General features: G+C 36.5%; 1 protein-coding gene across 1 annotated transcript; it reads left to right on the forward strand.

The window, feature by feature from the left end:
* Positions 1-31,742: 31,742 nt before the first annotated feature.
* PI15 (peptidase inhibitor 15) lies at positions 31,743-55,261 on the forward strand. Its single transcript, XM_008577966.1, has 6 exons — positions 31,743-31,782; positions 32,335-32,643; positions 50,759-50,877; positions 51,885-52,017; positions 52,139-52,254; positions 54,895-55,261. Exons 2-6 carry the CDS (start codon positions 32,371-32,373, stop codon positions 55,028-55,030), a joined length of 777 nt encoding a protein of 258 aa, XP_008576188.1. The 5' UTR covers positions 31,743-31,782; positions 32,335-32,370; the 3' UTR covers positions 55,031-55,261.
* The last annotated feature ends 16,828 nt before the right edge of the window (positions 55,262-72,089 follow it).

The raw sequence follows: 72,089 nt of genomic DNA on the forward strand, positions 1-72,089 counted from the left end.
ATAATATTTGCCAAGATATGTCAATTACATGGGAAAATGAAAATGATGTGATGTAGCATGGAAAAAGTAAGACTAAAACTATAGTATCATCTCAGAGAGAGAGAGAGAGAGAGGAGGTGAAGGAAGTAGACCAAAAATATAATTATACTTTTTTTTTTTTTTTTTGTCTTTTTTCCATGTCCGGCAACGGATCGCAACCCTCAGTGTTGCCCCCGTACTGGACCGGGGACTGGCAATGGGATTGCAACCCTCGGTGTTGCTCCCGCGCCTCGCTCAGCCAGTGAGCGGGAACCGGTCTGTATGTGGGATCCAAACCCTCGGGCGGGAGCGCCGCCGCGCTTCCCAAGCGGCGCACTATCCAGTGCGCCACCGGGCCGGCCCATAATTATACTTTTGATTATTGTGATAATAATTGCTTTTAGTTTATTTTTTGTAATTATCTACATTTTATTAATTCTGTTCAATATGTCTGTATTTAAAAATAAGAAAAAAATGACATTATTTTTAAAAAACCTACATATTTACTTGAAAATTGAGTGTTTGTTATAATGTTTTGCCACCATTGCTACCCACGTCATCTTTAAATGCTTTGTATTTAACTCAATTTCCCTGTAAAGTGAACAGAAAAATCACATTCCCTTGGTAGTCTTAGAGCTTTTACCCATGTGGTAGCACAACACCAGAGCAGGCATGTTGGTGGAGTGATAATTACCAAGAGATCCCCCATGGTAAAGATAAATTTGGAGAGAGGGACTGTGACCATGGTGTAGAGTGATATTTCCCTGCAGGTGTATTCTTGAAATGCAGATCAATCAAATCATGCCCAATGAGTCTAAAACTCGTCTATAGACTCCTTATTGCTCTTAGACTAGAAACAAAATTCCCTTACTTACAAGTTGATCATACATCCCAATTAGTCCTATGTATTGTCATTTTGTAGCATTTTCCTATTGATAGTGTTCCTTTTTACTCTCAAATAAGCCCTGTTTGGGAGACAAATCACATCACTCTTTCTCTATCCTCTATAAGACTTAGGTTGTTTGGCCTCAACAATGCCTCCCTAAACTCAGATCTAACTCTACTCCTCTCTCTGCCATAGTCACTCTGGTTTTCTTTATGAGACTCTTTTCACAGAGGCTGTGACTTTGCAGGGCGGGTGGTGATGCTGTGTGTTGCTGTGATGGGTGATAGAGAAGCTGAGCACAGAGAAATGAGCAGGAAGGAATTATTTTGCATTTCTATTGATTGGCTTTGGAGACAAGGTATATGTTTGAGTTTGAGGCAGGAGGGGCAGGGCTGTCAGAAAGCAGAGGGTTACACAAGTCCCCCGAATACAGGTATGAAAAGTAGTACAGTGTCACCAGGGGACTAGGCATGTGGATGTGTTCATGGGAACACACAGGGACAAGCTGTGCTGAGGCCTCAGCACATGAGTTAGAAGGAAGGAGTGGGAAGGAAGGAGAGAAGAAGCCGGAACTGTGGGAGGCAAGAAAACTGACCTGTAAGAGGCTGGCCCTAATGAGAGCAGCAGGCTGATCAACTGCACAGAGCACATTGCGTATAGGATTTCAGACCTAGTTCAAGCTCCCACGAATATGGGAAATGATCAGAGGTGGCGGGACAGCATGCACTTTACACGGCAGACTTGTAGAGGCATCAGGCTCCTCTCCAAGCAATATTCATGATGATGATGGAACTCTATCTGTGCACAGGAAGAGACACAGGACACAGAATCCAGCCCATTGGGGAAGGAGGCCAACAGAACTAGAAATGAGCTGGGCTCAAGGCAAGTCTTCATCCCTTAAAAGAAATAAGCTTGTAAGGCAGGAGCACAAGGCAGGAGCTCTGCTCTAGGTCACAAGTGGAGTGGAGAGAAATCATCCAGAATCCTGAGACCCAAGGATAGAGCTGATAACTAGAACGCACCCTCACAGGCAACAAGATCTAATTTCCAGATCCATTCAATACGGAATGTGAAGCTTCTGATGCACTTAATGCCCTAGTCTGGAATGCATCTGGGCCTGCTGTAGACAGAACTGAAAGATAGTTCCCACTAGAGGACATGGCTGGGCAAAATAAAGGGAACAGGTAGGGGCTGGCAATGAAGAGAAGGAAGGGAAGAGGGGACAAAGTCCCAGGCAGCTCTAAGCTAAGGGAAAGTGTATAACAGAGACTTCCCCTCACCTAAAAACAAAGTTCACAACTTGTAGAAACTAAGCAATTGAAGAGGTGTTCTTGATCCTATATCCCTTTACTTTATTATTTAAATAAAAAAAATTCCTCCCTATGAACGCAAAACAGAAAATCCTGTTTTTTTTTTCCCAGTACTGTCATAATCGTTTTTGAGCACAATATTAGGAGATAGGATAAAATAAACTGTTTTTTGAACAGATGTTTTTTGCTACTCTGCCTGGGAACAGCTGATATATATGAAGGTCAGTCTAAGACCCAGTTCAAAAATAATATTTTAGTTGGACAAAATATTCTTGTGATTTACACCTAACATTGCCCTTAACTCTGTCTAAAAGCCAAATTTTAGTAACAAAAAGAAACCTAGTGTAATTTCCTGGTTTTGAGCAGCATTGCAAAGCTCACAAGGAGACTGATCCAAGATCCAAGAAAGCTTTCCCATCTTGTCATCAGATGTCTGTGGGTTGATAAACTGTGGTTCTGACTTTTAAAATCTGCAAAGTTTCCCATGTATATTGCTAATCCATTTATGAGTAACTGAATTAAAGGAATGAATCATGTGTTCTTTGTGCTCTTTCAGTAATGCTCAGAAGTTGAGCAAGTTAGATTTTGAAAATACTAAACAATTCATAGTTTTTTCGTGGGTTCCCTAATTTTTCTTATATTTTGAAGTTTTATGTAGTCTCCTGAAGTTCTGAACTCTGTTATCTACACTTTATATGTTATAGCTTCCCATTGGTTTTCTCTTAGAATGCTTTTTCTTATGTCAGAACTTGCTCTTTGAGAGCTTCTGCAATCACCATTCCATTAAATATTCACATTCAGCTCTAATACATGAAGTTACTTACTGTGTGGATTTTTTAGTGGAGAAATCTGAATTCCGTATTTGGACTGATTCTATTCAGGAAGCAAACATTAATTTTAATTACTTTATAAGCAAATAAGAAAAGAAATCTTTTACATTAAAAAAACAAAAACAAATGCTAAATTCAATGTAAATTATTTTTGTTTTTATTCACTGTTTGGATTAGCAATACCACATCTCACTTCAATTGTACGACTATATCAGAATTAAATATTATTATTATTAATATTATTTATATCTGCTTTACCTTCAAGTTAATGAAATGTAAGATCCTCTATATTAGAAAAAGTGATATCTTTTATTCTTTACTAAGTAACACATATGTGAGGAAAGTATTTCTCGGATGGAGACGAATTAGTAATGTTGCTTAATTGGCTTTGGGATAGGAAGAATTATGTCCTTCTCCCAAGCACTTTCAGGATGCAGCATCAGGAGACAGTGTAAAGAAGAAATTAAGTCAATTGTAGAAACAAACCAAAAAAAAAAAAAAAAAAAAAAAAAAAGAAAGAGAAAGGGAAAAAAATTGGAGAAACAGGTTCAAGAGTCACAGGGCAAATTTTAATGCTCAAAGTGATAGTGATACTATATTTATGGTCCTATATATGATAGACTATCACTTAAAACATCACTTGAAAACATATGTATGTAGTGTCAGTCTTCTGTCTAAATTTCATTATTATTATTTCTCCATCATAGGGTTATCCAGGTGTGAAATTGATTTTGAAAGTATGGAGACATTTGATGGTCAGCCATTTATTTTCCTATAGTCACTTTCCTGTAGTCATGAAATTGCGTTTTTTCAAAAAGTCAAATCAATTTTCTTAACAGAAGCTACTGATAAATAACTAAAGAACTGATTAATTTGACACATCTAAGCAACCATAGTAATCGTGATCATGTTGATCTCTTATTTATAAATATTTTTTTAGGTAAATTTGGCGGCTTGGCTGTCATATTTGCTTTTTGGATACTCATCTTATTACTCTTTTAGCTTCTGTTGAATATAATAATCATCAGTTCTTTAAAAGACCCGAGAAGAAAATTCTTATGCTTTACTAACACTATTTTGTAAAGTTAGCGCATTTCTACCTGCAAATTTTAAATGTTTTCCTTAGTATATTACTTTTTTCATTTTGTTATTAAACAACGTATTTTATTTTTAAACCACAGAAGAATTAATCTTATGCAGGAATTTTAGGTCTAGATTAATTGCAAATGCTCCAGTACTTCATAATTTATTGATACTTTTTGAAAGCTACCAAAAATTTCATATCAAATGAATAATTGTCCTTCGACCAGAAGTTCTTCTGGGATCATCCAATATACTATGGCTCTGCTACTGCCTGTGTCTATGACCACAGGAGAAGACCCTGTTGGAAAATGTGGCTTCCCAATAGCTGAAATTTAGGATTAGCTATGTGCAGAGTTCTGAAGATGATTTCAAATAAATTAAGAGGCAAGCTTCTTATACTTATCTAAAGCATATCAAAACAATCTCTCTTTTTGGCCTCAAAAGAGACTTAGCCATCTAAAAAGTTTTCCAGTTATAACCAATCCAGCAAAGTGTAATCAGGAAAAGAACTGAACTTGAAGTCAAAAGAATGTGGCTGGAGCTTCAGCTTCAAATTTATTAGCTTATTTAATCTTTGACAAGTTAGTTTACCTTTTGAAAGCTTATTATACTGTAGTGTAAATTTAGAATAACAATACTTACCTTAAAGGGTGATTTTCAGGATGGCGCAAGCACGTATTAGATGCTTAGTATGAGTCTAACGCTAAATCGACAAAATGAAGATATCCAATAAGATTGAAAACAGGCAATCTTATTTTTTTGTGTGCTATTATTCTTTAAGTCACCTGGAATGTTAAATTTTATTAATGCAAACATAGACAAATTATTCATATTTGGTTTGAAAAATTAAGAATAGTGGACATTTGTTTTATCTTTAAATCCATGGGTTTTGGATAGATGACTAGTTATAACTATTGTTTTCAATCTTTTTCAGAATTCTAGAAGCTTTGAAGAAATTTTTGTTTCTTGCATCTATGTTGTCAGTAGAAAAGATAGACCAGTCTTATTAACAAAATAATTATGTGAGATCATATAATGAGAATAATGATTTGTCATATTGGTAACACCAAACAGCATTAGAGCAATTTTATTTACTGAGACTGAAAAGAAGGAACATTGATTTTAAAAGAAGACCTTAGATCCAAGCCTACATAAGCAAATTGGAAAATGTTAGTGATTTAATTAATGTCTCTATAAATGTTTGAATTTTCCTCTTTACACATTTCTCCTCATCTTCAATCTTTGTCTCAAAAATTTCAATGTCTCTCTTCTATATTAGAAGAAAGGAATAAGTGTAGGGAATACAACAACCAACCCCAAACATTGCTCAACTTTATTCTTCTCTGCCCTACTCCCTTTTACTAATTTCCTATTTCTTCCGCTTTTTCAGTAAAAAATAACATTGGCCTTTCATACCCATGAGTTCCACACCTGTGGATTCAAGCAATCATGGATAGAAAATATTTGGGAAAAAAATTTGTGTCTGTACAGAAGAGGGGCAGAATTTTTTCCTTGTCATTATTTTCTAAACATTACAGTACAGTAACTATTTACATAGGATTTACATTGTATTAGGTATTACAAGTAATCTAGAGGTGATTTAAAATGTACAGGAGGATGTGCATAGTTTATATGCAAACACTACGAATTGAGCATCTATGAATTTTGGTATCTGAGGGAGGTCCTGAAATGAAAACTCCATGGATATTGAGGGACCACTGTATGCAGAACTTTCTATATTGCATTGACTTTTACAACATCTACTTCTTCTATGTTCTTTATTTCCATTTGTGTCAATTTCTTAGAACTCATTCAATTTTGAGTGTTCATTTGTTGTCTCATTTTCCAAAACTTACTTGACCATTTGCTATTACTACTATACTGGGCAGTGTCAGAGATGACAAGATTAAGAATATATGGTCTCTGATATCAATGTGTTTGCAGTCTGATAGGGGAAATAAGAGACATTACCAAAATAACCATGTTTATAAGTCAGGGTTTTCCAGAGAGACAGAATCATTGGAATGTAGATAGATAGATAGACAGACATAGATAGATTTATTATAAGTAATTGGATCATGCAGTTATTGTGGCTGACATGTCCTAAGATCTGCAGTCAGTAAGCTGGAGACCCAGGAGAGCTAATGGTATAGTTCCAGTCTGAGTCTGAAGGCCTGAAACCCAGGAGACCTGATGGTGTAGTTCCAGTCTGAAAGCTGGCAGGATCGAGACAAAGAAAGAATTGATGTTTCAGTTTGAATCTGAAGGCAGAAAAAAAAGATTAATAACTTAGCTCAAACAATCAAGCAGGAGGAATACCCTCTCGCTCAGTCTTTTTATTCTATTTAAGTCTTCAACTGACTTGACGAGGCCCACCTACATTAGGGAGGACAATTTGCTTTACTCAGTCTACTGATTCAAATTTTTTTTTTTTTTGTCTTTTTATGTGACCGGTAAGGGGATCGCAACCCTTGGTGTGGTGTCACCCACACTGCGCTCAGCCAGGGAGCGCACTGGTCATTCCTATATAGGATCCAAACCCGCGGCGGGAGTGTTGCTGCGCTCCCAGCGCCTCACTCTCCCGAGTGCACCACAGGCTCGGCCCTACTGATTCAAATATTAATCTCATCTAGAAACTCCATCACAGACACTCCCAGCGTAATGTTTGACCAAATGTCTGGGCACCCTGTGGCCCAGTCAAGCTGACACATAAAATGAACTATCACATGATGATAAAGGTAGAATAAGGCATGAGTTACCCATGAGCTAAGGAGTGTAATCCATCTATTAGCTCCTGGTAAATGACACTCAAATCAACACCAGAAGCCCTGACTGCTTGTCTCTATTTCAATATTACATTTCTCACTTACTGTAAAACACCACTATGTGGATATTCTTTGTTCACTGCAAATTCCTTATGTTTAACTCAAAATGAAGATGTTGCAGTTGCTTTCCAATCCTTGTCAATATGTTGATCAGTGGCACAATTAATCTTTTTCTTTTCTTGGCTTTACAAACTTCTCTGACATTTTTTGTATTAATAATTCCATTCTCCCAACTACTACCAAGTTTTGCAAAGTTTTACTTTTAAGTGTGTCTTGGATTTACTTACTTATTCACATTCCCATCATGCCAGGTCACAACTTTATAATTTCATATCTAGATTACTGCAACAACATCTAGGTTCAACCGTGTGTCACTAGTTTCTTTTACTGGAAGTTTACGTGGACATCAGACCAGAATCCCTAAAACACAAATTCTCTCTCATGATCCTTCAGCACCAGGAAATACACATGGCTCACTCTACCCCAACATATCTTGTCTGATCTCTTTGTTAAATTTTTTACTTTCCCCCAAATCAGACCTTAGTTATTGATCCATTCTTCTCTCCATTTTTCTAACTTAAGCCTTTTGATATGGTCTTTACAATTTTTTTCTTAATTCCTCTCTCTATCCCTGCTTGTGACGTTCCTTCCATATTATTGTTCATGCTGCTTCCTGTCTATGAGCTTCCTCTTTAATCTCAGTCCAAATTATATTCACTCTATAAGGTCAAACCTCTAATTAAGAACAACCTCTCTCTGCTGCAATGTGAACTTTCTTTGTTTAGATTCTCAGTCATCTCTGAATTTTCACAGCATTTTAAACCTATTTCACTTAGCACTTGATCATATATTTCCGCTTATTACTACATTATCATTTCATATTTATTAGCTTTGCCCCTCTTGAATTCAATGTCTATGTATTATACTTAATAGAACACATAAATATTTATTAAAAGTGTTGAGTAACTGGTAAATATGCTCACTCTACTTTTCAGCATAAAATATCACAGACTTTTCCAAAGATAATTTCAGACATTTGGACTGCAGTACTTATGTTATTTTAAACCTTTTAGTGTTCTGCTCCCAAAATCTAATACTTGAGCAGGAAATGGCCCACAGTATCTGTGTATATAGCTCATGAGTAAGGGAAGGCGTGAGGTAATTTCCCAGTGGAGGGAGAGCAAGACAAAATACCCACATCCGGGATTTAGTTAGTAAATGAAGGAAGTGGGAAAAACAACTGCACACCTTTATACATTCTGCTTTCTCTCCAGGTTGACTGGATAAAATGGTATATACTACTCATATTCCTAAGTAATGGGATACATCTGAATGTGCTTATTATATGCTTTATATTATAAATTTTTTCTAAGTGAACAGTTTATGAAGTGAATCAAAAAATATAAGCAATATAGAAGAGGATGATCATGAAATTGTGCTACCGATTAGACTTATGGGCCTAGGTAAATAATTTCTCTTTTATTTTATTTTATTTTATTTTTTCCTTTTTGTCTTTTTTCATGACCGGCAACGGATCACAACCCTCAGTGTTGTGCCCGTACTGGACCGGGACCGGCAATGGGATCGCAACCCTCGGTGTTGCGCCCGCACCTCGCTCAGCCAGTGAGCGGCCGGTCTGTATGTGGGATCTGAACCCTTGGCGGGAGTGCAGCCGCGCTCCCAAGTGGCGCACTGTAGCAGTGCGCCACCGGGCCGGCCCAGAATTTCTCTTTTAAATTGAATGAGGTAACTAACAAGTGAGCTATGAGTTGCTCAGGTAACTATTGTATCATGAAAATCACCTTTCCTGATAGGCTTGCTAAAAACCAAGATGAGCCTTTGCACCCTTTCAGTGACATTTCTATTACACCATCTAAATAAAATTCAAGCATAAACTTTTTTTCTTTGTTAAAAGTGTATGTGCTATGGTTTTCTTTCTTTTTCTTTTTAAGGATATTTATGTTTTCATTATAGTTACAGTTTTGATTGCCTCTATTATTATTAACTCTCTAGTTAAATAATTAAGCTAAAAATATGTTTTTATTAGACACCCTATAAAAGGTATCACAAGCTTCTGTGATTCAGGAAATAGACTACTCAGTGAACATATTTTTCTTTTCCCACCCATAATGAAGCACCAATATAGATTAGCTTAATTATATCAGTAGATGGTACATTTCTTCAAATATATATTCTATAATTCATCTTCTTAATTATGTTGTATGTATGTGTGAGTTGGCTAGAATACAATAGCACCTTCTAACAGTCCACAGCAGGTAATGTAGGCCTATGCTTCAGTGGAATTAATGAATCTGCTGGGAATAAGTGAACTAAACTATTCTCAGTATTAAGAACTCTTCACATTGCTTCCTCAAAGGCCACTGTAACATTCCTGCCATCTTTTGTGCTTATTTCAAAGAAGAGATAGTTCCTGTTGTCCCTACAGCAGGCCTGGGCTCTTCCCATAGACTCTTGACAGCCACTCAAGTTAATCTTGTTACTCAAGATCACAAAGGAAAATGTCTTAGGGTCTTTGACCTCTGCATCATGTATGAATTCTTTCCTGAGATTGCCTGAATTCTGGAAGCTTTGAGTATCATATACACTAAAATTGAGAAGGCAATAGTCAAATCCTCTACGATACAGTGTTCTTGGGCTTCAGAATCAATTTGATCAATTTTGTCCCAGTCTGCATGGAAAGAAATGCCCATCTGCTTTTCAACATTTATTTTAAAATTTTGTACTTATTGGATAGAATATCTTCCTATCCAATGTATTACTTAAATATCTATTCATGAAACCTTCCCAACTCCACTAAGGCTAAGGAAAAGTACCTTAAAATGTTATGATTTTTCCACCATTGTTTGTTGCAAGATCTCAGAATCCAGAGCCATTTGACTGCTTTTTATCCCTTCCTGCAGATCTGAGGTTCCATTGGCTATCATATCCCTTTATCTTGACGAACTTTTTAAAGTATTGCTTATAGTGTCAAATTTTTCAAAAGTTTCTTTCTGAAAATGTCTTCATTTTCACTTTATTTTTGAAGGATGATTTTATCAGATACAGAATTCTGAGATGAAAAGGTTTTTTTTTTTTTCCTCCAATCACTTTAAAGATGTCATTCCATTGTCTTTTGGTCTCTATTATTTCTGATCATAAGTCAGCCATTATTATTGTCATTCTCCCTTTTAAATAATACTGTGTCCCCCGCCCCCAGCTGCTTTTAAGATTTTTCTCCTTATCTGTTTTTCATCAGTTTATAACATGACTATGTGTGGTTCTGTTTATATTTACTCTTCTTGGGGTTCTTTGAGGTTGGAACTCTTTGAGTTCACATTCTCACCATTCTAGTTCTCTCCTCTGAATAATCAGTGGCGTGTTGTTAGTAAAAAAGTTTCCTAGAATTAGCCACAAAAATCTAGCTTCATAACTACAGCAATTACAATGGATAATAATAACAGTGGAAATTACAATAGTAATTTTGAGTTATTGAATAGGTGGGACTATAATATTTCTTAGTCTGGACATAATGCTATTCACAGTGCAATTTAAGATTGTGTTAGTTTTATTTTTCCAGTAACACTTCGTTTTATTCATTTTAAGAATTTTGTTTCCTTAACTGTTGTCACAAAGGAATATTGGAGATGAAGATTTCTGACACGCAATAGATACTGTTGATGACAAGACCCAAAATGTGACTCCAAGAATAGAAGTTTGTAGAATTTGGAATGAAAATGAGAGCTGTTAAGGTCAAAGAGTAAAGATCCTAGATAATTATAATGAATTTTCTATAAAGATGACAGACTCTCTTAGGATGGTGCCTGAAATTTGAATAGAAAGAAAGACAATAAATAAATCAAGTACCAATTTCTCCAGGACTGAGGGTGAGTTATTAGAAGGTCATAACATGGCAGTAATAAAGAAGGGAGAAGGCAAATATTCTTTGGTTTTTAAGTCAGATACACTTTATCAATGGTTTTCAATATTTTTTTTATTCAGAGTATTTATTAGGAGTCCTCTAAGAGGTTGTACTTTTCTGATTTTGCCTCCTTCTACAGACCGTTTCCTTTTTACTGCAATCATCTCCCTTGTAGTTTTTTACACTCAGCAGAATTGCCCTTCAACATGACTTTATATTAAATAGCATGGTTCTACTGAAAATTCATGGTAACTTTCATACCCAATTTTAACCCAGTAATCTGCCTAGTAACTTGCTCTGTACTGACACTATATTGCAGTAATTGCTTTTCATCTGACATCTCATTCCACGCTCTAAGCTAGAACAGAGATTAGAAATTTATTGCTCATTGCTTATCATTTGTTTTTCAGGCTTCTGAGTCATAAGCATGCCATCTATATGGAATGTTCCCTTAATCTCTTTCTTGATTCTTTAATCTCAACTGTATGAAAGTTAACACCCTTCCTAAAACATTCCTAGATTAAATTTCATCATCGTGTGACATCAAGCAATTTCTGGTCATCCAAAGTCTCTTAGTACCTTGATTTTCATATGTCACATGTATTCTCTGAAACATTGTTTCTTTGGAGTGCATGGCCTGAGATTGTGTCATAGGTTTTCTTCTATCTTCCTATCATACAGCATGTATCTAATTGCCTTCTTATCATTTATATCCCATTTATGGACAAAAAAGGAACAAATCTTCAGAAGCTTCTGTGTCATTGATTATTTCAATTTATTAACATTTATTGAACATACATTACATGCTTCTCTTTATATTATAAGGAGAAATTTAAATTGAATTGGGTAGAGATGTTTGTTTGCCTTAGTTTTCTCAAGTAAAAGGAGATGGAGTTATTTCTAAGATATTTTGCAGCTCCCACAGGCAATTTTTTAAAAGTGAATGCAGAATTGGTCTTCTTTCTCTTTCTCTGAAAGTACAAGTTTTCCATGCTTAATAGCATGCAAATAAACTCAGTAGTATTAGCTAACCAGCTATTGTTCTACTATCACTGTCTTCCTAAACTTATTATTCTCTAGACTAATTTTGTCTGTTACCTTCTTTTTGTGTAATATCATATCTTTTTCTAGTACCTTTTGGACATAAACATTCCCACTCAAAATAATTCTCTTCAACATAAAAAAAAGATTAAAAAATTCATATTTGACAGGCAGATCCAAAAATGTGTTACCGGCCCAGTTAGTTGCACACTTCTCAAAAGAAGCTGCATCTACTGCCTTCACATTCCTCTCTTCAATCCTTGAAGTCACTGACATCTGTTTTTTGTCCCACTAACTCATTGATACTATTTCCAGAGATTGTAAAAGAAGTTATTTCTAAGTATAGTTGTCCCTTTTCAAACCTCACCCAACACGATCAAAACTACATTTTGATCCCTGTGCCTCAATCAGTTTTTCCTTCTGTATTTTGTCTAAGAACTGTCTTCTCACTTAGCTGTTTCTTGAAATCTTCCTTTGTCTTTTTTTTTTTTTTTAATTCAGGTATCTTTTTGTTAAGTGAACTCTACCTTAAACCATGTGTTTTAGAGTTTTTCCTGCTGAACAGCACACTGTGAGTTTCCTGGTTCAATCATTTGTGATCTGTCATCCGGACTGTCACAATAATCCTTGACAATGATTTCTTGCCTATTTCTCTGTCTCTCAATTCATCATTTATATTGTCACAAGACAATAACACAATTGTCATCATGCCATTTACTTAATCAAAACCTTTGATGGCTCCTTATTCAGAAGAAAGTAAAGCTCAGATTTCAAAGCATAATATTAAAGGCTGTCTGTAATTTGGACCTGATATAACTTTCCAGCCTCAACTCCTCACCCTCTACTCCTCAATAATCCCTAGCTTCTAATCACATCATTCTGCTCTCTGTGCCATGAATGCTGGCTCCTGTAAAGCCTCTTGCCTTTATTTCTGCTATTGATCCACTAAATCTTCCTTAATACTTTAATCCCAATTGCTTTGCCCTAATAAAATGCTTCTCTTTTTTTTAAGAAGCTGTCCCTATTGTACTAGTTAAAAATTATTATTTACATACTCAATAGCGCTATGTTTATACTTCTATTATTGCACTCATTAACCCCTGCTTGAGCTATTACTACTGTGTTTGTGTTATCTTTTGCTTTACTGGAGTATGAGTAGCATGAAAGAATGGACTGGGTCTCCCCATCTGTGTATCTTCAGTAGCCAGCATTTATTTGTAATTCATAGAAGACAATGTTTGATGAAGCTTTCCTATTGTTATTTACATGACACTCTTCAGAGGTATTATATTCTGTCTATATATAGTAAACATGTTGGCTAGCAATATATTAAAGGATAGCTTATCTATTGAAAACCAGCTACCCCAATGACCTTGGCAGACGCATATGTAGTGCTCACTCTACCGTAGATCAGGCAATGGCAGGCTCATGACACGGTTCCGAACTAGTTCTGTGGGTGCATATTTAGTTCTTATATAAATAAATGTTTTCAGCAAAAATGTAGACTACAGAATTGAAACATTTGGCTCCCTGAAAATTGACATTTAACAATTAGGAAAACTTTGAATTAGTGGCATTTAGGAATTGTTGGAAACCACTGTTTCCCATATTAGAAAGAGGGCATGATTATTATACACTATCTGAGTTACCCAGGAAAATGCCACTTCAGCTGTCTTTTTGCTCTCTGCAGTTTTGCTATTTCCTTACCCCAGAAATAGATCCTGGTAATTCCCTCCCCACAGTAGCATCATAGATAGAACAATATACACAACCAAAAAGAAGTCAGTTGTCTTTACAGTTATCATTGCTGACAAATTCCCTCTGGTTGCATTTCCAAATGTGCAAAGCCATTAACAAACTCCATTTGGCTAAACTCTTATTAGAGATCACTTCTGACATGAGGCTCAAGCTCAGCCCAAGAACTGTTTTGGGATTGTCTTGTCATTTGAATATTGAGGAAAGAGAGGGTGGGTGACTCTGGAACTCCTTCCCCTCTTAGAGCTCAGGATCTCAGAGATCTGGGCTCAGAATCTCCGCCAGAGTGAAGTTGTGGTTCTCTGAGAGATGGGGTCATTGTTATTATTCTTCTAGTCTCCAAGGCAAAATACATCATGTGACCAGCCCTGTAGGTAGTGCCAAAAACCACCTGGAAAGGACCCACGGTTGTCACAGGGCCACATTGAAATGTGAATTATTGAAACTGCTGACCACTACAAAACCATGACAATTTTGTTTTTACCCTCAGCCAGATGATGGTTAAATAAAAGGACCAAAGTGAAGGCAAATAGAGGAAGAATTCAACTTGCTAAAAGTGACATTTATTTTCTTCTGACATACTATGGCCCACATGATGTTATTCTAACTGACCTATTTAGAAACATTTAAGAGTAATATAACGAGCAGTTGGTGGAGGATTGGCAATTTTCTTAAGCTGGTTCCTGCGTCACTCTGCTTTTGTTTGTCCAGCTGCCAGGATAAATTATGATCTGTTGAAGTGGATCTTGCTTGGCGCCCTCTGAAGTTGGCCTGAGCATTTGGAGAGTCGCATGTATCTCTTTCTGAACAAGTGCATCATTCGATGGACTAATGTAGATCAGATGATGCACAGATATTCTGTAAGCACAGAGGCAATTGCTAATGGTGGGGAAATGAGGCAATGAGAAAGACCAAAGGACATTTTGGTCTGTCCAGCTCTAAATGTTACTCAGTGTGCTGGGACACTATGACACTGAGACCTCACTGATGTGGCTAGCCATCTGGGATTTCACAGATGTTCTGACTGAATCCCTTTACTGCCTGTCACTGTCTACGTGTACCCTACACACTCCTGCTTACTCTCTCCCTATCGGTTCTCCCCTCCACCTTTCTGAAACTTCTTCAGGGTTTGGCCTACAAATGTTCCTATGGCAGCTAGTCTGACCACCTCATGCTGAGGCTAAGAGTGGTATTTACAAACAGTTGTGGGTAACTGTGTCCATAAGTTATACACAGTTGTTTCCTTTTGACCCTTCTTTCTTCTCTCTTACATTACACTAAATTAACACTTTTCAACAATTTAATTATATTACTCTTTTAATAATTATTTTCCCAAACATGTATCATTCTTTTAAAAATCAGAAAATTATAAGAACATACTTTTTTTTAAAATCAAACATCTGGATGTTCTCCTTTCTTTCTTCCTTTGCTTTCCCACCTTTCCACTTCCACAATTTCCTCCCTTTTCTCGGGGTTCTCGGGCACAAGCAGAAATGCCCTGAATGGGCCGTGGAATGTATATGTGTGTGTATGTGTATCATTGCATTTAAATGCTCTCTGTAAGTTATTTCTTTTAATTCTCACAACCACCCTGTGAGGTAGGTTACTATCCTTACTTTAAAGAGAGGAAAAAAATGAGGCTTGAGAAAGGTGAGGTGATTTGTGGACAGGTGCAGAGCTGGAAGCAGTGAAGCTGGGGGACCTGCTGTCAACAGCCCTGCTGTGCCTTTTCTCACTTTTCTCTCCCAAATCCAGGGAACACTGGTAAATGTGAAACTGGTACTTGAACAAGCTTGAGGTATTTTAGAGCTAGGAGGAAAGAAGGAAGACTTACTGCATGTCTTGTGGCTTCATCGCCACCATCTTCTGGAAAAGAAAAATGTGCTTTACTCTGTTATAGGGTTTTCGGCTTTTGGGTACCACTTATTACTTTTCAGACCGATCCTTTAAAATCCTTGGCTTGAATATGTGGTCCTCAGCCAAGTGTACAAACTCGGAGGAGTTAAGAGATTACACTGCTGACGTTATGCTGTACTGAGAGTATGCACACATTTTTTAAAAAGGCAAACTCTGTTTAATAAACAACTGAAAATTACAAGAAAATGGGTAATATGGGATGACTTTCCCACCACTACGTGGGGAAATTGTTCTCTTTGTTTTAGTCATTGTGGTTTGTGCAGGACAATTTGACTTCAAATCTTAAAGGGGCAGTTACTTTAATTAAAAAAAAGTATCATTCATTTAAGTTTTTAGAGGTTTATGTTAATCACAAGTCAAGCCTTCATACTGTGATTGTTACTTCTCATTAAGTTATTTTCTCTTTAACTTTCTTTAACTAGTTGTCTTAAATAATTCAACGGCCAAAAAGTATTTGAGTTCATATTATGTACAAATTACTTTTGTAGGTACTATAGGATTGTCCACAAGGAGTATATGATCGTGTGTTAGTTAGAAAATGAATCCACATAAAACCAGGAAGCAGAATAAAGTATTTAATCAAATACAGAATGAAGTGGTGTCAGTTATAGGATAATTCAGAAAAGTGAGATAAATGTTGGTTTGTACGTCTTTATCTTGTCCCTAAAAGGGTTTGAAAGAAAGGACTTGAGACAATTTGTGGAAGTAGTTTAGGAAGCCTGTAGAGAAGATTTGCAGAGGTGGGGAAAGAGTGAGCTTGTGCCACTGGGGAGATATCCTGAGCAAGGCCACAGAGACTAGAATGAGCCTGAGACATCATCGCATACTGAGGCAGCTGGCCTAAGTGGCCTAGCATTAACGGGAAATAGGAATGGACAGTATTACACAGAGAGAGGGGTTTATATTCATGGAGAAGGTGTATTCCGAAACTTTAAATAGAAGAAGAATAAGATGTAAGGATGTTTATGAAATTCTGTTGACATGGGTTGTTTATATAGGAAAAACTGGTGTCAAGTAATTAATTAGTTAAGTGTTTATTTGAGCATCCCACATCATCATGATTGTCCAAGATGGGGCAATCAAAGTTCAGAGAGAGAGAGATAAATGGATATGCAGCTATTTCAAGAGAAAATTGGTAGATTTTGGCTACATTAAATACTAGGAATGAATAGACCAATGGTGACACCAGTAGAGACATAGAGGTTGGAAGAAAATATGTTGTAAAGTATATAATAACTAGTTTATTCTGGTATTGTTCAGTTTGGAAGTTATTTATTAGAAGGTAGTATAGAATACTAGGCTGCAATTTGAGTGAGAGGTTCAGTCTGAAGATAAAGACCCTCAGACAGCTTTCTTAGAGAGGTGATATTGAGAGATAAGGGATGCGAGGCCTGAGACTTAGGGCATACCAAAAGTTACAAGATAAAAGGGCAGGACAGACTAAAGTGTTAGGAAATAATATTCAAAAGCTCTTCTGAAATAAGTAGAACATGCACAGATTTTGAGTTAGGGAAAAGTAAAAAAGTAGAGAAAAAAAAATACTGCAAAAGCCTGGAAGGGGAAGGGATACTTGTAGAAGTGATATGCTTCATTGTGGAAGTGAGATTTTTCACTTCTATAATCCTCACTTCCAGAAATGCAGAAAATAAAGGTTGCAAGTTGAAGATTTACTTTTATAGAAAAATTATTTATTTATTTTAGGCCACAAAACTTGTCTTAATACATTTTTTTTTTCCTTTTTGTCTTTTTTTCATGACCGGTAACGGGATCGCAACCCTCGGTGTCGCGCCCGCACCGCGCTCAACCAGTGAGCGGACCGGTCTCTATATGGGATCTGAACCCTCGGCGGGAGTGCCGCCGCGCTCCCAAGCGCCGCACTCTACCGAGTGCGCCACTGGGCCAGCCCGTCTTAATACATTTTAAAAAACTTAGATCATAGATAATATGTTCTCTGACCAAAACAACAGAAAGAAATTTAGAAAATCCACAAATGTGTGGAAAGTAAACAACACTGTCCTAAATAAACAAGGGGTAAAAAGTTAAATCACAGGGAAATTAGATATTACTTTGAGATAAAAATCAAAGTGCAACATATCAAATTCATAGGATGCAGGGCTCATGGGGTGCTTAGAAGAAAATCTATACTTGTAAAGACCTGTATTAAAAACAAGAAAAATCTCAAATCAGTAATGTAAACTTCTACCTTAAGAAAATAGAAAAAGAAGAGCAAACTAAACCAAAAACAAATATAAGCAGGACATAACAAAGATTACAACAGAAATATATGAAATAGGGAATTGAAAAAGCAATAGAGAAAATCCACAAAACCAAAAATTGATAAAGAATCAACAAAGTTTGCAAACCTTTATCTAGACTGACCCAGAAAAAAAAAGAGAAGACAGAAATGCACGGTACAGCATTGCTTCTTCTATTACTCTGGAGTGGGCCTTGAGGAGAGAGATGTCCTCTTCTTTTTTGGGTCTCTGCTGGTGACTCCCCTTGTGTCAGTGCAGTCAAGTGTCTGGTGGGCTGCCTGCATGGCAGCTGTGGCTACTGCTGAGGCATCAAACCACTTTTGTAGCAGCTATGGCTGTGGCGGTGGCTGTGGTGGGCTATCCATTGGAAGTGCTGTTTTCTGTGTTCTCCTTGCCTGCTCTGGGCAGGGGATGCTGCTCTGGGCTCCTGCCTAGGACCCTGGGTGTGCTCTGTTTATGGCCTGAAGATTTACTTTTAATAGAAGAGATAGCTTTTTCCTCGAAGAATAGAGAGAGGGGGATACTAAATTAGATGATAGACACACACACAAAACACAGTATTTTGAGATAGAAATGAGGGTAAATCAATCCGTTCGTTCATTCTTCAGGCCCATATTAATTTTTGTGTTAATGTGTCATCCCAGTTGCGTTCAAAGATAAACAAGACACAGTCTCCTTCTTACCTTATTGCCTAGTGAAGGAGATAAGTATGAAATTAACTAGTAACTATAACTATATAAATAGCTACAATATTTTTCTAAGCCAGTTGCTCTTTAAGTTCTCAGACCAGCAGTTTCACCAATACCTGAGATAAGTTAGAAAAGCAAATTCTTGAGTCCACTCCAGTCCTGCTAAATCTGAAATGCGGGGCCACTAACCTGTGAACGGCCCTCCAGGTGATTCTGATAAATGCTTGTTTGAGGACCTCTGCTCTGAGAGAATTGGGGAGGTAAGGCCTATCACAAGTGGAGGGGGGGAGAGTGAGGGTGGGAAGGTCCTTGGGGGCAGGTCATCTGTGGCTTTCCAGGTGTGTGTAAGCAGAATCAACTTATGCTAGCAGTATGTCGTGGGAAAAAAAGATAAAAGGTTGCCTTTAGGTGTCATAAACGCGTTCTGACTTTGGCCTTTTGTACACATTTGCCTTGCATTTGTGGGCCATTTCATTAGGGACTCTAAGTTTGAGCATTTCCATCAGTGAAGAGGCAGGAGGTTACACCACAGTTGATAGTGAGGAGATCAAGTGGTAAGTAGAGTCTTGAAATTTCTTCAAAACACGTTATAATCAGTCACTCTAAATCCATGGGACACCAGCCTAATACAATGACATCTTCAAAACAGTCAAGGCTTTTATTTTCTAGCATATTATATTACCATTGTTTATCGTGTTATATTTAATGGTTTTTATATAATCTTTAAATGCAGGTAAGGGAGGGAGAAATGTAATGTGTATGACCATAGTCATAAAGATGCCAGCATCGCTCCTTCTCCTACTCTTAGTCATTCCTTCATCTGTGTCCTTTGATTTTATTTGCTAATTGTTTTCATTTTCCAAAGACTTTTCTCTGACCTATTTATTTCTATCTTTACCATCACTTCCTTAAATACCTAGTACACTTTCAAGAAATTTACAGCCTCTCTGTTTTGAAGATTATATCTATGTCTAGAGTTTTAAGAATATTCTTGAATGTCCAGTGTTCTTTGTTGTAATTGCAGCCTACTAAATCTCATGCGATTCAGCCTCTGTTTACTTACAAATGCATACACTTTAACCACTCATCTTGAGCTGGCAACATATAAATAGGGCCTGCAGCTAGAGGTTGTATGTTCTGGTTTTGCTTTTATTCTCCTAGGTTTACTTCCATTGCTGCCTGCCATCCGTATAGACTCCTTCAGTTTCACAGCTGCTTCCTTGCCTAGACCGAGAAGATATAGTAACTCACTGATTCACATCCTCGCTAGTGCTCGGGTGTTGACTGGTTTCTGGAAAGAACCTGAACTGCAGTATATTCTTTGTTCTCCTTTCATCTGTCCATGTAATAAATCCTGACTGTTACCCAATTCCCAGTACAGTGTCTCCAACTCTACAACTCGATATTTCTAATTGGATATATCATTTCAAACTCAACACATGCAAATTAATCTTCTCATTTTACTTCTCAAATGGATTCGCTTTTCAAATTTCACATCAGAAATATTTTTTTCCAATCATACAGGCTTAGAACTTTTGAGACATTTAAATCTAATTATTGACATACTTATTAAATTCTATTCCTTAACTACACCTAGTCATGCAGTCCCACAGAAGTGCTATCTTTTATTTTTGTTTCTGTGCTTATATCTAACTATTTCTTTATGTGAAAGCCTCTGTCTTCACCTTCATCAATTTTATTGTTAGCATCACTTAGATTCAGCTTAATTTTCATTTCCTGAGAAGAAATCCCATATTAACTTATTATTTGCAGATTTCCTTTTATTTTAAAATTTCCAGATGACTTTCTCATGCTATTTAGTACATGACATATGAGTGTACTTCAAAAAGTCTGTGGAAAAATGGAATTGAAAGATAACATGAATCTTTTCATGCACTTTTTGTATTTAGTCATAAATTATCTTCTGTAATTCTTTAAAAGTTTTATTTCATTTTTACTTCACACATAATAATTGTACATATTATGGGGTACAATGTGATGTTTCAATACATGTATGCTTTTGTAATGATCAAAACAGAGTAATTAGCTAATTCTTTACCTCGAATATTTATCCTTTCTTTGTAGTTAGTACATTCAAAATCTGCTCTTCTAGCTATTTTGAAATATACATTATTTTTAACTATAGTCACCCTACTGTGAAATAGAACCACACTTATTGCTCTTTTTTTTTTACTGTAACTTTGTATCCATTGAGCAACCACTTCCCAACCTCTTTCTCCCCCTCCTTATATGAGGGTACTTTAAAAAGTTCGTGCAAAAATAGAATGAAAAGATGATATGAATCCTTCCATGAAGTTTTTGAAGTATCTTCATGTCTTATTTTCACAACTAATATACAAGACTCAAGAGCACAAGCTGACGACGATGATGATGATGATTATTGCTGCTGCTGCTGCTATCTTTAGTCCTCAATAGAGGACTGAAAAATCAAGTAAGCATCTAATAACAATCCAATTGTTTAATAATTGATAATTTAGTCATATAAACCTCAGTTTGCTCCAAATTGATGGTGTAATACAGCAGCTGTGAGATCAGGTTTTGCCCTCAGACAGATATAGGTTTGTGTACCAGCTTGAGTATTTTCTAGCTTTGTGTATTTGAGTAAGTTGCATAATTTCACTAAACCTCTGTTTTCTCAGCAGTAAAACAGGAATGTACAGAAGCTTTCTCATAGGCTATGGGTTGTTGTGAGGGTAAACCTTATCTCAGAAGAATTCCTATCGTAGCAATTCTCAATATGCCATGGCAAATGTTTTTATCATTATTTCCTATCATTAAGGAATATTGTGTTTCATATGAGTCTAAAAATAGATAAGAACAATATTAAAGGAAAAGTAATAATTTAAAATTATGACCATCAAAAACACAAATAGACAGGGAGCATAAAACCAGAAAGATATGTAGATACACAATCCTAGAGTCAGTGGTAGATACTAAAATTGGCTATCAGGGTTCTGTTAACCAATGCAGTAAACACAATCAATTATGAGATTTGCAATGGTCATAAAAGGAAAAATATACAAATTCTGTAGGGAAAATGAAGTTCTTCCTTTTATCTATAGGAAATAACCTTTTCATGCTGAGACTTCTGGTACAAATACTGAATGATGTGGTTGACCACACCCTTGACAATATCCCTGAAATTACTGAGATAGCACATTTACCCTTTCAGTTAGTACTTTTATGCCTTAGGCACAGTAACGATGTGCAAGTCAGCAAAGCAATATTATAATAGACTGAGAAAAATGTGGTTCCAAAGTGGGGCTCTGCGTTGGTTTGACCTAATCTAGAGATAACTCTTAGAAATCTAGGTATGTCCTCCAAACAATCCTACATAATAAACACCTATAGTGTATTGAAAGTTTACATATCACAATTCAAGATTGTTTCAAAATCATCTAGCTCTTTTCTTTTCTCCAATATCCCCCCAAGCCCCCCTCAAAGCACTTACCCTGTAGGCAGTTAGAGAGGATTTGGGGGCAAACATAACTTTAAAGTTGCTGAAAGAGGGATCTCAGATTCTCACAGGTTAACTCAATTTCCTTGGGAAAATACTTAGTCATTCAGGGTTTTAACTTCATCTTCCTACCCAAGGTGACATTAGTGGGTAGAAAAAAATCTGAGATGATTTTATGAGGATGGAGCTTTTGAATTCTGTGTCTATCTTTATGTCCCCTGGATGCTAAGTTCCAAAGCCCCCTGTGCTTCCTGGTATGTGAGCATTATGCTATGATCTGCTCTTGAAACTGGAACAGATGAAACTTGAGTCTATGCACTTAGAACAGCAGAGTCTAGTGGCCCTCTATGCTGATTTTCCTCCATTTCAGCTCTCCCTGGCGCTGCAGGCCTTCAGAATTTAGTCAGGCTTTTCTTCCCCACTCTTGGCTCGGATGCTCCACCTCCACCTGCAGCCTCTTTACGAGGTTACCTCATTCTTTATTGTTGTTCCTCCTCCATCCTCCAACCCTCTCCAGTACTCTAGCATAAAGATTGCTTTTCATGATAACTGTGATTGAAGAGAGCGTTGGCATAACAATGCTTGCTGTCCCCTCTGCTCAAGCAGGGCATCCTACCAATGCCTCCACGTCATCCAGCTGTGGGAATCGCATATTGGTATGGGGCAAGCTGCAATGTGCTCTCCTCCTAAAAGCCCACATTAGAAGTGAGTCAAAGCCCTCGTCCTTTTGGCTTTATACTTTGTACATGTGAATTTTTAATTTTTTCCATTACAGGATGGCAACCTGGAATGGCAAGTTATGGCTGTTTCATCTATCTTCCTGTTTCTCTTCTTACTGTGTTCTGTTTTCTACGTTGAAACAAGGAAGGCTTTATGTTTCTTCGTCTACAGTCCAGAAGGGACTTCTCTTAATGTGATAGCCTCCTTATTCTTGAGGCATCATTAACCAGTTCCCTTCTTTGGGGCTGTAGTGGCAGAAAGGTTTTGTGGGAACATGATTTACAGGAAGAAGAATAATTATTTCAGTTTATTATTTTCAGAATATTAACCCATTATATATAGTCTTACTCAGCAGAAATTTTCATAAATATTGATTACCAGATAGTCTGAGGTACTATCAAATGTCTGGAATGGCACATTTTCAAGAGATTTTAATGGTATTTCCATCCATCTTCACAAAGGCCACTTGATTTCACACTTCTAATCATGGTATTTGTGAAAAACAAATGGTGGATTTCGTGATGTATAATTTTCCTAGTGGTATGAAGTATCCTAATACCACCATTCCACATGTTCATTTCTAAATTTTCACTGGGAAGCTTATGGGACTTTTCCACTAAGTTTAACCAGACTTTCTTCGTAGTGAAGGACCAGAGAGAATTGATGACTCTGGCAAGAGTGCACATGGCTTTTAGACAGCCCGAGTTTATTCTGGCTGCATGCCCAGGTCTTGGATTAGAAAAAGGCCATGCTGATATAGCATTGGTTTATTTATCAAATTTAACAAATGTCTTTTAAATGCCTACTATACGCAAAGTCTGAAATAATGCCATGAATAAATACGTTAAAATCTCTGTCTACTTGACCAGCACATAGACATCTTATGGGGCTTTATTTTGATATGTTCTTGGCACATGGAAAATAAATATTCTATCCTATGTTACCATTACATTGTTCTTATTTTCCATAATTAACTTTATCTTAAACATTAGGGGGAAATATACATATATATATTTTCTTGGCTAGAGTAGAACTTTAGGGCTGATCAACTTCGTTGAGTAACCACACAATTTCTGGATAGTCCTAACATCCAAGTTCTTTTTCTCTCCACCAGATAATCAACAACAATATCCCAACTCCAACCATCTTCCTCCAAAGTGCTTTTGGTTCTTTACATGTTTCACCAGATATAACCAATATTTCATACCAAAAATTTTCACTGTAACTATACCTCTTATCTACCCACTGTGAATATGATTTTGTATACCTTCTGGAGCCAGATGGTTATAAATTCAATTATACAATCTTTCAGACCCATTAAAGCCCAACAGATCTACAAGCCTTTTAGTGGAGAACAGCACAGCTTCCAGCTGAATATGCTGCTGACAGAAACACAAACACACTAGCTGTTGGAAGAGATCCTTCCTGCTTGTTTTCCTTCAGAGCTGGCAAAGTTCATAGAATGATGAAGTCTAATTCAACTGTGGGATTCTGCTTCATTCAACAGACACTTTAGTCTTTTCAGAGCCTTCAGTTTATTACCTAAGATATTTGAAGGGTGTTCAGAAGAGGTAGAGAAATGTATGTGCCCATTGTGAAGGCTGACTAGAAACCAAAGGGGTCTCATGAAAATTAAGGCTACCCCCTCTTTATCCAGGGCCATGAAATATCTGCAGTAGAAAGTGATACATACATGTTCATTCAGGGCCTAATTTTCTCAATTAAATCATAGGAAGATAAAATCATAGCCTCAAACTCAGCAGGACAAGGAAGGTAGACAAAGACCATTTAAAATGGAGAAGGGTTATTCTAAGAATGAAACTATTGGATTGTTAAGACAAAAGGCTCCAGCCAGTTAGAAACTCCTGTAACATAACCAAACCCAACAAAAGAGAAGCTAAGCAAATTCAGATGTGGTTTCAGTTTTACCTACATCTCCAATTCTGTCATCTGTTCATTTGCTCAGTAAACACGCTTTTATCTGGGCTGGCCAGTTAGCTCAGTTAGAGCATAGTGTGTGGTGCCGATAACACCAAGGTCAAGGGTTTGGATCCCCATACTGGCCAGCCTCAAAAAAAAAAAAACTCCAAATAACAAGCAAAACCATACTTTAACCTTCAATATTTACCAAGTTATATTTTATTAATTAGTTAACAACTATTTATTTTAATTAAGTTGTAAATGTATATACTTTAAAAGTCAAATAGTTCTGTAGAGATAAAAAAAATCATTAATTCCACATTTCTCACTCCCACCTACATTTTTCTCCCCAGAAGCAGCCATTTTCACCTCTGTTAATGCCATATTTGTTTCTTTTGGGGAGTTAATGCCATATTTCCAAATAATATGCACATTTCTTAATTTAAAAAGTTTGCAATTAAAAAAAATTCATGCTGTATCTAGCCTTCAAAATGATTCTCAATAATTCTTAATTATTGGTTCATGGCCTTGTGTAGTCCCCTCCCACGCTGAATAGGTCTGAGTGACTTGTGTAACCAGTAGAATATTGTGATAATGCTGGTGTGTGACTTCCACAGCTAGGCCACAGCACACATCGCATCTTCCATCTTGCTCTTCTTAGATCGTTCACTCTGGGGGAAGCCAGCTTCAGTGCTGTGAGGACGAGCAAGCAGCTCCATGGAGAGGTCCATGTGGTACAATTCTTGTGTGGTGGCTTCCTGCCAATAGCACTAACCTGCTTATTTTTGTTTTAACCCTTGTGTTTGGGATAATTCATTGTGCATTAGTCACTAACTTACACAGGTTCTATAATAGAAGGTGAGTATTTAGCTCTCTTTCAAGCCCCACTCCCTTCCCAATGACATACTTCTTTTCTTAATCCCTGTAACAGAGTAATTTCATATCTTTGGGTTATAGCACTATTAGTTGTTTATACTATTATGTATATATAAATATTCAAAGTAGAGCCACATAGTATTCTGTGACTATGCTGGCTTTCTCCAACAATATTTTAGAAATACAATCTGAGTGTGTTAAAAGGTATCATAAAGACTATCAGTTTCACTTTTTTCCCTTGGAAACATTCTATATTGGAGCTCTTTGTGCTTCTGTTCCAGTCCAGACTGGTTGCTCTCTAGGTTACTAGGATGCTTTTGCCCTGAGAATTCCCTTCACCATCATCATGGGAATTCCCTTTGTTTTTATTCTCATGTTGTAGTACCTACCTCTGGGATTCCATATTTATCTCTTTCTTAATTTGCTCCTTTGTTTGTTGTAGCAAAACCTTCAATAGCTTTTCAAAAAAAATGCATAAATGATAAGTTTTTGCCTCGTATAAATGTAAAATAATTTTACTCTACTCTTACATTAAATACACCATTGAACAATCATTCATTATTTGTTTTTTTTTTTTTTTTTTTTTTTTTTTTTTTTTTTTTTTTTTTTTTTTTTTTTTTTTTTTTTTTTTTTTTTTTTTTTTTTTTTTTTTTTTTTTTTTTTATTTGCATGTATGTTCATGAGAGATAACAGTTTGTAGTTTTCTATTCTCATATCTTTGTCGAGTTTTGGTACTGAGGTAATGCTGTCCTCATACAGTGAGCTGGGAAGTACTTCATCTTCTATTCTCTGCAATAGAATGTAGGAAGGTGGTATATTTTCTTTTTTTTTTTATCTTTTGTCTTTTTTCCGTGTCCGGCAACGGATCGCAACCCTCAGTGTTGCCCCCGTACCGGACCGGGGACCGGCAACGGGATCGCAAGCCTCGGTGTTGCTCCCGCGCCTCGCTCAGCCAGTGAGCGGGAGCCGGTCTGTATGTGGGATCCGAACCCTCGGACGGGAGCGCCGCCGCGCTTCCCAAGCGGCGCACTATCCAGTGCGCCACCGGGCCGGCCCGAACAATCATTCATTATTATTTTGTATTATGAATTGTTTATTTTAGAATCAAGCTGTATCAGGAACTTTAAATGCTGCTTTAGAACAAGTCTTTTCAGAACTATTTTCAACAAGAAAGATCAAGATTGGTCACACTTAAAAGTGTTAATTTTTCATGCTTTTTCAGTGCAGAAAACCTACAAGTATTTTTTACCTGAGGAAAAACAACTACATAAAAGTTGAAATAATTACACAAATATTATTATGTGATATTAGCTCCTCATCACCTTTTGTAAAAAAGATTTTTAAAATATAGTTAAATATAGATATGGTTAAATGAGTTAAAATATAGATACTTGAATCTGGTTTCATAATACTAGGTAATATAATGTAATAAAATAAAATATAGGGGCCGACCCTGTGGCTCACTCGGCTGAGTGCTGCGCTGGGAGTGCCAAGGGCACAGGTTCGGATCCTACCTAGGTATGGCCGGTGCGCTCACTGGCTGAGCGTGGTGCAGACCACACCATGCCGAGGGTTACGATCCCCTTAATGGTCACAAAAATAAAAATAAATAAATAAATAAAATAAAATATAATATAATATATGAATAGATGGTACCACATATACATTTTACGGAATTTCTCAAATATTTTGAAAATGCAATATTTTGATATTTATATTATAGCTATATATATTTATTATATAAAGACATAATATATATATATATAATAAGTATTGTATATATAATTTATATTATATATAATATCAGTCTATATTATTATTACATATAATTCTGTCTATATTAATATTATATATAATGTTTGTTATATATTATAATATATATAATATTAGAGGGCTCAAATTCAAAAATTTTTCATGTTTATTCTGTACACTTTCTGAATCTAATAAATTCTACAACATTAAAAATGGAAATATCTGACACATTAGACACAAAATCTCTTTACCATTCTTGCAAAGTCTCCACCTTTCGTTAAATTACCCCCTACATATATTCTTGATCGTTTAGTGATTATTCATGGCTAGACTGATGAAAAAAATGTTTGTAAAGCCCACTTAGACATCTGTAGATGTTGATGACTCTAGAATGATATATGAGACTTGTAATCAAGTAAGAAAGTAGTTTGTTAAAGGGAAGTTAACAACACAACTGATGCAATGTCATGTTACTGTTTACTAAGATCTTTTAATAAATACATACACAATTCTCTGTAATAATTACATTAATGGAAGCAAGAAGGCTGCCACCTACCCAACTAACAACCGCGCATGGCCTTATTAACTTAGTGAAGTTAACAGGGAGAAGAGTGGTTAAGTGTAATTGGGGCATAAGGTGTGATGAGGATAGAGAAATAGAAAGGCATGTTTGCAGCAATCTAGACTTAAAAGGTAAATTTATTTATATTCTCAAGGCCCTTGTAAAACAGGCCAAGGCACTTGAACTTGACCATATGGACAATGGAGAACCAACAGACAGTTACATGTAGATGAGAAAAGTGATTTGGTTTGTTTTCTAGGCAGGTAACCAAAGGCAATGTGGATAATTGATGAGAGGAGAGACACTAGAGTCAGAAATAACAGCTGGAAGGTGAATGTACTAAACCTATAAAAAGATAATAGGATTAACTTTGAGCAGTCATGATAATGATAAAATAAAAAGGAGTACATTGGTAAGACATTTCAGAGATAAAAATCCACGTTTTTCAGGGTTATTGGATGTATGAAACAAGGTGAGAAAGAGCTCTGGGCTTTCATCCTGGAGATGACAGAGTAAAATAATAGTTTCATTTGCAAAGCATGCCACAGTTTACAAGCCATTTCGCATATACTGCATTACATTGTTTCAACAATCTTGTGATAAATTAGTATGTATTAAATAACTAATATGGTTTATACAGTAGCCTTACAAATAATCTTACTAAATTTTTTTGTGAAATGCTATGTATGTACTTTCCTTGGCCATCTATTTTTTTCTTTATAAAATAGAAGTTGACTTGTGTTCTTCTATTCAAAAACACTTGTATATACTTATATTGTCTTTAATCACCCCATATTACTATATAAATAGACTTCCATAATAGCTTTTTCAGTGGGTATGTGTATAGTAGGATGTGTCTCTGGAAATAATGTGATTTATTAATACTTCTCAAACTTTATATAATACTTTACATAAATACTTCTCAAACTTTAATGTGCATATGAATCATCCTTGGATTCTGATAAAATGAAGATTCTGATTCAGTGGGTATTGGATGGGACCTGAAATTCTGCATTTCTAATAATCTTCCAGGTGATCGTAATGCTAGCAGTCCATGGAACATGTTTTGTTTAGAAAGGATTTAGACTAAAGCCACACACACACACACACACACACACACACAACCTAAAGTACCTTTTCTTAAGCAAGTGTGCCATTCTTGGACACTTATATCTGATTTCAATTTAAGAATCATAGCCATTTTCTCACAGGTTTCAAAGTGCTGCCAATTGTATACGTATTTCTTTTCAGTAATATAACTGCATTCCATTTCTGTCTATGTTGGCAAGCAGTCCCTTAAAGGTTTCAAAACATGTCAATGGTCTTTTTCAAAAAGAGATCTCATAAAGAACCACTTCATTGTTAGTTGTTCATTAATAGTCCTCTTACTGACAACTTGGATGTACGCCTCTTAATTTTGCAAGTATTTTAAAATTAAAATTACTTCCAAAGCATTTCAAATACTTCTTCTGGCAATAACGTCCACTTGGAAGCAGGATTCTTAACTCTCCTCCCACAGGTCTTTTCTTTTATGATTCCATAGCCTTGTGGGTTTCCTTAATAGTCTGAAATTCCACAATACAATCCATGTGTGCTGAAAGACATCTGAAATCATTGACATGCCTCAGGGTCTCAGGATTAAGCAACTATCATCTCCGCCCTTATGTAATTGGACTCAAAGAAATGACCCCTTTTTTAGGTCCATCTCAGAAATTCCTTCTTTCTCCTCCTCCTCCTCTATCTCTTGACTCCTTCTTAGAGGAAATCCATTATGGTTTGGACAAGTTTCTCAAGGGTCACATTTTTACCCCTATGGAAGTCAAGTCTTAAGTCAAACCCCAAGAGGTGGAGAGTATCTGTTTGTATACATGACAAATTGGGTCAACATGAGTACACTCATTACGTTCTAAGCAAGAACTCATCCACTCTTGAGAAAGATAATCTATGTCTGTTGTTTAGGTATTAAAAATCATTTAGTTTCCTACATGTTGGACAGCTAAATGAGACATGTATAAAGTACAGGCTAATTTGTGCTAATTTCTCAAAACATCCAGAGATCTTAAAGCTGGACAGCCTGCAGAGAGTATCTCATCTAACCTCCTATTTGATTCAGAAATCCTTAGTATAGCATCCTTGAGATTCAACGAAGGAACCACGAGTACTTTCCAGAGAGATGAGACCTGGTTGGACAGCTCCAGTTAAAAATGTGAGGCCGTGAGCAACCGCGTGCATCCCCTCCAGTTTCTCTGATGTTTCATACTCCTCCCATTCACCTCCTGCACTTATATTACATGTTCCTGCCTTTTCAATGTTACTGTATTAATTAATTTCTTGTTTAAAGTGTTCAATATTGCAGCTTGAGCTCTTCTAAAATGATTTCACTTTAGTTAGGAGATTAATACTCATAAAAACATGGGAAACCTGAACTCTGACACATATTTGTTTTTGCTATCCGAGTCTGTGTCTGATCACTGTATTTTGAACACCAGCGGCACTTCTGTTTTAAACACCTTACTGCCCTCTTAAGGAATTTGATGGAGCCTGTCTTAGCATAGAACATGCACCTTTTCCTCCAGTTTTTAGATGCACAAATGAAGAGTTAAACAGTATGCACTAGGTCACACATAATACAGGAAAGTTGGCCCTCGTCCAGTGTGCTACATGGCTTTCGTTTCTAATGACTGTAAATTCACATAGCACTTCTGCTGAAACATGCAGGAGGCGATCACATTAGCAAACTGGGCAAGTCAACATATGTTAAGTATGTTTGTAAACTGAACAGTGCCTGGTTTCCAGATTTCCTATTGCTACTGACTATAAATGGCTGACATTTAGTTAGTGAGATCATGACACATGACATTTTTGAAAGTCCTTTCGATAGATTGCCCTAAAATTCACATTCTTGGCTCTAGCTTTGCCTGACACGGATTTTGCTCCAATGGCATCCTCCTAACAAGGCACTTCTGACTGTTGGCTTCTGCTACTGCTGTTAAATCTTCATGGCCTCTGTGCTGTGCCCTCCAATACACTTCCTGAGAGGCTGAGCTGTTCTCTGCTTAAAATCTCAACTATATGCTTCTAAACCTGAAACAGATGTTATCTTGGCTGCTGTCATTTACCATGAGCTTCTCTATTCACATTATATACAAGGCAGGTAAATAGCAGGTAATTTGCTGACCTCTGTTGTGAAAGAAAAAAAAGGAGGGAAAGTGAAACAAGAGAGAAAAGGAAAGTAAATATATAAATCAGAGGAATAAAGCCACATGGAAACAGAGAGTACAACCACTTGAGCATCTATTATCCTAATACCATATGCTATAGTTTGGCTACTGCTGATTTGCCTGGCATCTCTCGTGAGTCATATTTGTGGCCACCCAGACTAACTATGTGAGCTGATCTCCTGATTTAATGTCAGCTTGCTCTTTTCAGCTCCCATGTCATTTACCGTCTTTAAAAAAATGTACTGCTTGTTACTCAGCCGTCTGTGTTTTCAAGAACCCACAGTCTTTTATTTTTTTGTATGGAAACCAGGAACTAGAAAGCATTAAATGAGAGAAATTAACCACTCACAGAAAAGGTGGAAGCTCAGAGAAAAAGGGGTTTGGCTTTTATGGCTTGTACTTTGTAAGCTGTGGGTGTGACTCAATTTCCTCACCACCCACATAAAAAGGTTGCCACCCAATCACTGTTTTTTCTATCCCAAACCCCTCCCCTTTGATTTTGGCTAAGAGAGACCCTAAGAAAGACTGCCCTTTCTGGACGTTGCAAACTGTGACATATAAAAGCTGGGAGCTGCTCCTGTAGCCAGCAGCATTCAAACCTTGCAGAGTTTTGCTCTCAGAGTTTGTAATAAGACACACTCTTCTTAAAAGAGTTCATGCTACAACATAGCAAAGAACTTTAAATTTTTGGAAGAGCAATATATTCATTTTGGCATTGTGCAGAGGTAAGCTATTTAGCTCAACAAGTTTGTATTGCATGCATTGATTTTAAAGTAATTCACATGTTTTTTTAAAAATTTTTTTAGAAATGAGATTGAATTACTATAACTTTTTTGTGTGTGCTCTCACTTGCTTTACGTATGTCTGGGAGACATTATCAGCACATTCTCTGTTGTTACCCGTGTTGTACTTTTCCTTTTCACTCTCAAGATGAGTTTCAATTCCTGAAGATTTCCCACTGAAAATCAATATGCAGTAATGCATTTAGTGGTTCAGGCATTTGGGGCAAATGATGCACATTCATTTTAGGGCTAGTGGTCATGCTGCTTATTTTTGTCCAGCTATAGAAAGTTCCTTTTAGGGGTCTGCCTCATACCATTAAACAAAATGAATAGGGACTCTGCTATAAGTTGTCTCCCAGGCTTGAGTTCAACATTTGTTTGGATTTGTGGGGAAAGTCAAATCAAGCCATGCTCTCAGAGGATGACTTTGCAAATTCATCCCCTCTGGCTCTGTTTTCTTTCCATAGACCCTAACTGTACCTTTCTGCTTTAAAGCCAAGTAAACCCGGTGGGCTTTCTCCGTCCCTCAAAATGACAGCAGTCTCCGCCGTCAGCAGTGCGCTCCTGTTCTCCTTTCTCTGTGAAGCAAGTGCCGTCGTCTTACCCAACGCCACTGACTCATCCCCGCCAGCCAATAATTTCACTGATATTGAAGCAGCTGTAAAAGCACAGCTAGATTCTGCGGATACCCCCAAAGCCAGGCGGAAGCGCTACATTTCGCAGAATGACATGATCGCCATTCTTGATTTTCATAATCAAGTTCGGGGCAAAGTGTTCCCACCGGCAGCAAACATGGAATATATGGTAAGAGGAATTCTTTTTCTTGGAGTTCTGAGAGAGAAAGCTTTAAACTGAATGTTAGAAGATCCTAAAGGGACCACGAGTGTTTGTATGTCAATGTCAAGGGATAAGGGCTTCTTACACATTTTAACTTAGGAAAGATTCTTATATGCCTAGTAATGTTAAGTAGTGCTCCATCAGAGAATGAGAGAGAGAGAGAGAGAGAGAGAGAGAGAGAGAGAGAGAGAGAGAGAGAGAAACTACCTAGATTTTTCTTCTGTGAGTTCCCAACCACTGATGAGTCGTATCTTATGGAAGGGAACGTAGGTAAGAGGGGTGATATTGATCTATCACATTTGGAAGGTCCACTTTTTTGTTTTTTTAATTTCAGATGAAACTTTTTCTGTGCTTTCTTAATCTAATAGCCATACCTATCAGCTCAAATATCTCTTGAAAATATTTCTTAAAATTATAGGTTTCTTATGCATGATTTATTCTCTGGGTAGGTGTCTTTTCCCTTTCTTGGGCAAAGCTCTCAATGACGCTAGTCAATTTGTTTTCTAAGAGAACATGCTGACTTTTTCCTCCTTGTGATTTAATGCTTTGTCGTTCAGATAACAGTGAAGCCAGTGCACTTGCACGCTGTTCCAACTTGTTGTGAACACATTCTTTGCTCTCTCTTAAAAATAGACTCTCTATGTTTAAATCATTTTACTTAGAAAGTAGAAAAAAATTAAGTTGGTATTGAAAGGAAAGAGCCTTTTTAAAGTTTATTTTTGGTTTTGAATTTATGCAAGGTTATGACTTAGGTCCAGAACCTTACAAGAGCACAACTCGTAGCCTATTTAAGGCAATGAAGACCACCAGCATGGTACTCCTAAACTGAGGCGGGGGAAGTGGCAAGACTAAACTTTTTATAAATGCTGAACTAAAATTTGGCTTTAACAGAATCTAAATATATCGATTTTATTAAATAAGCTTTTAAGTTTTACTAATTGCAGATGCCAGTGTCATAGGAAAATAGACTTGCCAAACATGAGAGTCATAGTTCATAGAAGCACCATTTTGACTCAATGAAAAGATATTTTCTTAGGATTTATTAAAGAAAGAGAAGATACAGTCAGTCCTGGTGTACCAGGGGTGAAATAGACTCGTGATTAAGAATATGGGCTCTGGAATCTAAGTGCTTGGGTTCAAATCTCAGTCCTGGAATTTAAGCTGTGTGAACTTATTACTTCACTGTGTTTCATTTTTATCATCTCTAATATGAGGATGAAAGTAGTATTGGCCTCATAGGGCTGTTATAAGGAATGCATGAGTTGAGGAGTAGAGTAATTCAGCCAAAGCCTACAGCTAAATAGATATTCAATAAACATTAGTGTTTATGAGCTTCTCGTGGAAGATGCCCAATGAAACCTATTCAGGATCTAAAAACAGAAACAGTTACCTACATAGATGAAGTGTTTCTAAAAGGTGACATATATGTCAAAAGATATTTTTTAACAATTACTATAAATTAATTATTAAAGAAATATGCATAACATTCTATATGGACTCAAAAAGGCATAATATTGACTGAGAGTTTAGGGAGTGCTGCAGATTGAATACCCCCCCTCCGCCCCCTGCAACTCATTGAAGCTTGATCTGCATTGTAACAGTGTTAAGAGGGTGGGAAATACAGCTATGGTATTTGAAAGGTGGGGCTTTTAAGAGGTGATTGGATTGTGAGGACTATGCCTACATGAGTGGATTAATCCATTCTTGCTGTGGCACTTGGGCTAATGTTGGAATCCTGCTCACAAACTATGCCAAATTGTAGAGCTCTTTATCTTGTTTGTGATGCCAATTGTAAAGCTCTGGTTATCCTGCCTACTGGGCCAATTATAGAGCTAGGGCTGGGTCTGGAGCTCACAGAGCCCTCAAGCCCATTGTCCGGACTGGGTCACAAACCCTTCATATGCCAGGCTGGGCCACCAGACCCCACACACACCAGGCTGGGTCCCCAGACCTCTCACACGCAGGTCTATGAGCTAGGTAACTGGCAAACAGATCCCTGGAAGCCGTAAATTGGAAAGCATGGCTGCACACGTGGTGGCCACCTGAGGCAGTCAACCACCAGCCAGCCTGCTTCACTGCTTCACAAACTCTCTCTCTGAAGAACACAAGAATAGCAACAAAACTAAAAAGATACATTGGTGTGCATGTGCACCAACTCCACGCACACACACACACCCACACAATTTGCTTACAAAGGATGTCCCTAACCATGCCCAACCAGACCTGAGGCTAGGGTCCTAACCAAACTATTCTATTTTCTCAACACTTGGATTAATGGGTTAATGGTTTAGTGGATTATCAAGAGAGTGAAACTCATGGCTTTATAAGGACAGCAAGTAAGCATGTTAATGCTCTTTCCTGGCCCTAGATATGTGATACTCTGCATATCCACAGACTCTGCACAGCACCAAGAAGGTCCTCCCTTGATGTGTCTCCTGGATCTTAGACTGCCCAGCCTCTAAAACCATAAGAAATAAATTCCATTTTTTTTTTTATAATTACCCAGTTTCAGGTATTCAGTTATAAGCAACAGAAAACTGACTAATACAGGATATACTTTCTGGTGACAATGCAGACTAAGGTGAGCATGACAACTGAGCCAGCTTTGGAGGCAAGCTCATCTGGGTTCAGATCCCAACTGTGTTGTGTACTTTGTTTGTGTTGGGCCTTGTATAAGTTGCTTAATGTGTCTAAGACCCAGTTTCCTTATTTGTAAAAATGGGAATGATAATACGTATAATAACCAATCAATATATAGTGTAATTCACTATTTTAATGATGTTGAGGGCAGCAGGTCACCATGAGTGAAGGCATAGATCGAGTACAACACAGTAGAAATAGGTTGAAACAAGGCACTTTTTTCTGGTTACGTTTCCCCCCATTTATCAAGGATTAATTCATTCCACATGCATTTATTTAATACTTCTATGTGCCAAAGACTTGACTAATTGTTTCCATAGATGATCTCATTGGATAGCTCACATTCTGCATGTGAGGTTAAGATTGTGATCTTCATTTTACAAATGAAATCACTTAGACCCAGACAGACTTATGACAAGGCCAAGGTGGTAGAAATAATGAATGGCATTGCTGGAATTAGAACTTAGGTCTGTGTTATTCCAAAGCCCATGCTCACGTGGGGGAGCATTTTTTTTTTTTTCATTTGCTGGATCTAGCAAATGCCCCAATTAGGGGAAACCCCTGGAGATGTCAGGGTATCTCCATTTTAATACCAACTGAAATCCTATAGTATTCATGTTATATTTGTCATCCCCACTTATTATTTTCTTCTCAAATATCAACATATATGACTGATTTTGTAAGAACCAGATACAATTCTGATTATATAGCAGATACTTTATAAATCCTCAATTCAATAAAAGAAATGAGAAACAGTAGTCAGGACGGTAAGTTCTATAAAGTAAAATAGGAACTGTTTCAAATATTTATGTAAATAGTATGCATATAGTTTATTCACACATGTATTTATTCATGTAATATTTGTTAAACATTTAGTTAATGTTAGGCACTATTCTAAGTACTGGGGATGCATTCATGAATAAAATAGACAAACACCCTCAGCCCCTGGGTGGGGCATCAAACAATAAACCAGATAAACGAATAAATCACATAGTATGAAAGATGATAAGGTTATGAAGAAAAATAAAGTGGGTTGTGGTGATGTTTTGCTATTTGATTAGGTGTTGGGGCAGAGCTCCTGAGAGTGCCCTGGAGGGAGTAAGCCGCTAACAGATGAGGGAGGACAGGTGGAGGGAAGGGCAAAGGCCTGGAGGCACGAGGGGATTGAATGTCCTCAATTTAGTGAAATCCTGTTAGAGGGATTGTTTGAGTAAATGGAACAATGGAAATAGTTCATCTGGATCCCTCATAAAGACCCACCCAGAGAAACTTGGAGAGAAGTGCAGTATAATAGGTTGGTTGGAGGTGGAGCAGGAACTGTAAGTGACTTTAATTCTCTAGGCTAAATGAAAAATATAGATCTCAGCTTAATACTGTTACCTTTATTTTAACTGTTTAATGTTGATTTTGGTGTTGATTTGGATGGATCATGAGCAACTTGAAAGCTAGCTCAGTTCCTAACATAAAAATGCATGTAAAAAACTTCGGACACCCCTTACTGTAATTACTTCTCAAATATTTGTGCTCTGAGTCACCAGCTGCATTTTCAATTATCCTCATCAGTGGATGATATCACCCAAGGGAGCCACATGGAAGGTCTTTGGCTCAAGGTTTTTTGTAATGGCACCAATCTGATTCGTAATCTCATTCACCCACAGTTCTCTGAGCCGTTTACCATGCCATTTTCTTTCCCTCTAATTTCTCCTCCCTAACTTATTTCTTTATTTATAATCCTATCCTTTAAGTTTTTGATATCAGAATGAAGGATCCTTTATTGATATTTCCTATACCCACAAAATATGTGACTTTTCCCTCTTTTGAACTGTGTAGTCCTTTGTGTAAGTCATATTGCTCTCAGCATAGTTGAATTTGATTTACGGTTATTTACACATTTCTCAAAAGCTTCCTAACTTTAAGCTTTCAGGATGCCGAATGAGACTATGCTTATTCATCACTGTATCTGTATTTTCTTGGACAATTTCTTGTGTATATAGAGTGATCAACCATTATTTGTTGAATTTAGTTGAAATCCCTGTGAATTGTTATATGTTTATAAGTAGCATCAATTTTAATATTATGATAGGTATTTTAATAGTTTTCTCATCATTTGTAATAATCTTGTATCCCACCCACCTGAAATTAAACAAACAGGTTTTTCATAATTTCTAAAAAGTCCCCTACAATTAATTTTGTCTTCCTTAAGTACTTGGTTAATGTTAGATAGCATACACTTAACTAAATACAGCAAAAGCAACTTGTACACCAGAGTGTTGACATTCATATTACTGTTCTATAATATTTTCTTTGGATATATTGCCCATGATTTTAGTAAAAAACACAATATTTGAAATATTTAATTTTCTAAAACAGTCAGTGTCTTTTCACAGAAATAATAATATAGATAGAAATTAAAATACACAAGTGAAACTTCTTTATTCTTGGCTTATGTTCTACAATTAGTTTATTGACTAATTTCCAGAGCTCCTTGGACACCAGCTGTTTTTCATTCTTCCTAAGGGCAGCTTAAACCATGACTCTAAACCACAAACCACACTAGTTTCTTTGAATTACAATTATCCCCCCCAAAATGAAATTGCAAGACTCACACATAGAGTAAAATTTGTAGGATGTTTCCTGAACTCAAGTCAATTGAATAAATTAATTTAAAAAATTTTGAGGTCCCTCAATGAAAAGAGGAGGCCCAACAACTACAGAAATCTTTGTCTTCAATGTGTAAACAATTCAGTAAAAACAAAACAAATGTGGGAAAAAAACCCCGCTAAGCATATAATTCAGTGTAATACACTGCTGCGTAAGATTGACGTAATAAAAGAGGTACAGACAAATCCCATGGAGGAGTCAAAGAAGGAAGTGTTAATCGCTGGTTGGCAAATCATGAAAGGCTCCTTGGAGGAGGAGTATTTGAGACAGATGCTCAGGAAGGGGCAGGCTGGTTTTTGAGCAGGCAAAGCAATGCATGAACAAAATCACCAGGGGAGAAAAACCACAACACTTCAGCCACGTTTTTAAGGAGTTTGAGAAAATCTTGAGGATTATTTAATACAAAAGTAGTCAGGGAGACTGTGAAGGTTTTAGAGCAGAGTCAGAGGTGCATTATAGAAAGACAACCCTGGCAGTTGATGGAGTTGATATTAGCAGTGAATGTGACCAGAGCGGTGATGGCTACTGCGTAAACAATGCCATTTCTTTAGGCAAAGGAAGAAGGAGCCATACAGCTACCTATACATCCTGTGACAGGTAGGAACAGAGAACCAAATTGTGGCACATGGGATAGCAGTCTTCACACATGGTGCAAAATGGCGCAAGGCAGTGAGGGACAGCTTGAAGACAGTGATGAAAATGAACTGAACACCTTGCAACTGAAAAAAAAAAAAGTGTAATTTCAAGAAGCCAAAATAGCTATATTGATAATATAGCCTATGTTATTTGTTTGGTGCCTGCAAATATTATTTGCAGAACTAAAGAAATAAGGCTTCCTACACTCTTTCAGAAAAGAGAAAAATATTGGTCACCAAGTCACAGCAGGTACTAAAGTAACAGAAAGCAAGACTCAGATGAATGAGTGGAGAACAAATGAACCCATCTTCATAAAGAGCCAATAAACTATTTGCCTAGAATGATAATTTATGACTTGGAAATAAAGAAAAATGCTGATTTTGTTTATTTCAGTTTCATGTGGAAGAGAATGTGGACAATGTAAAGTACTTTTTTTTTCTTTATTCAGTAGTTGACTAAACACTTGTGGTGTCTATCCTTACCTTTTTTTAGCAAAGGCTTGTATTGTCCCAGATGGAAAATTTCCTCTCCTTTGGGAAGAATAACTCAATTTTATTGTTATAAACATGAGAAATTTCATGTGTCTAACCTAAATTTCTTCAACAAATGCTCTTATGACCACTAGAAGGCCTCCTGAGAACAGTCGCCAGCAAGCAGGGAGCTGAGAAAGATCGCCAACAGGAAGGCATTTCTCCAGCACGTTCGGAACTCTGCCTTCCTCGTTCTCCTGGATGTAGAACATTTTACATGCCTTGGCTTCAAATGAAGACTGGGCACATTTTGTAGGAATTTTCTTCCAGGTGCACATCGCTTAGTATTACTTGTATATAAATGAGAAAGGTAGTAACCTTGAAGTCTCTTTCCTTTTGTGCAGCTCTCCACTCAGTGAGCCGCAGAAGGTAAGAACATTTTGTTTGTCACCATTTGCAATATTGGCTCTAAGAAGTACAATTGCAAAACCATGCACACAATGTGGTTCAGAACATCCCCATCAGGCGGCAGACAGAAAAGCTGTGAGTTACACATGGGTCACATATATGGTGACTATATTTCCTAGTACTTAGTACTGCTTTTTTGGTGGCAAATGACATTCTACCGTATACAATGCCATAAGAAAAATAATTTTATTGTGTCCCTGCTGCGTATAGAACCTAGCATCACATCTGTCCCACAGGCAATACTCAGTAAATATTTGTGGAACAAGTGAATGAAGTCTTTTCACATTTTTCTGGTTTGAGTGTGTGACTTGGATGCTCTGGTAAACAAGAGTCATCCAATATTCAATCACTCATTCTGCAATATTAATTCATTTGTTTGGTACTGGGCTGAGGGATTCAGTGGACAGCAAAGAGACACTCTGATAGCAAGTACTGTGAACAGACAAGGAAGTGGGCGAGGCAGTGTGTTGAGTGCTAAAGTAGATAAACACAGGGTGCTGTGGGATTGCACGGGGAGACCTAGCCCGACCCCGGACTGGGGGTGGGAGGGCAGAGAAAGTTTCCAGAACTGTTTTAAACATTAAATATAAAAAATAAGCAAAAGTTATACAGGAGGGAGTTAAGGAAAGAGGTGGAAATAGTACAGGAGGGTGTTCTAAGAAGGAACGTGGCACTCTGAAGGTGTGAATAAAAATTCGGTGTAGCTTGGATTTACCATATAAAAGAAAAAGTGATATTTGATGAAGTTGGGAAAGGCACCCAGCAACTTGCTTAAATTTTGTTCTAAGATCAAGGGAAATTATTGAAGGTTTTAAGCAGGGAAGTTACATAATCACATTTGCATTTCAGAAAGGTCATTCCTGCCACAGGGTGAGGAAAGGATTGGAGAAAGGGAGAAATGAAGACAGGGGGCCCAGCTGTTGTGACACTCAGGGGGGAGAGAGAATTGAAGCCTCAATTAAGTTTAAGGCAATAGGGGCGTGACAAGTGAATTAGAGCTGAGAAGTATTTAAGGTACAATCAATGACCACTTGCATGATGAGGCAGTCAAGGAGGATGCCTTCATTTTTTCACAAGGACAATTAGGTCTCTCTGAATTAGAGAACACAAAATAAAGAGTAGGTTTCAGGAGGCTGTTAAGTGGCTTCAGGTTTATCGTCCAGGGTACAGGTCTGTGAAGGCTGAAGAAAGCAGCTAGTGTGTGGGAGGGAACATTCTTCTAGTACAAAGAATTTTGGATGGGAATATGCTTTATAGTCAAAAGGGACCACTTTGCATAACAGAGGTAGGACGATGTCATGGAGACAGCATGGATGAATGATCTCATGTCTAGGAGTCTGCTAGGAATTCTAGGAATTGCAAGAAAAACACCTTTTTTTTTTTTTTTTTTTTTTTTTTTTTTTTTTTTTTTTTCTTTTAAGAGTAAATGCTAGCCACTGCTAATCCAAATCTATTTCAGGGGCCTAGGTAGTACCAGGCCTATCCAGTACTCCTGAAACCCTAAGGATAAGATGTTTTTGGAAACTAATCAAAAGACTTCAAAAAATAGAAGTTGACTGGTCTGGCTAGTCTGGTGTCATGAATTCAGTATATCTGAAGATCATTTAATAATCAGTCAGTGGCCATTAAATAGTACGAACCTGAGATGTTTGGTTGTCTCTGAGAATTTCCAAAGAATGGCGTGGGAGGATGACAGGGAAAATAACAACTTACAGCTTAAACCGATCAAGAAAAATGTTTGGCATAAAATGCATACGAGACTGAAATTTAGAGGGAAATTTGCTTCTACCTTATGTTATCCATAGCTTCTAAAATCAGGTACAAAGCATTTTTTTTTTTGTTGACACAAGTATGGAAGAATGCCCAGCAAGTTTAATCTAAAAACAAGTTGTGTTTTTAGATTAAACTTTTCATGAAATTTCTTAAAATTTCGCACTACATACTCCAAACTGAAACAGTCCAAAAATGATACTTAAGGACAAAATATTTTTTTCTAGCAAAAAGTGCATCAAATTTATATTTCATAATTTAGTTAAATATGAACATTCTACCAAATCCGTCTCTCTGCATTCCAAGGAGATCACGTTTTGAGCAGGCAGAAGGTAGGCGGAAAGGCATTTGAATTCTTCTGACCAAGTGGGCAATGGCAGGATATGGGGTTTGCATGTGTATCACAGGATTGTTTAACAATCAAGAAATCAGTTTTTAGAATATTGTAACACTGAGTTGGTGAAAAAGAATTGACTGCCCATGAAAATGTCTTCCTGGCTCATAATTCCAGTATTAAGTTCTAGCTGGTGGGTACCATATGTCCCTGGAAAGGAGGACTATTGCTAGACTCCATTAACAAATGGTCTTAAAATTTAAAGATAAAACATATGTTAAAGAGAGATTTAAGGAGGGGAATTAATAAGTTTTAAAACTTCTAAGATGTTCTCTAATTTCTACCTTCCACTGTCTATAAGCAAGCTCCTCGTTATCTCTATGCAATTCTCATTTTAATTATTTATTTGCTTCAGAGTTTATCTGTTTCACTTTATCTGATTGCCTACTTAGCTGAGATTAATGCTTGATGTCTCCCAAACTTCAGGCTGCCAGATAATGTGATCAAAAGCGCACCTCACATCATTTCCTGTTTTAGGTGACTTTCTGGTTCACTGACACCATCACCATTCCCAAATCCCTGATATTAGCAGTAGCTACCATTAAGTGCACCCTTACCCTGCTAGAGCTGTGCTAAGTATTTTTTTAGTCACTATCTCACCTAATCCTCACAACAGGCTTGAGACATGGGAATGATTTTCCTCATTTAAGAGATCGGAAATCTGAAGCTTGGAGAGCAATGTAAGTAACTTTCCCAAGGTCATAGAGCAAGTAAATCAAAATGATAAGAACATAGTTCTACCTGACAAGAAGTCCCTGCTTTAAACTACAGTACAATGCATGCGCCCCTGCATGTGGTTATCTCTCCTGTTCTTGAGTTACATGCATAGAGAATTTTCTACATGCAATTCATCTGAGGACATCGCTGAATATTAGAAAGAATTTCTTCATATGGAATAAAATCTTTCTCTCTGTACTCTTTCTACCCTTCGGAAACCATGCAGGAAAATTTTGCATTATGATAGTGCTTCAAGTCTTTGAACGGATATTAAGAGGGAAGAAAAACTCCATGTCATCGACTCTTGACTCCCACTCACTGACCTCTTTTGTGGCCTTTTTGTGTTAAACACCTACGCACATCATCTCTCCCTTCCAGACTGTTGCCAACACAGGCTCTCAGTTACATAAAGGTATTTGATTTCTGAAAATCCTGGAAAAGGTAAGAACTTGTGTCATCGAGGAGATAGAAAATCAAGGCGCTCTATGACTGCCCCTTTCTGCACATGCACCCATGAATGCTGCCACTTTAGATCATCTTGGGAACTGGAATCCATGTGGCTCTGAGCAAGGAATGCCCTTCACTGGTTGTCCTCCCTGGTTGGGTTCCAACACGTGTATAGTCTTCTGACAGTGAGGCACCTGGAATTGATGTGACCTGACCAGTGCAGGGTAGAGATGACAAATTGCTCTCCACCTGCTCTACTTTAATGAATGCGTCCTAAAGTTAGCTTTGCAAGATTTGGTGGCATGTTCTCCTGCCGATTCACATTCTCATGTACTATGTTGCTTGTAGGTCAAATGTGTGTTTAAAATGCAAACTTAATGTTGTAATAATGAAGAGCGATTGCCTTACTTTTTAAAATTTTTATCTTTTTTAAGGTTTTCAGAAAGTTATGAACATATTTCTCCCACATGTTACATTTGATATCTCAATTAATAAGCCATTTAGAGTTCCCATGAGGATAGACCCCCTTTACAATTACACATTCAAGGTCTCTAAACCTGAAATTATGATTTGATATGTCCAGGATTGGGCTAGGCCTCTGCCTTCTCAGAAGTTCCTCAAAATATTCTAGAGTTACTTCCCTGGTGAGAACTATAAAATCTGCTTTATGAACTGTCTTAAATCATGGTTCAGGACTCAAAACTGAGCTGAGGAAAATATTATGTGGCTTAAATATCTACTTATTTGTCAAGAGGCTATATACTGAAAGAATTAATAGGTTAAACCAAAAGAAGAGTTATTCCAGGGATAATTTCATATTAACACATAATTTTACTTAAATATTCATTTGGTATATGCTTTTAAAAACACATGGGCACTAGGGGTAAGCCATACATATCTGCAACCTGAAATGATCTGTACCTGGGAATGTGCTTGATTGACTAAGAAAGTTTCACAGAAGTAAAATTTTAGGTAGCTCATGATTCTTTTGGACCTTTTCATATAATGCGTTATATACACTATAATCATGTATTTATATAATGTATTATAATTTGCAATTATTCACTCTTGCAGTATTTTTATCATCTGTTTGTTCCCTAAACTGTAAGACAGAGTTCATGTCAGCCCTGCTGACTGTTGAATTCACAGCACCCAGCGTCTCTCAATAATTTTCATTTATTGGCTGCCTAAATGAATGAATTGCCTAGGGTCATATTGGTTAATACAGAACTTGCATTTCTTGCATTTTTTCACTGTTGAGGACAAAACAGCAGTCACTATCTGGTAAGTTTGTTTGTAAGGAGGTTTGGGGCAAAGATAGTTCCAGAGTCACTCTTTCCTGCCATCATCCATGGATATGTAGAGTACAGAAAACCCATCTGTACAAGTATAATGGGGATAATGATACCTTAAGTCAGACGTCATAAACTGCTATCAACTCTCTAACTAATAGGCATGTTTAGTTTATATTCATAGTGTTAAACTGTACAGAGTTTTACATTTTAAAAAATGATTTACCAACATGTAAAAGTTGATAGATTTCACATACACGTCAGTTTTTTACATTATCCTGAGAAGCAGTAAGGTTTAGAAAGATTGGGCCAACTTCTTATGTGTCAGCAATTGACTAAAGCAGGTGGGGCAAATTTACCAGTTTCTAAGTCTCTCTTTTTCTTTTTTAATGGAACTGCCCATAAGTCAAGCTGTGGTTGCCATTTGTAATTTTACATCTAATACTGCTCTTCTCATTTTTATTACCACACCATCCCCCCAAGCCTATCATTTGAGTTTGATTATATTTACATAGAGCTTGTTTTCACAGCATTTGAGTGAAGCATAGGTTCACAGTGAACATTTAATCATGCATAGATGGAAAACATTGGCAATTTCTTTCCTTGATGTCCTGACCAACAATCTAAATATAGTTTCTCAAAGTTCTGACTATTTTTCTTTTACCTATTCCTTCATTAATTGATGTATTAAGGCTGAACTGAGCACACTTCAGTTAGGAGTCTCTTCCAATGATCCAGATAACAAATGATTGTGGCTTCGGCCAAGATGGTGGCAACAGTGTTGGTAATAAGTGGTTATATTCTGCATATTCAGTATTTTGAAAGTAGGGTCAATAAGATTTGCTGACTGAGCAGATAAAGACTATGAAAACAGGCAGAGTAAAGATGACTCTACTAGATTGGTGGCCTGAGCTACAAAAAGCAGTGGTCGGTAAACTTTTTCTGTAAACAGCCAGATAGTACTTCTGTTTAGCTTGTCAGGCCTTATGAACTATGTTGAAACTACTGAACTCTACCTTTGTAGCAGAGAAACAGCCATGGACAGTGTGTAGCAGGCAGTGGGCAGACGCAGCCCATGTGCCACAGATTGCTGACCCTGAACTAGAAGTAGGGCACTGCCATCCACCGGTACGAGGAGGACTGCGGGAGAAGCTGGTTTGCAGGGGCAGGGGAAGGGTTGTGAATATCCGGAGCTCAATTTTGGTCATGTTAAGTAGAGATTTAAAGTGGGTAGGTGAATAAATTAGTCTGGAATTCAACTGAGAGGTCTAGAGATATAATATGAAATACTACTATCAGCATATAAATGGTATCCATAAGACTGAAAGGGGTTACCTAGGCAATGAATGTAAGTGAAACAGAAAAGAAAAAAGAAGAGTTGACAGGGAGACATGGACTGAGCCCTGGGAACCCTCCAGCACACAGAGATGGGGGAGATGAGGAGGAATCAGAATGGAGAAGCTGCAGCCAGAGAAACACAAGGCAAGTGTGGGATCATGGAAAAAAGGGATAGAAGTGTGTCCAGCAGGATCATGCCAAAAAGCTGCCAATAAGCCCAGAAAGGTGAGGACCAGGAAGTGACCTCTGATGTCCTTGACACGAGCAGTTTGGGTGGAGTAGGGGTGGGGTGAGAAACCTGCCTGGGGTGGGCTCAAGAGAGAATGGATGAAGAAAAATTGGAGATTCCCAGTTAAGTCAACTCTTTCAAGGAGTTTATTGTAAAAGGAAGGAGAAAAATGGCACAGTAGTTAGAGTAGAAAAAGTCTCGAGAGGGCTCTTTAAAATTTGTTTGTTTTTAAGATATTTATGCTGCTGCAGTTCAGAGCACCCCAAAAAAGTGCACCTTACATCATCACTTTATAGATAAATGACCAACATGAAAGATAGCAGTCATCTTACCTAAGGGAAGTCTTCATTATCTTGTTTTAAACATTAAAAAATTCCTGAGGATCCCACCATGAGATTTTTTGGTAGAATATGGTTCATATTTTGTAGTTATTATTGAGGCAGGAGGGAATGTTGCTTTGTTTTTAAATCAGGTTCCTTTAACCCTCTCCTTCTACTCTTACCAAGTGAAATCATTTTAACATCATTTAATTAATCCAATCAGTACAAAAAAATTTCCCTACAGAAGCCCTTTCTCTTTCTCTGTCCCCAGCTCCTTCCTCCCCAGGCCTGACCAAGGCTCACTGCCGCCCTCCCGTCTGGTTTAACACTGCCTCTTGGATATTCAGCTCTCAGTTTCCTTTGTTGGCCATTTCACAAGCATTTCTATCTAATGAGGATAAACCCACTGATTTTAAAACAGAACAGTAATCATGCCCTTGAAGTGTCTTAAAGTTTTTGGCTGCTCTCAAGGGAAATAATTTTGTCATCACTTAATTTTTTTAATGATTGTTTCTCACTTCTGTAGTCTTCTTTTCCCAATCTGATTAGGGAAAAGATCAAATAGCTTGAGCTAAGTTATTTTTAAAAACAAAAACAAAACCAAAAGTCATCTACATAAATACTTTTTATCTAAATATATGAGAAATGACCACATAAATGTCCAAGGAAATACATGTCTATAGAACATGCATTACTATCTCCAATGCCATTACTATCACAACATCCGTGACAGTAACCAATTTATAAACCTACCTCCAAAAACTCAAAGTGTAATATTTTTATTTTAAATATTTTATGTCTTTGAAGATGGTTTTTATGCACAGAATAGATTTTTCAGAGGTCACTTTAATTTTCAAAATTAATATTCTTGTTTCTTCCTCAAACTTTTAGCTTCAATTTATTCATTTTTTGGCTTGTTTTATAAATTTAGCAAGTTTAACAATCACATTTATTTAATGTTTGTTACAACTTAGAAATTAAATTTCTTTTTAGATTTAATATATTTGATATTCTTTTTTAGTATTTAAATTGACTTATTGGTAATCATCCTTTTCATATATTTAGGCAAGTTATAAGTCTAAGAAATATAGTTACTCTTAAGCTCTCCTAAATTTTATAATATTATTTAAAAAAATTTAACAGATTTTGTTATTTTCAACTTAAAATTACAAATTCAAGTAATTATTCATTTATATATTACATACTGAAAATATGAGACTAACTCGTTATTGTAATAGGTCACATTCTCTTAACCATTACAGATATTAGTGACATCAAATAAGCACAGATTCCTCACGCCAAAATCTTCATCATTTTTAACTTCAACTTTGATCCTTTTAAACACTTCTACATTTAACTTTTATCTGTGGAGTCAAAAGATTGTACCCACTTAAGGAAAAAAAATGTCATCTCAAACAAGTTTAGGGATATAGTCACAGATACATTTTAGGGTTGCCTTCCAGTCTGATTATATTTCTCATCGGCCAGAGATACTGGCTGGGATTTAAGAGGGGAGTTTCAGATGTTACACTGTCCTTCATGATCGTGGCTGCCAGTATGTCGTGGGTCCCAAATCTTAAGGGACAGTTGATAAGACAGCCTTATATCTGGGTTGGATTCATCTCATTATCTAATTCCTCTGTCTATTTGTGAAAGCCAGCCACCTTCTCCCATGCAGCAACATTCTTTGACTTTCAGTTTAAGCTCTAAAGATCTCTGAACTTGATGAGGATCCTGCATTCTTTTCATATTCCTACTATCTCTTGGGGTCACAATTCTTCTAGATATTTAAATGATTTCTGTTTGAATTCTGGGTATCTCTCATAACATAGTTTGACTATGTGGTTTCAACTTGTGAGATTTACAAATGAGGTTCTGTGTCCAGCTCAAACTATGTCTAACATTATTTATAGGAAAAATAGGTCATACTGAATATTTTAGTCCAAAGGTAAATCAGTCAATGACCAACTAAATGGCTCTGAATAACAAAGAGTTTGGAAAAAAAAAAAAAAAAACATGTGGGGCAATAGGGCAGACTCCAAGCGTACACACACTCTGACTCCATTGTAAGCCATTTTTATTTTGTGAATTATCTAATTTAAAATCATAATATCTAACTTCTAGGGGATCCTGTAAATATTTTTTGGAAAATTTATGTATAATATTCTTAATTCTTGCCTCATTCTTAGGAGGCAAGATTTTAAGTGTTTACAAGCAAATTATCTGTGAAAGTATCTTTCTGTTTAGAGGGGTAAGAATTAGAAAGACAGAGTATTGAAGCTGGTTGAATAAAAGCTAAATAAGTATCAAGTGTTCAGTCTTTCCAATGTAAGATAATAGTATTTTGTGTATTTACTAGGAATTCCATAGAAATAAGAGCACACTTGTTTCCTTCGTTCTTCTGTTGATACATTTATAACATATAATATTAAAATCATAAATACCACAGATGCTCAGAGAAACTCATTAGATAGATTGCCCATCAAGATACAGAAATTTACAAATTAAGTAAAATGTTTAGGCAATTACCAAAGGATATGTATCATTTAATTCCCAAATTTCAGAACTCCCAACTCAAGCTGGACCTTCCTTTTTCCAGAGGGTGGGTGTGAGTCCTGCCTGGAGACAAAAAAGGAAGAAAGACCACAGGGCCTTGTGACTTCCCCTGCAGTGGGCATCAGAGGACAGTCAATCCTGTTTCCCAGGTGGAGGTGAAATCACTCGTCCAGTGCCTGTCAGGCATAAAGACAGGCAGAAATCCCTCCATCTGGTCCCCTAAATGTAACCTCAGGGAGAGAAAGAAAGCAGTTCTTCCTCCTCCCCCATAACGATCCTCTCCAAAATTTTATTTACAATGTTTGTACATAGACACACATAAAAATGTGAGCCTCAGTAATGCTAAGCATATTTCCTTCATATCAAAATCCCTTATAATATAATTTATAGCTTATAAATTGCAAGGGATGCTCTTGTTAGATTATTTTTCAGGCATGAACTTTTTGTTTTACCTCTTTAACATACCCAGTAGTTTTTAATTATATGAATGAGTATAAGGATAAGATTACATATAGTAAATTAGCTTTAAAATTGTTGTGCCTTAAGTACTTTTTATTTATTTTTAATTATTTATTGCTTATGGTGTATATTTGAGATATGTGACATCGTGTTTTGATATACATATAGATGGTGAATAACTAAACATTTTAAATTATTTTGAAAAGAATCTAGGTTTACTCTCTCTGTTGTATGGAAAAAGCCAGAACTGAGCAAGTCACAGGCCAACACAGCTTAGATCTTCCTTGCTCTGGTGCTGGGGTTACTTAAGTGTATGTAAGTTATGAGAGGCTGAAGATGAAGGGGACCCTAGAGATGACCTCATCCAACATCCTTATCTTACAGATGAGTCATCTGGGAGACAGAGATAATAATTAACATGTCCTCAGTTGCAGTTGATCTTAGAAGTAGAATTAAGGTTAGAACACAAGATCCTCGATTTTCAGGTCAGTGTTATTTGTGCCATGCAAGGCTGACATTTTAGCATAGGATTATAAGAAAATGTTTTCAGCAGTTATGGATCTGCATGCACACTTTAGTTCAATATGTGAATAATATTTACATGATTTTTTCCCTAATTTACCAAAATTAAGAACGTTTTAGGGGACATAATTTGTTGATGCTGCTCCATCTGAAATTCCTCTGTGAATTAATTATCCTATTTTATATTATGGTGAAGTGCAATCAATATTCATAAATTCATACTTCATTAATATTTGGTCAGGAGAACAAATATTAGATAAATCCAATATTAGTGACTAACAAATCTCTTTTGAGGATAGCTGCTATGACCTCCCGGGGTGAGAATGTCTCTTGAAGAGTTCATCTATCATTATTTTTTTTTCTTATTTTATTTCAAAGTTACTAAATTAATTTTCTTTCACTTATTGTATTTCACTTTTCTTTCACTTGTTGTATTAAATAAATCTATGTAACCAATTATCCTTGGGGAAAATAAGCCTTTTCAGTGTTAGGGTCAAGAGTGCCATGAGTTTGCTTGAAAGCTTATAACTACACTTTTACAACGCCTTATATAGCATTGTCAAGTTATTTTATCATAGTTTGTTTCCAGTTCATATAAACTAAGAATGTAAATTTTTATATTATTATTACTACTAAAGATTTAAACGATATTATATATAAAGGTTCCATGGTATTTATTCTGCTATAATATAGTTTGACCTTTAAAAGTTACAATATAATATTAGAAATTGTTAATTTTGGTAAGTCAATTTGAATAAATTTGGTCGTATTTGTTTTTAAAATATATGAATAACATGGCTCCTTGGTCTCTGATGATGACCTCTTGGAAAATCAATTTACATTGCTGGATTCAAATTTTAGTGGTCAGGATGAGAAGTTGCAGTTGGATATGGTATTTTTGTTAAACTATTGTTTACCAGAACTGATATCCGGATGTTGGTTATAGATGACACTGTAAAGACAATATTTATTTTGCAGTATAATCATATTGCATTACAGAACTTTGAATAACAGAAGTCTGAATTTGCTTTCTTTTAGTTAAAAGAGTCTTCAGGAACCATAATTGAAAGAACTCTAGTAAATAGTAGCGTTATTCATTTCTTTCCTCTTACTTTTTGTTACCAGCAAACCCAGTAAAGCTGAGGGGATTTTTGCTCCTACAGGTTTGGGACGAAAATCTTGCAAAATCTGCAGAGGCTTGGGCAGCTACTTGCATCTGGGACCATGGACCTTCTTACTTACTGAGATTTTTGGGCCAAAATCTGTCTGTACGAACTGGAAGGTAGGAAGCAGTTTCACTGATGCAGCTCATCCACATGACTTTGTTAATTTTGGATTCCAAGAGGAAATGACACTAATTTTCAGTATCATCAGTAAATATTTATTGAATGCTCACTATATAACAGGCATTGATGCTTGGCCTAGGAATTTCTAATAAGAGCAGTTTCCCCTTTCACACTTGGAACACCCTCCCTTAGCTTGTATTTTGCATTGATCTCTCAGAATCTTTGAAAGAATGAAGAATGTGCTGTATCTCCTGCACCTCAGGAAAAATCCCATGACTGTGATGGAAGCTGTTTGTGTGTTTATGTGTGTGTGTGCAAGTACACAACTTTCCCATAGTTGTATAAATCTGCATGTAAATAAATACATAAATAAAATATATATATATATATGTATGTATACATACATATATATAGGTATATGCAATTATGGGAAAAGCAGTTCCCATTGATAGGACAATTTTTCTACAGCAGTGGAATGTCATTATCCAACATTCCAAAGACCCATTCTCTTCCATATAGGGGAGGAAAATCAAGTGTTCTATTATTGAAATTAAAGTGATTCTGATTTAAGGGGAAAATGCACTGAGTTCTTGTACTGTGACTACTTTTATATATCAAATTTTGGATTGTTTATAAAATTTTGGTGGAAGGGATTTTTGAAATGGTTAAATAAGATATTCATGATTCCTGAAATATTTGGCATTTTCTTTTTTTTTTTTTGAAATCACCAGACATATGCTTAGACAAGTATAGAATCAACTGCCCCAGCCCTAGGTATTTTCATGCTTTACCCTACTTGGAGGAATAGAGGACTCTACCAGGTGGTGATGGTAATTGTGGGAGGTGGATATGCTCTTGGATCATCACACATAATCTGCAAAAAGAACACTTACTTTACAATGTAACATGAGTCCACTATGTGTTACTTACTTTACAATGTAACATGAGTCCACTATGTGTTACCAGTGCTGTACTCTAAGTTCTTTTCTTTCTTGATACTTAGATATCGCTCTATTCTCCAGCTGGTCAAGCCATGGTATGATGAAGTGAAAGATTATGCTTTTCCATATCCCCAGGACTGCAACCCCAGATGTCCTATGAGATGTTTTGGTCCCATGTGCACACATTATACACAGGTTATTTCAATTGCCTTGTTAATTTTTGATTCATACTTTAAACAACTACTCTTACTATTTTGGTAGACATGCATTTTCTTAGTTCTGATTTCAATAATGATATATTGGTTTATTGTCACAGATGGTTTGGGCCACTTCCAATCGGATAGGATGTGCAATTCATACATGCCAGAACATGAATGTTTGGGGATCTGTATGGAGACGTGCAGTATACTTGGTATGCAACTATGCCCCAAAGTAAGTACCAGGCTGAGTTATTTCCTGGATCCTTTAATGATGTGAAATATTTCCAGTCTAATAGGCATTTTTGACAGGTAAATTGTATGAGTAAGACTTAGCTATGAGAACCTCTAATCCTCAAACCGCCATCATTTCCATATTCCTAAAGAAATGAGTAGGTTTCTTTTCACAAGAACAGGGATTCTAGCTTAAAATTATAGGCAAAACAATTTGACACATGGGCATTTACTAACTTTTTCTTACCATCTTTCTTTAGTCATGGTAATTGTAAAATAAACACTGTACTTCACAAGCTTTTAATAGCTGTATTAAAGGAATTAGAAAAGAATCTTCTAGGGATTTATCAACACCACAATATCCATCAGTCCCAGAATGTTGGCTCATCTTTTTCACTAGGAAAGCAAAACATTGAAAATGAATCCTTTCTTCCTTTTCTTATTTTTTTAGCTTAAAAAAGTATTCAGTAATTTTATCTTATGACATACATAAAATGCATTATGCAAATTTATCAGAGTATAATATATAATCATATTTATGAACATTTTTTAAAATAGGAGGGTAAATAAACATTTGTCAATATTTGATAAAAATGCATTCTTGATAAAAAATAACTTCAGATGATAAAATGTTAAAATATTTATACACAATTCTGTTCCGATTTGGAATAAATACCGAAATGTGCAAAGGATTTATGGCACTCTCAATGTCTTCCAAAGTAAGTCCCAAACAAAGATTTTCTCCAGCTATTCCAGCATGGGAAGGGAATGAGAAAATATTTTGCAAATAACTGCATTACTCATTTATATGGTAGTATGCCAGTGGCAGTGTTTTTGCAAAGTTAGGAAAATAGTGATTTTCCCGATGGCCCCTCTTCACAATTATTAGAATGAGAAGGTTTGGAAAGTAGGCTATTTATGCATTGTAAAAAAGGCATTAAAACTGTGCATTTGTTTGATATTTTTAGTTTCACACATTGTATTTTTCTGTTAAGCCTTTACACTTTCTCCCTGACATAAATAGGCTAAGTAGTACCCAACTGGTCAAAGAGATTTTTGTTTCATTCATTTAACTATTCTGTTTTTGGACAATGGTTAGAATTGTCTAATATCATTGATGAAATATATTATTGCTTTATATGTCCAAGAGATTAAGATATTGCATTAACATGCTACATTTCGATTGTAATGAAGAATCAATTATTTCTTGAAGTTAAGTTTGAAAGTTTGAAAATCCTGACTGGTAGCTGAGTATAATTTTTCCAGTGCCGATATGAAGTTATCTCAAGGCTAATTGCTTTTCAGTGAAAAAAAAGGAGAGGAAGGGAAGGAGAGAAAAAGAGAGAAAGAGAGATAGAATTATATGGAAAAGGGCAAAATCAAAGAATGAATTATACAGGTACATCAATTGACTGATTTACTTTTGAATATGATTATCCTCTATTCAATAAAAACTATGATTTATGTAAAAATTTAAAATATGTGTAAGAAATTTACATATAATAAGGTTCTAAGTTTTGTTATCAAAAATATGTGCTCTATAATTTCAAAAGGTTATGTAAAATAAATAGAAAAATATGAAATTAAGATAGCATAGTTTGGGTTTATATATTTTTATAGCTTTGGGTAAATATATAGAAAGATTACAAGTATAAAATGGGACAAGATTAGGATAAAGGAGTGAGTTACACTCATAAAAGAATGGGTCCCCTTGAACGTTTTTTGAGCAAGCATGTGACATTATCAATATATTATCCTGGAGGAAGCTTATTCTTAGAGTGCAGAATAAATTAAATAGAGGTGGGCAATCTTAAAATCCCACCTAGTTTTGTAACACGGGTAGCTAAATAACAAGTTTTTCATTTTATAGACAGATTTTCTTGTATTTTTCTTACAGATAAAAGTCTGAATTTTCAACTGGTTTAATAAGTTTTTATACCCTCTACATACACTTTATGAGTCATTTCTTGGTCTTAGTTAGGTCTTAAAGAAGAGGAGGACCACCTGTTTCACATTTTAGTATTTTAACCTGTTTTTTTTATCTTCAATCCTGACATCGTACTAATTATAACCAAAATTTCTCCTAATCATTCAATTTATTTCACATTGTTGTCTATATTGCTGTTTCTTAGTATTCTTGTTACTAATCACTGAGCTACTTAAAATATATTTATTACCATCTCCTTGATAATTAAAAGCACTAAAATATAGTAAGGCATCATGGCTGTTTTTAACTAACCTACATGGCCAATTTTGGCCTAAGTTTTTTTCTTTAACCATCCTTAGAGGAGCATTAGCATGAGTTTAAGAGGAGTAATTTTAAATGAATGTGGCCTGACTATACGCTCTAGGAGCTGCTCTAGAAGGAGACAGATACAGTAAGTGAAATGACCCTGGCATCCCATAACTCATTCTGTCATCATGCATCACAGGGCCTCACTTCTTATCTGCAAATCGAGATGGAATTCGCTTACACAGAGAGAAAATATTAAAAAGCCAAGATATATACTATGTCAGTGCTTTTCTAAACTTAACTTCTCAACAATAATTTCACATGTCAGTATATGTGAGCATGTGCTTAGGGAAAATCTAATTTTTAAAATGGGTAAAAGTAACTAATGCTATCTTTTTTCCCTTCTAGGGGCAATTGGATTGGAGAAGCACCATATAAAGTAGGGGTACCATGTTCATCTTGCCCTCCAAGTTATGGGGCATCTTGTACTGATAATCTGTGTTTTCCAGGAGTAACATCAAACTACCTGTACTGGTTTAAATAAGCTTACCTTTTCCTCCAGGAAGTAAAATGCTTTCTGGGAATCATAGGCATATATATATATTGAATTTTGCACATATTATACATATTTTATAATAATCTTGTTTTCCTTTTAGTATTCATTTGTATAGATTAGTGTTTGGTATGTTTGTTTAATTTTTTTAGATAATTAAAACATCCGTTTCTATTTTCTGACCTCTAAGCATAAATTAAAATATTGTATATGTAGTAATGACATATTTGATGCATCCAATTCCAAAACTTTCATTCCAAAAGAATTATATTATTATGTTCCTAAGGAATAAAATTTATAGTTGATTTGTAATGTGTGTATGCATATATATATACACCCATATACATATATGTGTGTATATGTATATAGACGCACATAAACGTTTAATATGTGATGTAATACGTAGATAATAATATGATTCAGTAGTTAACTTGAGGAAAAATTTTTAAAAGATTCTAAAGTATATGTGAGGTGGTGGGATATCTTCAGCACTCACAAAATGATATTTTGCAAAATAGCACTCAGTAATATCTGGAAATAATAATTTAATTACGCAGCCATAGATATCATTCTGGAGATATTTTATTTGGGTTCACCAAAGGATATACTCAACTTATGTAAGTTTTCAAATCATTCCTTTTGTTTAGTCTCCTTTTATTGAATCAGTAATCACGTGTTGAGTGCTCAGTACATGCAAGGCACCCTGCTGGGTATGTTCTGATGATGCAAAGATAATTAGATATGGTTCCTGCCTTCAGGAAGCTCACAAAATATTCAGCAAATAATGCAGCTTAGTGATTTTGCTGTAAACCTATTTTTTTTTTTTTAACAAATTGATCTTCATGTAGTTTTGAGGAAGTGAACACAATGCTGTGTAATATGTAAGGATTTTGATTTCCTTGAAAATTTAGCTGATTAACAACTACCAGAGATCTCTGGAGCAGAATATATAGTTGTGACTTTAAAAAGCTAGAAAGCAAGACCCTCGGAAAAATGATGAGGTCCAAGAGAAGTCAGATTTAGGGGACAGGTATGAAAAGTCACAGAAATAGGGCAATTGCACAGCAAGACCAGGTGAGAGCTTTAGAAGGGCTTATCCTAAGGGTCTAGTACATCTTCAGGTCTGTCAGCAGGGGCGAATGATTCCAGAAAGAGATGCATGGGTTGCTGAGGACATCTCCATCTCTTCACTGTTTTGTTCATCATTATTTGGTAAGAATCAATCTACTTATCATCTTGAGTCTTTGAGTATCATATTAAAGATCCTTCATGCATACCACATACAATCATGATTTTGTTAAAGTGGCCCTCTTCAGATGTTTTTCCAAGGACTAATTATCAAACTTTATTTCTTGTTTCTGTAGAGGAAGAATTTTCAGTTCTTCATTAAGTTTGATTATGGAAATCAAAGCAAAGTTGCTACAGAAATTTCACTTATGTGACTTGGAAATGCAACATTTCCTCACTCATGAAATCTCTTTTAGAGAGGAGAATACAACATCTGGGTAAAGACACGTAACACATTACATTTTAAATATTTGTGTGTGTGTGTGTTTTATTCAGATTACATAATGCTTCCATAGAATTATAGAACACATAAACTAAGTTACTTCCAGAGTGCAAATTTAAGATTTGTTTAAAATTCCATATACATTTTGCAGTTTCTTAAGGTGGATGCATTGAAAGATGACATATTTCATCAAATCCACTCAATGGGTAAAGACTCCACCGTCTAGAAATTGGGTCTACTTGATGACAAATAACTGGCTTGATTACTTTGACAAATTGAACATGCTGATTAAAATATTTGATGTCATACTATTCTGCCTTTGTGGGTACATATATAGACTATTAAAAATAAATACTTTGGGGGAATAAAGTGGAGAACAAAAGTAATTATATAACTTAGGTCCCAGTCCAACTCTCATCTAACATATCCAAGCAATTGGAAGGAAAGTCCATTAGTGGGATGTTTGCTTCACTTATCTAGAAAGTGTTTCCATCCTTTACGATATTAGTTTTACAGAAACAGTAGCAGGTACTATTGAATAGAAGATGACTGTTCTTAGTTCCAGTTTCTGTTGCTGGCTTGCTTGTGTAGGTCGGTTTCTCAGTTCTAAAGAAGAATAATGATATTTGCTACATATTTCACCAAGGTTTCTATGAAGGTAAATTTACCATATTAATAGAAATTTATTAATATCATCAATATTTTAAAACTTTTATTTGAGACAAAATTGCTTCTCATGAGCTCCTCTTTGGCAGAAACTGTATCTAATTCTTTGTATTTATCCAAGCTTCTTAGATAGTGGTTGTAACCTAATGAATGTTTAATAAATATTTATATGAATGGATTTTTACAATTAGCTAAAAAGTCTAGAATTTCAACAATCTAGAGGAATCTCACCTTTCTATGCGTTATTAAGACAAAAATGTCTTAAATATAAAGCTTTAAAGGTACCAAAATCCAGATAAATCATTAAACATACCAAATTAAGACTAGGACCTACACAATTATAAATTACATTTTCATTATGGTTCTTTCCAAACACAACTAGAACTACAGGTTTATTTATAACTTAACAACTCAGCTGAAAATATAATGGGTGTATTTGTTATCCTACCTGTACTTTTTAAAGTTTGTCATATAAAGTGGCCATGTGAAATATTTTATTTTACAGGTTGAAGAAATGAAAGTTTGGTAATATAAACACACCGTGTCATATTTTTCACAGCATTCAACAGTGGTGCTAGAATAGTTATTTCTCACTGTAATTCCCAGAGACAGAAAGGATCTGGGTATAAGCTATTTCATAAGAGCAGCTTTAAGTAGTTAGTATAGAAGTTTTCATGTGGAAAGGTTTCATTCAAAAGAAATAGTAACTGGCATGCATATTCTATAGCACCGATCCTCTCTATAGTGTAGATTTTTTTTGTACTACCATTTATTCAGTAGAAAAAGAAAAATATCTGTCACAATATTTTCAGCCTTCATTGTTATCAAAAGACTGAAAAAAAATGACAATTTTTGCCATTAAACCAATGGGTTTCTTTCCAGAATTGTCTGCCAGTTGTGTAGGCACAGTGCTTATGTTCCTGATTTTAACAGACAAACTCGCTTCAAAAATGTGGAAGAAATGATTATTATTAGAGTTTTTTCTTCTGTTCATAGTCTAAGCATCACCACGTCTGTGGCCAATGAGAGCTGCCCTATGAATTTCATTTGGCAGTGCTGTCTCATTCATTTGAAACATTCATGGAAACATTCAATTAAGAATTCCATACAGCTTTAGCAGAGAGTTGACCAAACACTAGTGCAAGTTCAAACAATACAATTTACTCGGAATATTTGAATTGAAACAATATATTTTTTCTCATTTATATGTGACTTTCTAAATCAGTTTATAATATCTATGAAAGTAAATCCAATACCTTTTTAAGCCAATTTAAGTGTTTTATATTCATACCCTGCTTATTAAATAAATGCACAGGCTAAACAGATCATTTGAATGTGGCCATGAAGGAAAAGTAATGCTTAGACTTTGGTGTTACGTTTTCCCCCGCATACCAACATGCCTTATTTTCTACAGTATCACTTTACAAAGTGATCTTGAAAAAAAAAAAGTGATCTACAGCAAATCTTGACCTAAATGGAAGCCTTCACCTACTGAAGTGTTTAGGGAGAATAAAGTTACATTTCTGTCAATGTCTAACATTACCTTAACTTTTATAAGTTTTATTAGTTTTGTATTATAATTATATGCGTGAGTGAAGACATTTAAACACATGCAGAATGATTTTTAAAAATTGTCATGGTCTTACTTTGACTAATGAGGGTCAGTCAGAAACTTAGAAAGTTTAACAATTCACTGGTTAATGGTGCTGAAAACACATTACAATTACCAAATCCTTGCTACAATTTTGAGGTTTTTTAGCAAAGTTTTTATTAAGTGTGAGCCATCAGTATCTACTCTGGTGCTAAATATATGGTGCTAAATGAATTGTTGGTGTTAATGGCTTTAGTAATGCTCCTTTTATTCATTGTTAAAAGTGTTATCCACTCAATTCCTGATTCAGAAATACTAATACATGTCTATATTAAATTAATCTTCACTAAAAATAGGCCAGTGAACTCTGTTTTTTTTTTATTTAACAGTCCAACATCATTTAGGTGTTATATAATGTAAATGTATATTTTTAGAAGTTATCAATTTTATTTTTTAAGGCATTTTTTAGCTTGGTAATGTTCAAATGCAGATATTCCCTGAAGGTCTGATTACATCTGCACTAACTATGCTGCAGGCACTGGCGCCCTCTGGTGTTTGTGAGAACAAATTCTTGATGGTTACTCGGCCGACCGCAAAGCCATTTCTGTTCAATACAAATATTTGTGCAATATTAGAATTCTCAGATACTCCCTAAATCTAATAGCATTTAAAAATGCTTGACTCTATTGACACACATTTCTAAGAGGATAAAACGGAGTTAATACATTCTGGCACCAACTTTCCTAAATAATAATGTTTTTCATCATTGTTCTGTTCTGAGGTGCTTTTTAAAGTGTTTTGTTTCTTTTCTGAACCAGATATTGCTAACATATATATTTTTTTTGGTTTGCATCATAGGTACAATTATAATTAAAATTATCAAACATAATTATAATCGTGTCTCACTTTCAGAAGCAATAATTTATTTTTATTTGCACAGTACATAAGATAAAAAGGAGATATACTAAAATAATAATGAATTCCATATATAAAAGGATTATCTCTCGAACTTTAATTGTTGGTATGAATTTTGACAATGTTACTTGGTCATACTATTGAGCCAATTCAAAAGTCTTTCTAGCCTAAGATATGTACATAAATATTAGAATTATATCACCAATGACTAATGAAGGTAATTAATATTCTCAGGTAAACTTTCAATTGAGATATGCAATTGACTGGGTGTAATTATCTGTTTTGACAGATTTATTAAATTATGTTAGTATAACAAAATAAAATTTACTTTGAAGCTCTTTTCCAAATTAATATTTTCAAACTTAATTTAAAGCAAGAGCCTTTTCTATTATCTAAATCATATGCAAAGTTCCAACATATAATACACATAAAATGGATCTACTCATTCTCAAACCTTTCCCAGTACCTGGAAATTTTCTTCTCTGAGCCACAGGATCCCTTCAAACAGAACAACATTGATCTAAATCATCCAGTTCTCCCCATTTTTTCCGAAACAATCAGTTAATGAAAGAAAAAAAGAAAACCAAAAATCTTTGAGGGCCTAAATTATTTCGATGGCTCTTCTAAATACTCAGTTCACTTTGCACGTGTTAGCAGCATCTTAGTTTCATGGAGAATTAAATACTGGGCTACATTGGTGCTTGGTTACATATTGCAGCATCTTGTATTTTATTATTTGACAAACAGAATTTGGTACCGTAATATTTTGAGAATTAGAGATGATTGTGATGCACATATGAAAAGAGTATGTTTTTAAAATAATTATGTTTCAAATATTTATATAATCTTAAAATATAGTATCATTTACATTTTTTAAAGACAGATTAATTTGGATAAATTGTATTCATTGCCTAATGCTATGTCAGTGAAAGGTGCCTTTGATGTTGTGATGTAATGTCATGAATGTGTAAATACATAAAACCTGTGTAAACTTCTGTCCTTATTAATCCTAACAAAGGTAGCTTTTTGAGCTCCACTGTGTTATTTTTTTCTTTCAATAAAAGATTATAATTATTGGTTTTGTTTTTGAAGTATATCGAATCATTTTTCTTTTTGATAGTTTTAAAATAAATTCAGAACTAAATGACATGATAATGTTGATAAGAAATGAATTACTTTTCTACAGCAACAATGATTATATCTTTAATGCATCACTGAAATATGCTTAATTTTCTATTTTCCTTTCTATTTTTCCCTCCTTTCCCTTTTTGACATCCTTCTCTCCTTCTTTCCTTTTTTTCCCACTAAATTCCAAAAAAAGATGTTGAGGTATCAATATAAAGGACACTTCCACAGAGAGAGAGAGGTGAAGAACAACATATCCAGATGTTCTAGGGGAACTGCAACAGGCGAACATTTTTATCTTCCTCATATGGAGGATCTGAAGAGACGCCCTAAGCGTTCCTTAGGGACAGGCACCATCTAGGGCCACTAGTCCGACCAAGACTGGGGATCCCAAGGTGGGTCTGCCGTGTGGGGGTAACCCTTTCCTCTCTGGTGAGATGTAGATCTCACACACCAGTTCCAGAGAGAGGGACCAGAATCGAGGACTTTATTTTAATTTCTCCTTACCATATTTCACATAAAACAAGGGAGCCTCCTTTTAAGGCTTTCAAAGAGGGTCTCCCACCAGCCCTTTAGCTCTTAGCTTCACCTTGTCTTGCTCGTCGTCACTTCTTTACTTCACTTCCTCCTATTTCAAGCCCCCAGTTTTCTACCTACACCTTTGCGAAATTCCATCTATCTCCAGAGGAGGTGGGGTTTTACTCATTGATGATCAGACTAGGCCCGACTGCTGCTAACAAAATCTCATCCTCCTACCCGTGCATACCTGTGAAGGGGAAGAAATGGGGGAAGGGTGGTGATGATCCTATTCAGTCTTCCCCACCTGCCAGAGCTGTGACCGATGCCCTCATGACAAGCAAGCACACTCTGTCAAAGCAAATGTCGGCTTTCCCAGATATAACAGACTACAATTTTGTGAGCAAAGCCTATTCCTGTTGTCACTTGACTCTAATCCAGTTCCTTTTTTTTGGTTCTGAATATTCATGGGATACAATTGTCACCACTCGTGCCCACAAAGTGATGGCCAGATCCATACCGGCAGCATGCCCGTTACTACAAATTGTGATTATACCCCGTGCCCACACCCAATTATCCCCGACCTCCCTCCCCATCCCCTTTCCCCACTCCACTTTGTATCCCTAGGTCTGCTCTCTCCCTTTGCAAGTCCAATGCACCACTGTGGTCTTTCTTTCCTTCCTTCTTTCTCTCTAAGCTCCCACTTATGAGTGAGTACTTGTGGTATTTATCCCTCTGTGCTTTGCTTATTTCACTCAGCATAAGTTTCTCCAGGCTCATCTATGTTGTTCCAAATGGGAGAATTTCATTCTTTTTTATGGCAGAGTAGTATTCCATGGTGTATATATACCACAGTTTCCTTATCCAATTGTCTATCAATGAACATTTAGGTTGGTTCCATATCTTGGCTATTGTGAACAGAGCTGAGACAGTAACCTTGGGATTGTGGTGCCGGAGAGCACTGACTCCCTCCTGCACCACACTTACACTCTGCAGGAATGACTGGTTCTGTCTTAGCAAACTGGAGGGGTGACACTCATCCTAGTTGAATCTATCTGATCCTGATTCTCTCCCCTGATGAAAGACAAGTGAGGTGCTGGCATGTTCCATTCATTGATAGATTATTAATTGAAAGGATGCATGAGTTTCACTAAACTTGAGTGCAGACAGGAATTTGTTCTGTGACTTTCTACATGATGACAGTGAACAGTGTGGTTAATTATTATCTTTAAAATGATATTTTTTAAAAATAAAAAGCACATGAAAATAGTATAATTCCACTTTAATCTGAAAACTAAAAGGTATGTGAAAATTCTACAAATCCTAGAGTTGGTCAATATCTTGAAAAATTACATTTGCATTTACCTCTTGACCTACAAATTGCTCTTTTACAAATCCCTTCCAGAGATACACTGGCAAAATATGTACAGTGTGTACAATGTTAATCATTACAGAATTGTTTGCAATAGAAAAACGCCAGAAACAACTCAAAATTCCATCAAAAAGAGGTTGGCTGACCTGTACATCCGTGTGGGGAAATACTATTGTTTTAGTCTATTAGGGCTGCTGTAACAACTTACTATAGCCTGGGTAGCTTATAAACTTTGGAAATTTATTTCTGTAGTTTTGGAGGCAGGAAATCCAAGATCTGGGTGCCAACATGGCCTGGTTCTGGTCAGGGCCCTCTTCTGGGTTGCAGACTGCTGACTTCTCATTATATCTCCCATGGCAGAAAGAGTGAGCTGGTTCTCTGACCTCTTCTTGCAAGGGCACTAATCCCTTTCCTGAGGGCTCTACCCTCATGGCAATAACTTCCCAAGTGCCCCACATCCTAATACCATGATATTGGGTGTCATAAATTTAACATACAAATTTTGTGAGGACATAAACTTTCACTCAATAGCAACTATGCAGTTGAAAAATGGAATGAGAAAAACCAATAAACTGATACAGAGGGCTTCCCAGGATAAGTGAAAAAGCATGGTACACAAGAGTATAACTAGTATGCTACCCTTGTAAGGAGGGTCAAGGGGAATAATACACATACACACGTATGCATTTATAATATTATTTGTTTTTATGTGCAAAAAGAAAATTGGCTACCAGAAGCTGAGTGGACGGGGGGAGGAGGAGGAAAAGTGGTGGATTAATGGTACAAAACTATGCCGTCTACCCTAAGTGAGTCATTGTGCACTATATGCATGTATTGAAACAACACACACTGCCCCACAAATATAAACAAATAAATGTTAAAATATTTTGAATAATAGTAAAAAGAAAAGTGGAATGAATTAAAAAAGAAAAAAAAATATTACTTCCAAGGGGTAAGAAGGGAACAGAATGGAGAGTCAAAAATACTTCAAATGGTTTTGAAACACAGTATTTTGAGTTTACATCCTTAGTGGAACATATTGTAAAGAAAGGATTACAAAGAAATATTTAACTTTATTCAGTAGTGTTTTAGTAATATTATTAGTGACAGTGGGGAGAAGTGAGAATAATAAAAACAAATAGGATACTCCTTTAAAGAACCAACCTTTTCTATGTAAAAAAAATTGCAATTTCAAAATAAAGTAGCACTAAAATATAAATGTAAATTTGAAATATCAGTATGAACTCAACTATTTTCTTTCTAAAAATTAATACTTTTAATTTCTGAACAGTGAAAAGTCCCAGAAGCTGTGACAATGCAATAGGAATAAATGCATTTAGTGCAGATTGTTGTCTCTAATACCAGTCACCACTGAGGGTAATGCTTGGCCTCACCTCAGTTGCTGTCAACCCAGTCCAAGACACCATTGTCTCTCCCATGGAGTAATGGTGTCCACAGTGGGATCTGTACTCCCCAGAAAGCACATGAGAAGAGCCATTGAAAGAAGTGCTTAAAAAACATAAGAACAACAATTTGCATTTAATTTTATCTTAACAAAAGAAAGAAAGGAATGAAGATTTCTTACAGTTAAATAGGTTGACAGTGATTGCCATCCCTTGGTCCATATGTGTGAGGGCCACGTGTCCCAGGAGGGGGTGGGGTGTTTGAAGGAATGGTGAGTGATCCAAGGCAACTGCATCACCTGCCCTTCTCATGTGGCTGTTCACTTTTAGGGCTTTTCCACATACTGCATTTTAGTGGACCAGGTAACAGGTTAACTAATTTTGAAACTCGGCTTTAACTTCACATTGACAAATATTTTCAGAAAATTCCTGCAGAACCAAGAATGAAAATAACAATAATGAATGCATAACACTAAGGAAATTTAACAGCTGCTAAATACTTTGGTTATAACAAGCTTCTGTTCAGCTGCATTATGAAGTAAAAATAATGATCTAATCAGATACAACAGACTGTTCAAATAATTCAAACTTCTCAAGACTATTTTGAATAATAAATGTGCTATTAATAGTTCATTAATAATGAACATTTGCCTTGATAGATTAACTGGTGAGTTAAGCTATTATGGTTAGCAAATTTTTTAAAACAAAATAATTGTGAAATGATACATAATGTTATATACTAAACAAAACTTTTCAAAATTATTGAGCATATTTGATCACATTGCTCTAATAAAAATTTTAAATGCTAATAAAACTTAAAACTAAAGTTATAATAACAGAAATATCTAAATAGTTCGGTGGAGGAAGCTCCCCAACCTCTTCTGAGCTGAAGTGGTAGGGGGCTGAGGGCCTCAGCCAGGCCCCCCAACACCTGCAACCAGCCCAGCAATGACCACCAAGACATGGCAAGAAGCACCCTGGGCTCCTGAGCTGGGGTCGTGGGGGGCAAGGGCTTCAGCCACACCCCCCTGACATCTGCACCCAGACCAGCAATGACCAAGCTACTGCTGGAAGCCCCCTGGTCTCCCTGCAGGGATGAGGGGGTGCCACAGGCCACAACCCCACCCCTCCTCCTTCCTCCTGCTCCCACCCTATTTCCTTCTCTCTTCTCCTCTCTCCCTGCCCACAACGGTTCCACAACAATATCATAGAATGCAAAAAATATATATATTAATAAATAAATAACCTTTTAAAAAAGAGAAAATTACTCCACAAATATGTGTGTATTGAAGCCTAATATATAATTATTTTCCAGTAATAACTATAAATATACAATTCAGACCACCAGTAGGGGTTTGCTATGTTTTGGATGTGTCCAAAGCTCATGTGTTGGAAACTTAAACCCCAATGCAATAGTGTTGGGAGGTGGCACCTTAAAGAGGTGATTAGGTCATGAGGGTTCTGCCCTTATGAATAGATTAACGCAGTTATTGTGGGAGTGGGTTAGTTATCACGGAAGCGGATTCCTGATAAAAGGATGAGTTTGGACCCTTTTTCTCTTGTGTCCTCTCTTTCCCTTCTACCATCTGCCATGGGATGATGCAGATGTGGACCCTTCGATCTTGGACTTCCCCCTCCAGAGCTCTAAGAAATAAATCTCTGTTCTTTATAAATTAAAAAAATAAATAAATATTTTGGTGGAAACAGAGTATTTCGTTCACTGGTACCAAAATATTTTTAAAGGTTTTTAAAATTTTTATTCTAAATATTTTTCTATTTGTATTCATAATGTTCACAATATAGTCCATGGAACCTATGGGATCAAATGTCGAAAGTATAATATATATAGCCCCTCTCCCCAGGCGGGTGGGCTGGCTGCCCTGAGGAGCTGGGGAGGGGAGGGCTGGGCCAGCGAGAATGCCCAACTTCTGCACTGCTCCCAGCTGCACGTGGAAGGGCACTAAGTCGGACGTGGCCTTCTTTGGGGTCCCGCAGGGTCCAGAAGTGGGTGGAGAATTGTAGGGGAGCAGACTTATAAGATAAAATATCTGATCAACTCAATAAACATTACCAATTATGTGCCAAACACTTTGAGACCTCTATGATGTGTAGGACTAGTTCTTATAGGACAGTTCTTCGTGATAATGCAGGAACAACAATATTTGATTTTACCAGTCATTTGAACATTCCACCTGGTAGACACAGAAAACAAATAGAAGAATTGAGTGAGGATGAAATCAGGACACTGAAACAAACAAACAAAAATTGAAGAAACTTCTGAACAGAAACAAAAACATAAAGAAACCAACAACAGCAATGCTCAGAACCCCAGGGCAGAAGAAGGGAAAGAAGAACAGGATGAAGACATCTTACCTCTACCCCTTGAAAAGAAGGAAAACAAAGAATACTTAAAATCTCTGTTGGAAATTTTGATTCTTATGGGGGGGGGAACGTACCTCTGGATGGACATGAGGCTGATGAAACCCCAGGCCTCTTTACTCCTTGTAACTTTCAGGCACTGCTGGAGGGCTGATGCGTTCCAGCAAGAGGTCCTGAGAAAGCGCTTCGAGACAACAGCAGTGAACACATCCTTCTATTCCAGAACAGCAGAAACAGATGCTAGAGATCTGTGAGAGCTGGGTGGCTTGGCGGACACATCTATCAAACTCTGTACAACTAAGTCAGAGCTTTCTATGGATAATTCAGAAACTATTGAAAATATCTAAGAGACTTTTGAAAACAGGCTTTCTCTTACATTTGATATTTGAAAGAAAATCTTTAAGGTGTGTGTAGGTCACTTAATCACTGAATATCTTTGCCTGTGGGCCTCCTATTGAATACATTAGTCATTGATAATCTACCTGCTTAAATGGTCCCCTGTTTGAGCTCTTATGCTTTGGAGACCTATCTGTTCTTCCAGAAGATAGCATTGAAAGTGCCACATTTCACTTCTGTGTTATCTCTGCTAGTGGCACTCTGTAACCATTTTAGTTGTCATTTTAGAAGTAACATTTATTATCACTGTGGATCCATTTATCAGGCATAGAGTTATCAATTCTTTGAAGAAATAAATTTTTAGGAGGTGTGGGAGGAAAGAATGCATTTGATAAAATGTTACAACGAAGCCCACAATGGACCTTTGACTAGTGGGAGTTTTACGTATGTTGTTGAAATTCTGTAATGGACTATTAAGGAAATTAACAGAAGGAGAAGCTTGGGAACTTGCCAAATAAAGATGTCAGTGTAGATTTTGTCTTTATCAAATAAACTTAGAAGAAGAAGTTATGGTTACTATTCGAATGAAAGAACCTGCCATTGCTCCTCATGTGGTGTTGCTGCTTTCATTTCTTTGTTGATCCTATGTCTTCATATGCTTCTAGCAGGTACATGTTGAACACTTGTTTCATGTTCAGGACAGAATTGGAGGCCATGGATACTGACAACTGACTTGTCTGTTTTCCTTTGTCTTTTTCCATAACCCTATCTATTGCCTTGTCTTGATTTATAAGCAAAACCTGAAAAGCCTACAAAAATAAGTGGTTTGTGGTTTATCTAGCTACAGAATACAGAAAATATTGCTGTTATTTTTGGTGAGGAAAATAAATTTTGCATAATTTATTTCAATCTAAATAAAATGTGAATTTTGTTTAAAAAATAGTCTGGTATGGGCCGGGCCCGTGGCGCACTCGGGAGAGTGCGGCGCTGGGAGCACAGCGGTGCTCCCGCTGCAGGCTCGGATCCTATATAGGGATGACTGAGCTTGGTGCCACCGGTCTCAAAAAGGACAAAAAAAAAAAAAATAGTCTGTTATACAATAGTATATGCTATCATTTATATCCTATATAGTGGGGATGCAATATTCAAAGTTTTTCATAAATCAGATGCAAAACCAAAAAGTTTGGAGGCCACAGATTTAAATGCTGGGACAGCTTCCTAACTCTTTGCCAGTCCAATCCACAGAGCATCCAGATTGAACTTTATTTTTTATTTTTTTTATTTTTTATAATTATTTTTATTTTGTCAATATACAATGTAGTTAGTTATTGTATCCCATCACCGAAACCTCCCTCCCTCCTCCCTCTCCCCCCTCCCACCCAAGTGTGTCCCCTCCATTTGCTTGTTGTAAGAACTTCAAAAAAAATTGTGGTTGTTATATCTTCCTCTCCCCGCTCCCCCGGTTTTTTTTGTTGTTGTTGTTTGTTTGTTTTTTTGTGTGTGTGAGAGTGTGTGTGTGTGTGAGAGAGTGTGTGTGTGTATGTATGTGTGTGAATTGATTCATTCACCTTTTTAAAAGTAAAACCCATCCATGGGCCGGCCCGGTGGTGCACTTGCGCTGCTTGGGAGTGCGGCGGAGCTCCCGCCGAGGGTTTGGATCCCATGTGGAGACCAGTTCCCGCTCACTGGCTGAGCGCGGTGCGGGCGCAACACCGAGGGTTGTGATCCCATTGCTGGTCAGTAAAAAAGACAAAAAGGAAAAAAAAAAAAAAAGTAAAGCTCATCCAATGGCTTTCCTGTGCAAACCTTCCAACAACATTCCATGCACTCTTAATAAAACGTGACACCTTTCATTTCTTACTCAATCTCTACTGGGCTGGCTCCTGCCTCTTCTTCAACATCCTTCTCTACTTCTTTTCTGCTGCTCACTCTGCCCTGACCTTGCTTGCTTTCTTTCTAGCAAGTTCATCCCTACCTTGGGGCTTTTTTACTGGTTCTTCCCTCTTATTGTAACACTCTCCTCCCAGATGGTCATGTGGCTTTTTTGTTACTTCTTTCTGGTCCCTTCTAGTTGACACTTTTCTGACCTTCAGATCTAAAATAGCCCTCTTGTACTTCCATTATTCTCTTAATTTGCCTTACTATTATTGCCTCCATAGCACTAACACTACGATAATTGTGCTAAGATGTGTCATGCATGTTGTTAAATCACATTACATGTATTGATTTAATGGCTGTCTCTCCCACTAGAATGCAAGCTTCACGTGGACAGATATTTTACCTTGTTGACTGCTATATTCCTAGACTCTAGAAATGTACTTAGGACCTTGCAGGTGCCCAGTAAATATTTGTTTGCTGTACCAATGAATGAATGGAACTGTAAGGATTAAAAGAAGTAGTGTGTAGAAAGCACTTAGCACAGTTTCTGGTAAAAAGTCAATAGAAATCATTGTTTATCACTATTATTTTTTCATGATGTTCTGAAAGATAACTAAGGATCTATGGAATCTATATCCTCAGAGATTTGTGCTGACAGAGTTAATTTGCCAGAGAAGCAGTAAACCAAGCCCGTTTTCCCAGAAAATTGCTATCTTTCATCTAAGTTTTTTTTTTTTGTTTGTTTTTTCATCTGTAGCTGGAATCAGAATTAAATCAATATATTTTGGGGAATAGGTTCATATAGTGTGAATGGTCAAGTCATGACACAGTTTGCCCAGAGAGACATTTTTGTAGCCCCTGATTTCATCTTTATATGGGAAAGAATTAGGCAAAGAATGCAAGTTCTGGGAGAAGAGCACCAAGTTCTTCAGCTTTTTCCTACACTACCTATATTTAAAAGTGAGAGCAGGCCACAGAGAAAGAGAAAGAATAACTGAAAAGAAGTGTGACCAAGGCCGCATTTGCTCAGCAATTCCAATGTGAATCAAACAGGGCAACTTAGAAACGACAGAATTAACTGGCACCTTTAAAGCCTGGGTTTTTCCCCACATTGCACTTACTTCAAGTTCTACACAGAGGACTGAGAATTCTATTTCAAACTGAATTCATAAACTTAGGCCATTAAAGCAATTTGAGGTAGGAACATATTCACATTGGAAATAAGTTTAAGTATGTGAAACATGTTTTCAGAGATAGAAAATAAAATGGTAAGCTGTATTACATGATGAAACAATTATACAAAGCTGTAGTTCTATTAATAACTTTTCAGGCAAGCTATGTTCTCCTTGAAGTAGAATGTAATGTCCATGTATTTTAAATATTTTTCCTGTTTGTTAACAGACTCATAACAGTAAGAGGAGACCCTTCTGTGTTATCTTTATAGATAAGAATTACTTATGAGTAGTATTTCTCAATAGAGGTGATATAGACATTTGGGGTGGGAAAATATTTTATCTTGAGCGGCTGTTCCATGCCTTGAAAGGCATTTATTATCCCTGACTCCACAGACTCCAAATGCTCATAGGTTCTATCATATGGTAACAATCAAAATTACCTGTACACATTTTAAAATGTCCTCCTGAAGGAAGAGGGGTGCTTTAATATTACTGATCGAGAAATGTTGATAGAGACACTCGTGAGTAAACAAACAAAACCAAGTTAGACTGATTGATGCATTAAACTCCTCTGCGGGCTGTTCATTCTTGTAGTTCACTGTGATTGTGCACATAGTTGCTCATTTTTTATGATATTTAAGTTGCGAATGTGTGTCAGACTCTATTCTCGGGTTTTTTAACCATGCTGTGAATAAACCAGATAAAAATTCGATGCCTTCATGGTTGGGGGTATGAGTCAAGGGATCAACAATAGACAATTACAAAGTAAGACATGGAATGGAGAAAAAATAAGGTGAGATGAGGCATAGAAAGGGCAGGGAGGGAGGGTAATTAATTATACATAAGGAGTCAGAAAAAGCCTCAAAAAGATAACATTTCAGCAAAGATATGAAAGATTTGGTGGAGATAGCTATGTGGAGTCTCTACCTAGGCGTATACCATGTGGACCTCTGAAGCAGAAGTTTCCAGGCAGAGGAAGCGGGGGAGGCAAAGGCCTTGAGGCATGACCATGCTTGCAGCAGAGCGAGAGAAGAAAACGGTGTTAGAAATGATGTCAGGGAGGTGACCAAGGACTGGGTCACGTGAGGAAGACCATTGTAAGAACTTAGACTTTGAGACAGAAAGCCATTGCTATGGTTTGAATATTTGTCCTTTCCAAAGCTCATGTTAGAACTTAATCCCCAATATGGTACTTGAAAGGAAAGGCCTTTAAGAGGTAATTGGATCATGAGGACGGTATCTTCATGAATGAACTGATGGGTTAATGGATTCATGGGTTATCATGAAGATCATGAGTGGCTTTACAAGGAGAGCAAGTGAGCACATTAACAGGCTGTTGCTCAGCCTCCCTTGTGTGATACCTTGTGTCCCCAGAGGACTCTGCAGAGAGTCCCCACTAAGAAGAAGGCTCTTATCAGATGTGCCCCCTCAACCTTGGACTTTCCAGCCTCCAAAACGATAAGAAATAAGTTTCATTTTCTTAGAAATTATCCAGTTTTAAGTGTTCTGTTATAAGCAACAGAAAGAGAATTAATATAGTCATTGAGAAGTTTGAGTAGAAAAGTGCCATGACCAACACATTACTCAAAGTTTCCTCTGTTCACTATTTTCAATATGTTGAAAATAGGTTATAGAGATGCAGGGCTACCTTCATTAAGATCTTGCTTCATCAGGATCAATCATCCTTTCTTTTTCTGATATTTCCACTCTTCTTCCAAGCCCAGAAAAGCACCCAAAAAAAAAAAAAGTGTCTTGGTTTTATTTATTGTTTCACCCTCACTGCTGAGATTCATGAATGTGCCATCTATAGTCACTAACTTCAGATCCTGATTACCCACTAATCCCTGGCATCTTTCAATTAAATAATTTATTCCACAAATATTTATTGAGCACATTTCACATATCAAGTACTATTCAAAATAAAAATTAGACAAAGTTGATACCCCCCAGAAACTTGTGTTGTAGTAGTGCAGAGTAGAGATAAAGAAACCACTAAATAAATATATGGTAAAATGCCCAGTAGCAATCATTGCTATGAAGAAAAATAAAGCAGGTGAAGGAGACAGAAGATGAGGGACCATGGGTACTTCAGATGGTAGTGGTCAAGACAATCCTCACTGATGAGATGAAATTTGAGCAAGTACATGAATGATGTCTGCTCTTCATCAAATGAAACTGTGCCTT

Source organism: Galeopterus variegatus, unplaced genomic scaffold, assembly GCF_000696425.1.
Source record: "Galeopterus variegatus unplaced genomic scaffold, G_variegatus-3.0.2 Scaffold1609, whole genome shotgun sequence".
NCBI classification, from domain to species: Eukaryota; Metazoa; Chordata; class Mammalia; order Dermoptera; family Cynocephalidae; genus Galeopterus; species Galeopterus variegatus.

Excerpts from the sequence above, each read along its gene's own strand:
- PI15 (XM_008577966.1), top strand. The coding sequence starts at position 32,371 with ATGACAGCAGTCTCCGCCGTCAGCAGTGCGCTCCTGTTCTCCTTTCTC. Across the intron at positions 52,018-52,138 it reads TGTGCACACATTATACACAG|ATGGTTTGGGCCACTTCCAA; the intron begins GTTATTTCAATT and ends TTATTGTCACAG. Across the intron at positions 52,255-54,894 it reads GTATGCAACTATGCCCCAAA|GGGCAATTGGATTGGAGAAG; the intron begins GTAAGTACCAGG and ends TTTCCCTTCTAG.